Source organism: Haliotis asinina, chromosome 4 (assembly GCF_037392515.1).
Source record: "Haliotis asinina isolate JCU_RB_2024 chromosome 4, JCU_Hal_asi_v2, whole genome shotgun sequence".
NCBI classification, from domain to species: Eukaryota; Metazoa; Mollusca; class Gastropoda; order Lepetellida; family Haliotidae; genus Haliotis; species Haliotis asinina.
In genome coordinates this window covers 55,154,971-55,227,059 of record NC_090283.1, presented here as the reverse complement: position 1 = coordinate 55,227,059, position 72,089 = coordinate 55,154,971, and the positions used below count along the sequence as shown (strand labels likewise).

At 39.0% G+C, this 72,089-nt stretch overlaps 1 protein-coding gene across 1 annotated transcript; it reads left to right on the top strand.

Moving 5' to 3' along the window:
- The first annotated feature begins 22,265 nt into the window (after positions 1-22,265).
- Positions 22,266-66,589, top strand: LOC137282594 (short stature homeobox protein 2-like). Its single transcript, XM_067814366.1, has 4 exons — positions 22,266-22,833; positions 37,080-37,267; positions 55,257-55,314; positions 65,416-66,589. Exons 1-4 carry the CDS (start codon positions 22,608-22,610, stop codon positions 65,751-65,753), a joined length of 810 nt encoding a protein of 269 aa, XP_067670467.1. The 5' UTR covers positions 22,266-22,607; the 3' UTR covers positions 65,754-66,589.
- The last annotated feature ends 5,500 nt before the right edge of the window (positions 66,590-72,089 follow it).

Here is a 72,089-nt window from a genome sequence, read left to right as displayed (position 1 = left end):
ACACTAAATTTTAAAAAAAAATAAACCTAAGCATATTTTTACCCATTTTGTGGCCACTAGAACTGGGTGACTCTGTAAAGAAACAAAAGTTGTTTGAGTTTCAGTATGAACAAAATCACTGCTACACTCATGCACCTAACTTAAGACTCCAGGAGAACCCGAAGCAAAAGTATATAAAAATATATATCCCTGGGAATGGTAAAACTTAAATCGATTTTCAATGAAAACTCGCCGACTTCACCGGAACGAAGTAACGCTGATTTCGTTGAACCCCAAAGTGAGGAAATCGATTGAAAACCTCATATATGTGCCAAGATGTAAACGTGTACATACTAAAATTGTAAATGTTTCGACCATGATATGTGCATAAAAATTAAAAAGGACTCCGGTATACCAGGTGTGAACACTAACCCGAAAGAAGGGATCGACGTAGCTAAGATACTCAGCGTTCACTAACATGGTAGCTAAGGTACATCGCGTTCACTAACATGGTAGCTAAGATACATAGCGTTCGCTAACATGAATACTGTTCATATACTGGCCCAAAATAGAATAGGGATATATGTACATTTTGAAATTATGAATAATGGGCTATTTATTCATTGACACACTGATAAAATATCATGAAATTACCAATATCCCTAACGTATTTTGTCCAGTATATTAATGAACGCTATGTACCTTGGACAGCATCGACGTGTGTGACGTCAAATACACGTAACAGCATGTTAAAAATACAGTGATAAAGAATATTCTCTTTAAAAAAAACCAAAACATGGGGAACAATTCATGTACATCCGAAGTAATTCACATCAATGTTTATAAATAAATATCCCTCACCTGTTACAATTGCTTCGTGGCACTACAACATGAACTGCAACGTTGGCATATGGGATGCTGCGACGTCCGTCATCGTCGTCGCCATAACACCCGCTGACACTTAACCCTTGCCATCACCATCTCATCGCATTTATCTCTAATATCCCCTGTGGGTTTCCATACATTCTCATGTCTGATGCTCATTGAGTTAACGTCACGTATGTAGGCCTCGCGCCATGAACATCGTTACAATATATCCCGTACGTTATACCGTAGGAATATACCGTAACAACATATCATAACATTGTGAACAAGACGGGAAATTTCGGTGTAATAAAATCCGAATTTCGTCTCGCGAGATCGATGGCTTTGTTCGTAAATTGATTAATTGTTGTCACTTTCGATCTTTCGTTGCCATTTCTTTATAGGCGTAATGCTTTAATGACGAGGGCCCGGCTCTTATTTGCTCAGCTAATTAAAGTTCCCAGCTCTCCCGCTTGGCCCGGTCAGCCGTCGAGGGGTGTCCCCACGGGGAGATGACACACAGTTTCATACGGCTATAATCTCGGCATCTCACACCGACGCCATGTTGAAAAGCTGCCAGAAAACAGTCTCGCGGCTGGAGCCGTAAATGTGGGTTGCGTTGTGGCGACGACTACCATAAGGCTAAGAACGTTATTTTCTTTAGCATACGGTTGGTCGGAAATAAAGGTAAATAAGCGATGCACCATAAGAACACGAACAATACCTAAAATAGCGCGGTTTTTTTAAGCTTCAAGATCACGACAATTACATTATTAAGAAATACTTGTAATTTGTTGACACAAACCTGGAGGCAAATGGCCTCTGATTATGGAGAAGACAGTATTTAATGTCCATTTTAAAATCTGAGGTCGACTGAGCAATATTTTAGGCATATCATGGTGTCATTCATACTGGATGCAGTCATCGATCACTCTTTCCAAGCGCTGATGAACTCAGAACAGAGCTTTCGTGCAATTGTTTAACTTCAGGGAAAGTTTCCACAGATACCTATCTATATAGGACTTTTAATTACAACGTTGGAACAGCATGTAGAAAAGTAGTTGCACTGTTATGCATTTGGGTCACATGTTACTTTAGATAGACGCCTCGATCAATGGCCTCCTTCATATGGAAGGAGAGCCTAAAACTAAAGAGTTTTTTTCCGCTTTGGTGAGTTTCCCGAGCACCTGTAAGGTTCTGTTCACAGTTAGTCATCATCATCATATTTATTTCCTCCTTGGCTAGGAGCTTAGATGTTGATTACATCAGGTGACGATGGGAGTAAGTACAAGGAAGGTGAGAAGAGTAAATTTACTGAAAGTTAGATAGTGGTAAGCCAGCATGTATGCTGACTTGGAGTGGCTTGAGTGTCAGATGCTGGTTACACATTGTATGGTGATAAGTCGCTGGTACGCGGACATGAGAAAACTAGCGGACAGTTTGTGGAAGTGGAGGAGCACCTCTGCTTCAGTGCACACACTTTGTGGACGACCCATGTGCAACTGCTGGAATGTCTCGTCGTCACAGTTGTCATGTAGCTTGTGGGGGGAGAAAATCCAGCGTGTTGTTCCAGAATTGGTCATAGATGGCATATAGTGCTGGGCATCCGCTAGAGACATGATGGGGTAGGTCCGCTTGCACAGGATGCAGATCGTTTTACTGGGCTGAGGGACTGCAGTCCACATCTGAGCTAGAAAGTGGAAGGCCTTGACGAAGTAAGGCAGGTTTCAGACTTTAGAATTTTGGATGAAACCCATTAACCGGTCATGGAGCTGCCAAATCTAAACACATCATTGGAGCGAACATGTATTCCAAGCGACAAGGGGCGGTTGGGTAGTCTAGTGGTTAAAGCGTTCGCTCGTCACACCGAGGACCCATCGGTTTCTGTTTTGCTCACAGCGAATTCTAGAGCCCATCAACAGCGCCACCTACGGTGAAGAGCTTGTGTCCCGTTTGAAAACGAGACTGCAATATTCATGAACTGCGATATTGACAAATGGTGATTCGATTACTTTGGAGTTACAGAGGTACAAAAAGAACTGCGTCTCTGCGTAACTTATGCAAGTATCTGTGTGGAAACTCCGATCCTGTTACGTCTATTGTGTGCAAGTACGCATGAAGTTTTGTAAATACTCAATACATTTGATCTTACAGAAAAGTGTCAAATGTTAACTTGCGTACCCGTTGACTGATACAATAACTGGGAGAGACTGAGAGGTTCTATTTCAACACATGAACTTGGCAACTTGCTGTCTTTCTTATTGTTTCTGGGGCGGTGGGATAGCCTAGTGGTTAAAGCGTTCGCCCGTCATGCCGAAGACATGGGTACAATGAGTGAGGCCCATGTTTTGGTGTCCCCCGCCGTGATATCGCTGGAATATTGCTAAAGCGGCGTAAAACCAAACAATCTGGTGTCCCCCGCCGCGATATCGCTGGAATACTGCTAAAAGCGGCGTAAATCCAAACTCACTCACTCACTCTTACTGTTTCTAGTATTACAGATGAATTATAAATAACTAACACGTACCCAACATGTAATTTTATCATAATTTCCCAATCAAGGGAAAATGGCAAAATACCCCAATGAGTTTGAATGAGGCGGTTACAGTTTGTTTGGCAACTCACAGGAAAATTGGGAAAAGTAATTTAGACGAACACAGCCGAGTACATAACTCAATGACCCAAAATTATCTGTAGCTCTGTATTAGGAAACCCACAAATGTTCAGCTTCCGGTAAACTGAACCGTATCTATTTTCAGGAAAATCTGGATTTACGATCAACCACTACCGCTTTACATTTAATACGGCCCCAGAAATGAAGTCATTTCAAGGTTGAGGACAGAGTTCACAATGGTAAATTAAAATAAAAATGAGTCATCAGAGGACATATTATTCCAAGTTTGGTATGTCTAAAATTAACGTAAAAGGCACAGTGTTCATACAAAGTAATTTCAGAACTGCAGTCATATCAGACTCTTGATTACAATTTTTCATGTGGATATTACGAATCTTTCAATCTTTATCATGAAGTAAAAAATTCAAAGGAAACAATTCCGGGGGTCCTTCGTGATACTGTGAAAGATTGTCAACGGTGTTGTAGATCCATATTTACTCACTGATTTCACGCTACCTTAGTAGCAACCCATCATGGGTTTTGACAGTTTGAATCAAATCAGGTGGGAAACTTTGAGACAGGTATTGGCGTGGCGTGATTGGAAAAATGGCATCTTCCGGGAAGGGATTTGTTCTGTGAAAACCCCTGTGATTAGTTCTATTAAAACATACTTAATACGCCACATAATACCCAGCCTGAATTTCATAAACCATTTATGTAAATGTAAAACGTAATGACAAAAACTATTTGATTTGTTCACCCAAAACTAGTTCCGACGCCTGGTGGTCTAGAACAGGTGTCCTGCTCCACCGTACTTAAACATTTACAGTCACGTCAGTGAAGTAAGTACCAATGACTTTGGTCGTGATACAATCACATCATGCTGGCAACGTCACGGTACAATGTAGTGGACGCTTGTGCGGTGTGGGAAATAGCCACTGACCCGCTAACCGGGGACTAGTAAAAATCCAGTTGGGCCAATAAATTTCCAGTCATTGGCCCGGCGAACTAGAGGCTTTTCATGAGGTAATTTTATAATACGTCACTCTCTCCGACTTTTTTAAATATTATTACACTTTCGAATCATGGGATATTATGCTCTGATTAAAATGTTCATTTTATTACCAGTTTAATAATGAAACCCGTGTGTACATTCAAATTTCAGGCAATTTGTGGGATAGTAACTTCCTGGCATAGCTAACTCTACTGGCTAGCGAAATTTGGAAAGTACATCGCACAGTGCACTTTCAAATGTGGATCCATGAGGTATGCTAGATTACACTGATTCTGGGGACCATGACAAGTGGTAAGTGGGTGGTCTGCAGTTTGACCAGTACCCACTTCATTTGACCGTGCATCACTTTCTTCTTTCTTTAAACATGTAGCTGCAGAGATTGCTCATGTCTTTGTTCAGTCCCTGAATGCGTTGTATCTATAAATCTCCAAATGTGTGGAGAAAATGAAGTCTCAAGAATTCAATTACTTCTGAATGTGCACTCGTTGACCCTCGTCCCCTTCTGTAACCCCAGTGGCACGACCACTCGTGACCCACTCGTGTTATATCGGGACAAGCCGAATAGCGAGGTTAGGGGAAAGGACTAGTGGTGACGAATGTGGAACGACTAATCTCCAACAAAGAGACTGACAATTGAAGCCCTGTCAAGTACACCCTTATATGGTATTCAGAATAGAAATACCTCCCTACCTTTATCCAGGGGCCAGTCTTCGTGGGTAGTACATAGAGTCCCTTAAGGGTGCTCATTGCGAGGAACACGGGGTTCGATCCTGAAATGTGTACAGCAAGAGATGTGCATTCTTGGTGTCAATAACCGCGACATAGCTGGACCTCTAAAGGCGATTCATAACCTAACTCACTCCATAGACGTTAAGAGAACTAAGCGTTGTTGAAGCTTTCCGTGCGTCTTCAAGAAGATACGGGTTTGATCTAATCTTCATCTACCCGTAAGAGGCGACGAACGGGATCGGGTGGTCAGGCTTGCTGACTTGGTTGACACATGTCATCGGTTCCCGATTGCGTATATCCCGTGATATCAGTCACTGGATTATCCGATTTCCATATTGTCTTCAAATTTATGTGTTATATCAATAGAAACCTGCAGGTCCAAACTACAATATTTGGTTTCTGGGCTTCCTTTCGGAAAGACAGGAGATCATAAGTCAGTAGGGTAACCCAGTGCAGTGTTAAAGAATGGCAGTTGAGGTTAACCTTAATTACAGTTGCTTTGTGAAAGGAAGGAGCCCATGGACAATAACTGCTGAAAACGTCTACATACAAATTCAAAAATTACTACAAAATGATTCCTTAATCCTGAAATGATTGGCCGGTTCAACAACATGTTCGTGTAGTTTCACCATTTTCTGACAGTTGGGTTTGGTCGAAGAGTTTCCGTGTTTTATTTTGACGCTCTGTGGACATGCGGTTGCATTTCGTGATGATATGTGTCTTAAGAGAAAGTTTGAAAAAAAAACACGGCAGTCGAGAACAATCACTTTCCATAGATAACTTAAGGCACTGTTGTATGTTGTGCTGTGAGCTTATTACGGAATAGAGTTTGGTGTACACCAGACTGTATTCCTGGAATGAGCAGCCGGCGACAAGAGAACCCTGCAGCAGTGTTCATCCGTTGCCACAATCTGAAAATGAACTGAGACTGAGATTTTTATTGCTCTTCCCATGCTATTCACGTATGATCACTGTTCACTCCCGCGAGGAACTAATGAGTATACGTTACGTTAACCGATAGAACTAAAACCAGGTTGTCAACCCGTTCTTACCACAACACACGGGCTTTGCTCGATTACGTGTGTTACTTTTCCGGTTTTTTATGATGAAAAAGGGAGAAAACTCCAGTTTTGTTGCGAATTGTGAGCTTGGCGCCATGTAACACTCATTCCGAATAAATAAGAATGTTTAACTCTCCAAAACGGGTTGAGATTTATGTGTTCACAAATGATACAGCAAGACAGCTATCACAATCATATTCCAATCCACTTCCAATCCCGTCTCAATTTATCGAAACGCAATATTCAGAGGTGGCGGCAGATGCAGTGATATTGTGAACCGCGTCTACTCAATGGATCTACGTTGGCCTCTAGTCGAGAATAGTTGCAACATTGCCGGTGCGGCGTCTAACAACATTCACTCACCAGCTTGTATTTCAGTAAGGTTGCCTACGTTTGACACATCAAAATGTGGCAATGACAGGTCAATATATATCATGACAGATGAATATGTATTCAGCCATTGTAAGACCGACTACTGATCGTCAGTTACAAATCCCAGTAGAGTTCTAGAAGGGGAAAAAGCACGGAACAAAAAATAGTACATTTCATCGCCATCTCGGTGTAAATACATCCTGGGATAATATTTCAGGAAATCAATACAGTTTCATATAAGGATCATCCTGCTTCAGTTTCAGGAACAAATATGAAGATTGTAATCCTTGTGATAGTGAAATCAGTACAATATGTACACCATGACAGTGTGTATTCAGTACATACAAAACTGATGTACGATAAATTAGATACGGACTTGCGGTGACTCTGAAAAACCCGGCCACAATTACAGACTATGAACTTTAAAAAAATAAACAACCAAAACTATTACACAACAGACTGTTTGCGAGCGTAACAGCATCATGACTTGATCTTTGCCATATAGCGTCAGCCCCAGATCAGCATCCTTTCAACTAATTATGAGATGGACCAACACATCCTCGTCTCCGTCTAAACAGCCATCAGGTGCAATGCCGGTAAAGTGGAATTATTCTATCCGTTTCCCTCTTCCTCTCGTTATCTATTATACATGTCTGTTAATGCAAAAAACATCAATCATTCTAACAAGGCTTAATTATCAGCATAGGAGAGGAATTCTTCTCAGGTTTGTCCAATAAAGCCAAACTGGCATTCTCCCGGTTCAATCGCTCCGGCTTTCATTAGGACCAATTATCAGATGTTAACTTTGTTAACATCTAATACTGTTCAAGCATTTTCACCTATTGAACCGATTCGGCGACACAAATAACCTAGCGAAGCAAACATTTAAAAACTAATGAATCCATCAGGGCCCAATAGTTCAGATTAAGTGCTGATTTGACACTTTCCACGGATAATACTGTGACCTCTCCGAGCATTGAGGCAAAGGAGGATGGTAGGTGACGGTTAAACCTTATTCCCAGAACAATTAATGGTGGAATTGTTTTACCTCTCTCATAAGGCGATCTCCGAATGGGGACGGTTGTGTTAACACAGGTCGACTTGAGCAGTTTAAATTTGCTCAACTACCGTAAATGTAGATTAGATCCTTTGACGAGGAGCGCACACTTATAACACAATAACCGTATTTAAGGAGTCGACGTTTCTTTGATTTCTTGAGGTCGCGAGAACGTATCTCGTTGTTGATTGAAGAATAAGGGACCCATCTTGTCACTGAAGACCTCAGCCATTCCATTTAGACGCGAGGTCACGCTTTCTCTCAGAGCGACTAACATGGGGGCGAGACTTGGTCATCATCCCATGCATACGATTTCGAAAAGAGAAACCAATTTGCGGCCCGTTACCGCCATATTTCGCAACCCCTTGAAAGATTAATGTTTTAAAAGGGAAACAAAGTGTGGTACACGTAATCTAGTAAGTTTCCTAGAAGACTGAATTTGTCAAAGAAAACCACTTCACCACGGAGGAGTTTCACAAATTGACGTCTGTACAAGATGGAGTTTTTTCTTTACACCTTGTAAAGCGAAGAGCCATAGAGCGTGATTGTGTTTCTACAGAATGGCTCGGTTATCCTGTTAATGCAATAACCAGTTTATCGGAAAGAAGAAATGGGAAGAGTTTTGAGTCTTCCCACTAATCGGCTTTGTTTGGAGATGTTTTTGATTCTTAATATTATTACTATCTAGACCACATTGATGAAATAGATTCACTTGTGGCAAAGAACAAAATCACACAATCTGAGATTTAGACGTACCTGCATATATGAGGAACACAGAGAACCTAAAGTGCTCTTTTGAATACGTTTTTTTTTTTTTTTTTGGTCTCTTCGGTGTTCAGAGATTCAGCTTTGTTAAGTGTTAATAGTCAGTAGTTTCTTTCCCAATCAAGTATCACAATGGTAACTATATAAAGTAGAGGAAATCCCAGTCTCAACTATCCCGGGAAGGAGATTCCATACGGTGCTAAGAGGAAAAAGAGCTGTCATAGGAATGGCTCACTGAACTTCAGTTTGTGTTGAAAAGCAGACATGATAAAATCAACGGCAGCATAGAGATGCGTATTCTGTACTCGACATGTGTTGTCTTCGCCTTGGAATATCAACTTACTGGGTGCAGCGTTAAAAAAATGAATGCGACTGGTAGAACAAACCCAAATTTGGTTGACAGTATCCCAATGTTTGTAAAGCGTTTATGACATGATATGGACGGAAATGACCAACACAGGACGAATGAAAGAATTTGTCCTTTATGCAATTCCTCAGTTGAAGATGAAGTACATTTTACTCTTGATTGTCCGTTTTATGAAGATTTACGTTACAACTATATCCCAGAATATTATCTATCGAAACCATCATTGATGACCTTCACTAGTATATTAACAACTAATAATGAATCCACCCTTCATAACCCAGCTCTCTATGTTAAGTATGCATTTATTCGTCGTAACGAGCACTTACAATTAACCATGTCTTAATGTATATACCTACAACATGTATCACAACGCTGTATGCAACTCTCTTGTATACGGGCCGGTGGCCTAAAATACAATAAACGATTGTCTTGTCTTGTCTTGAATACTTTGGTAAATGAGGGGGGAATTCATATAACCTGATTTTTGGACATATTGTATATACCAAGGCATAGATTTTCGAAGCTCTGTTAGCGCTAATATAGTTTCTAAGTTAAAGTTAATGTATGACACTTACGACTACCTTAAGAGAACTTCGAAAATCTAGGCCCAGGAACATAGAGAACTTTGAGTGTTACCCTCGTGTTTCCATATTAAAGTATCATCGTGTTTACTACAAGCGTGGAGGAAATCCCAGTCTTGACTATCTTGAGAAACAGATTCCGTTTGGTGCAAGGAGGAACAGTGCTGTGACGATCATAGGAATGTCACACTGAACATCGGTCATGATGCCAGGGGTTCCATGAAACGGACAAGCATGTCCTGCCCTCCTGGTAACCCGCCATTCTCAAAATTTCCCCCAAAATGGAATTATTTACAACCCGACGTCATTTACAAAATCCTCCCAGTAAACAATTTCACAGAAATTCGAACATGAATACAGATTAGATGTTTTGATTTTTACGAATCTTATCCCACGATTTAGTTTAATATATTAAAATATTAACAACCGGCAAAATGATGTCTACAACCATGGACAATTCTGCTGAATGCTCGCGGCTCTTATTCTCGAAACGTTCGTAACCTTAAGGATTCGTAACTTTAATCGCAGCCAGCGTGTTGAGAATGGACTTAAGACGTTCGTAAGGCTACGAATGCTTCGAGAATAATTATTCTGCTACTTGTTCTGAAACCGGAGGAAACAAAGCCCAAAGTGCAATACGTTCTGTGTCCGAATTTCTACATTCAGTTACAAGAAATCTACCTTTGTTCCTTTGTTCTTTTAGATAAAACTTAATTACGAGAATATGAGAATCGCTGTAATGCATCAAGGTGATACTGAAACGTAAATTTGAAAAAAAAAACGCTTCAAGGAGTTTGATGTTTTACATATGCAAGTTTTTATTTGGTTTTGATAACGCGAATATCAAATGGGGCTGGCGGCAGGAGAAAGCACACCGAGTGTTTTGAATGAGGCTGTAGGTTAAAAAGATTAATATATCCTATTTTAGTTAACCCCAGTCAATCCGTCAACAGTAGTCAGTGAGTAAGTTGAGTTATCCACCTCTGTAATATTCCTGCAATATCACTGCGGGGGGACACCAGATATGAGCTTCACACGCTGTACCTATGTGGGGAATTGAACCCGGACTTCGGCGTGACCAGCGAACACTAGGCTATCTTAAAGCGACGTTTAAAAGTCTAAATCAAATTGCATTTTAGAATTGTTGTCTTGCAATCCTGGGTGCTGGTTAAGGGATAAACTTTGTTTTTGTGAGCATACTATCTCTCTAACTTAATATGGTTTTTGTTAAATCAAATATGTGATAGAATCAACGGCAGGTCATGTTATATAAATGGAAAATTAATGTTTATTCGAAATGTATTGTTTTCATCTGGGAATATTTACTTTTGTGGGACCCGTGAAGGTCCGGGATAGAATAGGCCTTCAGCAACCCGTGCTTGCCATAAAAGGCGACTATGCATGTCAACACTCTCAAAACATTAGTCATGGCTGTAGCTGATGTTTTGGCTTAAACTGAAGATTTCTCACATGCTGTGGAATGCCCAAAGCCTGCTGTACTTTTAATGTAGAGGTTTGACTCCTTTGAATTACATTATTTTTAAACTAACAGATCAGTGAATGTCTTGGGTAGAATAGGCCTTCAGCAAACCATGCTTGCCATAAAAGGCGACTATGCTTGTCGAACGAGGCGACTAACGGGATCGGGTGGTCAGGCTCTCTGACTTGGTTCAGAATGGTCGGTTATCAATTGCGCAGATGTATGCTCATGTTGTTGGTCACTGGATTGTCTGGTCCAGACTCGATTATTTACAGACCGCTGCCATATACCTGTAATATTCTGAGCGCGTCCTAAAACTAAACTCACTCACTCACTCACTCACTCACTCCATACTATGTGTTAATAAACTCGGGGTTGTAGGTCAATAAACCTGTCGTCACTTATATCTTGTGACGAGCTCCAAACACTACACAGTATAATTTCACCATATGTTTTCCCAGGTATTTCTTGTCACAACACATACAAATCATACTCCTAAGGGAGTTGAAATGCATTATGATATACTCTTGTTTTTGTATGAGTTGAGAATAACCTTTTCACGTTAATTTCGATACAAATGTAATTCTCAGAAATGTCACATTCGATTCACATATATATTCACACAGATGTATAAAGTAATCGCTCAGAATATACATTTATTCTGAATATCTACCGGGACATATTCCACGGGGCACGAGAGGAAATATATCGGTGAAGCTAACCCGTGAAGATCTGCCTACCATTGGTTTTCAGCAAACCCAATGCTTGTCGTAAGAGGCGACTAACGGAATCGAGTAGTCAGGCTCGCTGACTTGGTTGACACATGTCATCGATTCCCATTTGCGCAGATCGATGCTTATGTTGTTGATCACTGGATTGTCTGGTCCAGACTTCGTTATTTACAGACCGCCGCCATATAGCTGGGGTGCGACGTAAAACTCCACTCATTCACTCGACTGGTGCATGATCGATGTTTATGACGCCAGTCACTGGATAATCTGCTTCAGACTCGATTACTTACAGTTTGAATGAGTTTAGTTTTATGCCGCACTTCGCAATATTCCAGCTATATGGCGGCCGATCATTGCTGAGTAGGGCGTTAAACAATAAACAAGATTATAACAACGAGGAATGCATGTGCAATACTTACAGTTAAACAAACAAACACACAAACAAACAAACGAAACAACAAGGCGAAAACTATTTAAATGGATGACAATCTGGTCATCATGCCCTGCATCCTTCAACGGTAGCATCCGTCACACATACAGCGTCTAGTCCATATTTCTGTCACTACACGCTTGAAGAAAACGTTACCCTCCTACCTTTATGAATTACTGACAAACCATCAAAGATATGTTAGAAGGATTTATGCAAATCGCGAAAAGAAAATTTCAAATGCTTTCACATTTAGGTGAAATGCATTTTTTCCGGAGAATTAACTTGTCCTACTTTCGACCATATGCCCTTAACGGAGATGACCATGTCGAAAAGAAGGGTTGAACAAAAAATCGGCTTTGCGACAAAGATAAATCATTTATCAACTATTAAAACAAGAAACAAATATTGTATAGTGTGGAATTGTGAAAGAATCATTCCTATGATTTCACCCCTTTAAAACATGTTCTGCTCATTGGTATTAGTGAAAACAAGTAAAACGTTTCTTTGATATTGTGAAAAAGGGTGTAGGAAAATCTTAAATGATCTTTGTCAACATTTCTGCTTGCAAGATAACATTTTCTATTTCTAATTACACACGGCAGTATCAATCGCCAAAACATAGTAATATTCAAGATTTTTTCATCCGCTTTACGTGTAGAATGCTTCTATATGGTATAAGGAGAAACTAGAATGCATGATATTATACTCAAATACGAGAAATATGCCACAATTAACAGCTGAAGCGAGCGAAAGGACCACTTGGATGGTGCAGATGGGGTCGACATACAATGCTGCTGCCAACGCCCTCTGGTGCCTCGGTATCATGGTTATATGACTTAGTCATCCCCACAGAGAGACTGAGGTCACTGTAAACAGGAGTGGACGGCCATGCATCACGACGGGTACCTCCGTCATAACGAAGGGAGATACCGTTTCTTTGACGTTTAGTACACTAAACAGTTCAAGCATACATTGTTCAATACCATATTTGGTCTATCTACATTGACAGTAAGGGTGTTATTAGATCGCACGAGGGCATAAAACTGTATTCCGTTCACAGAGGAACCAGTCTCAGATTGATTACATCAAGTAACATCACAACTTGACACAATCTATGGCAAGCTTAAACAAGGACATGAACACGATCCAGTACAAGAAATACTTTGAATTGTCTTTTCAAGAGGTATGTTAAAACAAGTGTATGAAATATTTTCAGAACTAGTGAGTGGTTCAGGCCGAGTTTGAATCACTCGATCGATGAGTCCAAATAAAACTTCAAATTTGCCCCGAAACAATTAGATTGTCTTTGTTAACACTTCATTTTCCCCGCAATTGACTTCATGAACACCACGACTGTTGGGGTTTGATATTATCTTTATGTTTAAATAAGATATTGGTAGCTCGGAGGCAACGGGGTTTTGTCAACTATCTGTTAACGCGAAAGTTATTTTGATATTGTTCTAAGACAGATTGTATGTCCAACAGGATCAGTGTCTACGTGTCCTGACTTGCCGTTGGTGTGTGTAAACACGTGTCATACACGTGTGATTGCAATATTTCTCGGTAGGAGTTAGTTAGAACTGGCTCCCATCGTGTGCTTGTCGCAAGAGTGAAAGAGTGTAGTTTTAAACCGCTTTTAGATATTTTCCAGCAATATCACGCCGGAGGACAACAACGGGCTTCACACATTGTACCCGTCTGGGGAATCGAACCCGGGTCTTCATCGCGACGAGCAGACGCTTTAACCACTAGGCTACCCCACCGACCTTGGCTGTAAGAGGCGATACAGTGGATCGGATGGCTTGGCGACGTGGTTGACTGCATTACGTCGTACTCCGATAGATCGTTGCTCATAATATCAATCACTAGTTTGTATGTTCTATATTATTTCTTCTGGGGTATTTGTGAGTGTATCAGTCGCGAGCCTTTACCTCTACCACATGCTCTGAAAACGAAGCGTGATACACCCTGAACTCAAACTCTCTCACTAGACTAACAGCTAGTCTCTGAAATGAACATATTTTACTGAAAAAACGTTCATGGAGAAAAAAAATAATATAATGAAATGGAGCCCTGAGACTTTCTTCTTTCCGAAGCTATGAAAATCTAGACTTGCCACATTTTCTAAACTTGCGTGGGATTTCCTGGATATATACACTTCAGGGTCTGTACGACAAAGTACTCTCTCACAAGCGAATGAACTTACCACAAGGTCTCAAGAGTTTAATAAACTATTCAAAAAAGTAGGGGAACTGTACTTTCAATGTACGGTTGTCGAAATTGGAGATATATGGGATTGAATCAATGTTGATACAATAATTATGAATGTTTTGAGAATGCATCACCACAGCCAGTAGCGTTTGACCCTGAAAACCCTAACCAGAGTGGCAGAGTGGTGGGTAATGGTGGTGGGTAATGGACAGGATCCATATTGACTAAGGGTGATCTTCACTTTTTGATAATATTTTGAAAATAATGCTCCTCGATAAAAGGAGATAGATCGATGTAGAAAGATAGCCAAAAATCAATCTGAGGCGTTTCCTCTAAGAGTGAATGGATGTGATTTTATGCCGCTTTTCGTAATGGGGCAACGTGATTACTGAGTGGACTCATTAAAAACATGTCTGGTTAAGTTCTTATGCACGTGCCTAACGTACAGTGGACACCCTCTAAACCGACATCCTTCTAATCCGACATTCATAGTAAACCGGCACATATGTTTGGTTCCGAATTTGTCCCTATAAATTATCATATCAGAAACTCCCTATAAACCGATACCCGTCTAATGCGACATTACATGAGTACCGACAGGAATATTTGGTCCCTATAATCATATGAGAAACTCCCTCTAATCCGACATGTTTCTAGTCCGAATTCCGTCATTCAAATCCGGTCCCAAAACATCTTTCTAGTACAAAGTGGCTTTCTTTAGATCGATATTGTTTAATTTGTTATTGCTCGAAACAGACGCCACCTAACCGTCCTGTCCTTATTAACGAAACACAACACAGGGTCGACTTCGCCCCTAACTATCGTCCCATTTTTCTAGTTTATATTGCCTCAAACACGTCATTCGAGTACTAACCCGTTCAATTTTTTTTTCATTTTTCGTTAAAAACATTCATATATTATTTGTTTTTGAAGATACGGCACACTAAGATGGCAATGGGGTTTTTCTGGTCTAGGCCTTTTCCATGGTTTTGTCTTTTTCGTAGTTGCCATCTGATCTCTGTTTACAAACAGACCAGACACATTTAGTTTGTTCACACAGACAGATAAGGAAAGACAATCACATGGTTGCGTATTTGGCATCCATGAAAAGCACTTTAGCTGTATTTATGACAGTGTTGAGAAGGCCTGCATGTAACTGACACACTCTAGTATTCGTAGTAGTTTCAGCTGATCTCACGTTGATCTTTGTCATTGATGCAGCGGAAGCTGTGATAACCGGCATCTGTCAAATCCAGCAAGTTGTCATCACCGGCATAAAATCTCAGTCCCATCTGTGGCTTGTACATTTATCATCAGCTCATCAATCCAGCATGCTGTCTAAACTGATTTGGTTTTTTGCAGTCCCGATGAGTGCCGGTTTAGGCAGTTTTCACTGTAATTTGTTCTACTTGAGACTAACCACAAGTCTTTCATATGTAATAGTTAAATGAGTTCATAAAAAACAACAAAAGTGTATTCGTTCTTTAACAACCATACTTTCACCATGAGATACTATGCTACCATCTATTTTCTTACACTTACACAAGTGAGGGCATAAGTGAGTGAGGTTTTATGTCACATCTGCAGTATTTTACCCGTGGTGACATGCTGGTGGGTTTAGAGAAGTTTTCTACAAACAGCTTGAACTTTAGGCTTATAAATATCCATGTAATTGAAAATTGTGAAAAAAACTTAACTTTTTGATTTTCAATTAAAACGCCTCGCATATGTGTCTTTATGTGAAACTAAGATAAAATCGATTTTTTAATGTTGGTATATTTTAATCTGATGTTAAATACGACAGTAAGGCCACAGCGACCTAATCTCCAGAAAATAATTAGAAAGTGCAAAATGTTTTATTACTTTTTTGAAGGACTTTTGTGTGAGATGTTTGTAAAACATTGCATATTTCTATTAATCAACTGAGACTTACATATCACACAATCAGTTGGGTCACGAAGTTGAGCACGTGTGGGGATCAGCTATTTTCACAATACGAGCCATGTATCCCACAAAAGGGCAAGAACACCCAACACCCGGTGTCTTGGGTTCTGGTAGGTGACGATGGGGTAGCCTAGTGGTTAAAGCGTCACGCCAAATACAAATATGTGTATAGTCTTACGGTGTTAGCAGCATTCAGTTAATACTACGACTGGGAGAATCCGGAAATGGGCTTCACACATTGTACCCATGTGGGGAAGCGAACCCGGATCTTCGGCGTGACGAGCGAACTCTTTAACCACTAGACTACCGCAGCTTCCACAGTTCCTAGTTCAAACAGTCATGAAATTACTGGAAAATCGCTAACATAATAGTAAAATGATACTTATCCACTCACTGACACTGCGGCGTAAAACAACACACAGACAAATATAAAACAAAAACAAAAAAGAACGAAAAATGACCATTTTGATTTTATTTCTATTCTTCGAATTTAGTTTGAGGGCATGCCATCCAAGGGACGGCGATTGTTCAAACCTATGGTCAAGGTAACATCACAATTGCATTGGTTCTTAGAAAGTATGGGCCGGGATCTCTTCCGAACATTTAATCGAAATGCTATACAGAACGCCTATATCCGTGATGAACAATATACGGGAGTATTTAGCACATGAAGAATATTAACTATTCACTTCAAGGAACTTCCTGTGAGTTGGATGTGTGAATATTCCAGCTATATGACGGCGGTCTGTAAAAAATAATCTAATCAAGACCAGACAATCCCGTGACTGGCATCATGAATATGGAGCTACGCAATTGGGAACAGAAGACCGAGTGTCAACCGAGTTTTGAGACTGACCACCCCATCCCGCTGGTCGCTTCCTACAACATGCATGGGTTGTTGTTGTCCAATTCCAGCCAGGATCATCAAACTTTGAATATTGCTGAGTGATGTTTTAACATCACGCAAACAAAGAATAAACAAAACAACAAAACAAAAAACTATGAAAAAACTTTGCCATAGAAGAAAACACATATTCACGCTTGTATGTTAACACCAGAGATACTTTTGACACGTGAGCATGTTGATAGTTTGACCAGCAGAGGAAACTAAATGTGAAATATCTCTGCGGCATATATGTCTACAAGATAACCGGTATCACAGATAATGTTCACAAATCCCAAAGTATTCTTTGTTTTATTTCTTGCCTTATTGTTGTTGTATTTCCTTTAAAACGTTCTGGTGTCAAAATGTTTAATTTTAAAAAAATCAGCATAGTTTTAACTGATCACTAAACATCTATGTCGATGATGTAACCATATACATAATACGTAACACCTTTTGCAAGCCTTACAACAATGATAAATCATTATCAACAACAACAGCAACAACAACAACAATTGTAACCGACAAGCTCATTTTCACAGTAAAACCCCGAATATTGGCCTACCCCGTTACGCAGTGTTAATTATTTTTAACCATGTTGTCCTCGTAATTATGTGTTTGTTTCAGTGTACAAAGTAGAGTCTTCAAATAGAAGAACAAAGATTTATTCGGTATATCGCAACAGGCATGAGTACAATCTGAATAGAATATATATTCATGCAAGGTTCTTATTTTCGCAACAGCAACACATGTATGCCATAGCAAATACGTTGAAAATATATGCATATATACTGGACAAAATAAGTTAGGGATATTGCTATTTTATGACTGATATTTTATCAGTACATCAATTTTATCAATACATCATTATTCATAATTTTAAAATTTACAAATACCCCTAACTATTTTTGTCCAGTACACAGTTTCAAGAAATGAGGAACGGAACATGAAAGCTTCTTTGATAAAGTTTACACAAAGAGTTGTAAATTTAGGGTTGGCATTTTGACGAAGATTGTCAAATATGTTTGATATGTCGTTATTTACATATTCAATATTATCATATATTTCAAATGCAACCCATTATACATTGGACATTCTAATATGAAATGTAACTCGTCTTCTAAGATATTCTAACAAAATGGACAAAATCTTGATTTTCAACATACCCCTTCTTTCCTACCAATATCCTTCGTTTACTTCGTTATTTGTCATTCACTTTAACCATAAAAGTGTTACATATCTTCTTAAATCTTTATTATGTATTTTCTTCAGATATCTAAAGAGGAAATAAATAAACGCTTAACGTAGAGAAAATAATATTCAGATTTCGTTGCGAGAAAAACTGGAATCACCGAACAAGAATATTTCCGTGTTATCGATTACCGAAATAGCTGTGTTCGTGTTTCAGGAAGCCGGATGGGGCGGGTTATCTAAAAGTTTTAACTAAAAGATTTAACTTTGTCGTTCCATTATCTATATTTCATCCATTATCCCACGATGTTCCTTACATACCGTGCGTATCGACTACCCACCTTATGTGATACACATTATAAAATCCACTCACTCTGAATAAATGTTCACGGGACAAAGATCTTGCTGCCTTGAAAGCATCTATCATGTTTGACCAACTAGATGAGTTTTTTTTCTCTATCAACGATAAATATGTGTTGAATTCTCTGTGTGTTATAATCGAAATGCATTTCTGGAATATTTTGTTTTAAGGACTAATTACATAATATTAAATGTTACTTTTAATTTAAAAAGGTCACAGTTTCGTCCATACAGTAATAGGTAAATATTGTTAAATTTTTTTCAAATTCTGTTGGCACTGAGATTGATATTGAAAATAATCTCTTCATTGTTCCAGATAAGACAAATAATTGTTGTAGTTTATCATAAGTTGTTTGAAGATTACTGAAAAATTGTATTGGTGTAAGAAGAAAGTAACATTTCTCCGTCAAACATTAAAAATGAATCAGCGAGTGAACTATATTTTAAAAATGTTTCATAAACAAAATCAGAATGTACATTACACTGTAAATTCGTGACATTATAACGTACAACGTTATTCGGATTTTAGCACAAAAGAATGGAATGTGAAGTTATTCATCGTTCCCATGGCAATCCCTATTTTAATCATATACAATTCACACTGATCGTTGTAACTATAATTAATAATTCTTCAAGTATTCTTTCCAGCTGACACAAAATGCCACAACTTGTACATTTGCGTCAGTTAAATTCCATTCGTTCCCCAAATCTAGAGACAGTTTGATGTTTAAAGGGATCTCCACTGACAAAGGTTGGTGCAATGTTTCAATGCATACCCCGAAGCATCCACCTCTACAACTTTTCTAGCCGTCCTGCGACCCCCTCTACCCCCGACTTACTGTAACAATTATCCTGCCCTTCACTGTGCCAAAATGTGAATGTCATTATACACATATATTGTGTTTAGACTGTTTGAAAGTGGCACGCTTGAGAGCACTGAACGTCGAAAACATCACGGGAGATGACCTAGCGATACATCAGGTCACATGCGCGTTTGCTGTAAAAAGTGACATGTTTGTTTTCATTTCTTGTTTGAGGACATGCGGAAATCACATATTAATATCTGTATGCCAAGCTGGAAAATAACGTATTGAGGAACACACAAAGAGTTCCAAAATATTTTTTCGTATTTTCAGTTTTGAAAAATGTTTTGCGTAATTTTTAAAAATCTAAGCTGTTGTTAGAAACATGTGAATTACACTTTGACATTTTTTGGAGTTTCAAACTTTATTTTCACCTGATGATGTCAGGAACTTAAATAAAAATGTTCCTGCTTCCTGCTAATACTACTTCCCGTAGCTAGTTTTACTCCTTTTCACAACAGAATTCTCAAGAGATTTCACAGACATTTAACAGTTCATTTAAGTTTCTAGGGAGGTGATTTAGCTACATTAAATCTGTATAATATTGATTAAAAAATAATACTTTTATATTAACAATATGTAATTGAAATACAGGAATTTAGTGATTATCTTCTAGTTTGAAGATTACCTTGGCGTCAACTATCTGTTACAGTAAGAACTTTAACATATAAGGTATGAAACCCAAATAATCACAAGTATCGCAAACTCCAAATGATTAATATACAGTTTAAAATATTATTCATCAGATTTAGACTGAACAAATAAACACGACATAACCGTGTCCTTAATCGTATTAAACTACTGCCTAAAGTATTCAACTCCTTCTAGCACATGCTTGATAACGATGTTAGCGTCTACACAGACGCGCCGCACTCATTGTAATAAAGACGTTGACTATCCCTAGACCTCAGTTCTCCTTCTGCTGTCTAAAGTTGTATCAATTATAAAATATCTGTTCCTTTATTAGTGTTATTACCAGTCACTAACAATTATTCAGTCATGACACCGGGTGCTTTCGAAAGGAGGAGGGTGAACTGTTTTGCAATTATCAAAATTTACATTCGCCTTGCTGTCAAGAAATACCTAAATGATAACGTCACATAATCCATTCATATAATATTTACAATTCCATAACCTTTTTAGCTGTTTGATATCTATGTCGGCAGTTATTCTGGTGGACACGTTTCACATTGAATATTTTAGAATTTTACTTAATAGTCAAACGAAACGTATGGCTTCGGCCTACTAGTAATGATGTAATGGAGGACAGTAATTGATTAAAATAATATCAGTTGTGCAATTTATAAACATTAAAACTTAGCATGAAAACGAAAAACGTTTGATCGAGAAAACGTATTTATCTTTTAATAAACTGAAGGAAAACCACTGTGAAGATGGTGGATAAAGAGCAGAATAACTACACCAGTAGGGAGCGCCAAGTACATGCCACTGTCGTCCACGTTAACGGGAATCCCTTTGAGTGAGATGTTATACTACAAAAAACAATTTATGCTATTACAGCGGTATACCAGTATACGGAATTTCCCAGAATGTCGAGGTTCGAATTACGTAGACACAGACACTATGAAACAGCGATTTAGTTTCGGATCTTTAACATACTGTCGAAATGATGACCATGTATTTAAGTGGTGGTGATGATGATGATGATGATGGTGGTGGTGGTGATGACGACGATGGGGCTGCTGCTGTTGCTGCTGATGCTGTTGCTGATGATGCTGATGAAGATGATGCTGATGGTGATGATGACCACATAGTTTCGAATACTTAAAATTTATGTTGAAATTATGAAATTGTAATACATGATGTTGAAGTTGATGATGATGATGGTGATGATGATGATGATGATGATGATGATGATGATGATGATGAAGATGATGCTGCTGATGATGGTGATGATGACCACATAGTTTCGAATACTTAAAAATTAATGTTGAAATTATGAAATTGTTATAAATGATGTTGACGTTGTACGTTCATCCTTCGAGCGTTGTCCACGCCATCGATAACGACAGTCATATTTACGGAACTATCTTGTAGCACGTATCATAACATCGTCACCGGACATATCACTGTACGTGACATTGTCAATTACTCTGTCACAGTCCGAGCCACCATTATCGTAATGGTCGGTCGCCGAAACAGCAGAGTCCTAATGACTACAAGCGCGATATGAATTATGAATTTGGCCCGACAATTCTCATAACTTCCCTGCGTGTCGTCCCGGCCGCCTTCTGTACAAAAATCATATCACTTTCGGACATCAAACCAAAATTAATTATGTGTTGACAGCGTAAAAGCTAGCCGTGACCCCAAGAGATCGTTAACTAACGGCTGTCCGAGATTCCGCTCTCGCCCTTCTCAAATAGACGTATAAAAAAGAAATTTGAAAAGCATAAAAACCGGAGGGAGATATAAAGCCATTCACCACAGGCCAATGGATGCTCTAGTAATATTTTCCTAATTTCATAAACACCATTTGACTCGAGCCATAGTCAAACATATGGGCCGCTTTGCTATCGGCGAGTCTCAACGACCGGACGCGTGCCAATGACAAGCAATGGTTGATGTTAACCGCTTTCTGCGCCCTCTGTCGGCACGTGACGTCACATGAACTGGCCAATCACAGGAGTTATGGCTTCTACGGTAAATGTTTAAGAAGATAATTAGCAACTCGGCAAATCTATCTTATTAAATTAATTACGCCTCTGTGTTGAATATGAAGAATGGCTCAGAGGCCCTTCAAGACGAACGGCTCTAGCGACGGAGGAGAGAGGACCCATTGAGCTGCCTGTCCGATAGTCTTGTTAGAATGTGACGAGCTTCTTCGGTCTTTGACTATCCTTCCTGTTCCTGGAATTTGTCCGAAGACGGTAATAAATTCTTCAAAGGATCCTGCTTCAATATCGGATCTTATTCTAAGCCTAGGAGGGACTACTTCATTGTGTGCCGCGAGTCTTAAGATTTAGAACATTTTAATGACAATTTACTGTCTACCTAAGTAGAATGCTTTTTTGAAAACTTTTTTTCTTGAAAGTATATCGGTACTTAAAAATATTTTAACTGAGAGGTACTTTTAAACGGATTTAGAGATGGAAGGACTGACGGAATTTGTGTCCAAGTCATTTGAGGAGTGCACTGATAACATTAAGAAGGAGACGCTGAGTGTACCTGTGGTGTGTGATGACAAAAACAATCTGGACTCAGAGAACATCAAGATCACCAGTTCGGGAAGTGAAGATGAGAAAAGCTGTGACGAATCCGACGACGAACTGTCTATAGGAGGACGAGAAAAGGGCGTTTTAACTGTGAAAACAGGTAAGAGACAAACAAAATCTGTAAGTTTTACTGTTATTCAAGAAGCTTTATTGTTATATCTGTATTTCTTGTCAGAAAAAAGCGGTGTAGTTATATACAACGGATAATGACACATATACACGCTTACTGTTTCCAGTACTGTAAATATTTTAATACAATAATACAATATTACAATATTAATACAACAGTTTTGGGAATATTTCACATTTACCTTCTATTTATAAATACCATGTGAGGCATGTCATCGAGATATTGACGTTATTATCATTATGAAATATTACGGTACATAAACGAACAACGATAGTTCTAACGGTGTTTCAGCATGTAAACACACGAAACTAACAGCCAAATTGTCACATTGATGCAAGGAAGAATACTTGACAACAGTTCTTGGATAAATGTGTCAAACTTTGTTTACAATGCCTGCAGATAGTTTGCTACGTACATGAATACACTTCTGTAAAATTGCAATACAAATCAGATGAATTCAGCAAGAGTTATCACATTTTGTGTGCATATAACATAAATAATATTATCTAGGGAAAGGAAGAATGAAAAGTGGAAGTTTAAAATATTACAAATGGTGAAATAATGTTTAAAATGGTGACGTGTCTTTTCTGAACACATTAATACTGTACTGTATATTGTGATAACACAACGTTATCCTTTACACCATATATGATAACACAAGGATATCCTGAACACCATGTGTAATTGTCTTTGAACATAGTCGTGTACATCAACAATTCGTTACAGATGGTTGATAAAATGTATAAAACACACGTGCTTTGATTTTGAAAAAGCTTGATAATTATCTCAATATAATGACTGTCAGATGATATGTTAGACATATAGTGTTCAGTTACCGCGGTATATACATACATAGTTGTTTTTAAGATATATTTTAAGCATAATGTCGGAATTATGTGTAAATTATGACCTGATCGTAAACATGATACACTTTTGTTGCGATATCAGTGAATGCATATTGTGATTATTATCCCACATTAAGTCATTATTCATATACGCTTATTTCGTTTAAATAAGACAAGTTTGTTTCAAGAGATACACACTTATCTACATTTGTGAATCTCAACACGTGCTTGATGACTAGTCAAAACAACACGACCGTCAATCTAAAAAGATAGCTGAATTTGAAGTGTATAACGCAGTGCAATGAGTTCCGGAACGGTTATGTTTTAAGTATATTGTTTTGTACACAAATAAGATCAATTTATGAAACACGTTTCCGTAGGCAGACATGGTATCCAATCTTCAAATCATATAATACCTAAAACACCACTGATAAATGTATTTTCGCATCCAGAGATGATTTAGATAATGATGTTATGGAATTACAGTAATTTATTTCAACATGTGATTTGTGTACAGGAAACGTGAGCTTTCTAATATTCGCCTATAATGTCTTACCCATATATTTTTGTTATTATGCAGCGGCATATATCGTTAATAATATTTAAATATAATTACGAACATATAAACAAAATGAAAGAATATGGCCTCAACCATATAGCTACATAAAACCGCAATCAAGAGAGAATATAATAATAAATATACATAGGAACAAGCCATTTACTGGTGTATTACAATAAAGATCCCCTTATGCGTGAATAATTCTTGCACTCGTAATACAAAAAATCTATTACCGAATCTACCAAAAAATGCTAATCAAAATAATCGCCATCCAGTAATATTTCCTCATCTCGTTAACGAATAAAATAAGATAATGATCCACACTTGTTAATAACGACTCACGGGGTCTATAATAACAACAAACCATGCGACTGTTTAATGGAAAATGTCAAAAGGAAAAATAAGCTTTCATTTTGTTCTCCCAATATATATATACAAATGGTATATTCAGAGTAATATGTATGTAAATACACGTACTAATGGCTTCCTGGTATCCGTTGCATTATTTGAACGCAAGGTTTCGCTCCGACGCTATATCCACAGGAGAAGTGCTTGAAAGAGTAATCGCAATAAGGCCCGGCGCTGCGTTAATTACTCGTCTCTAATTACTCCCTGGTGAGATTTCAACTAATTTTGAGCGTCGTTTGTTTGAATGTGCATCTGAATTATGGCATGAAATGTCAATGGTAATTTTTCCTTTTTGTTTGGTATTACTAGCATTACCGCGAAGTCGGTATACGATGAACTTTCACAACTATACGTCTATTTCTGCAATTGTGTGCGTTTATGTGGGAATTACTATGTGAATGAAAAAAATAATAATTTCTTGTTTGTCATTACATGTTTGTCCGTAGCAGCTAAAGGGCATTTTGCTAGATGAAGTATTTCTGCGGTTGATGGTATTTGTGATGTGAATTACAAACAATTCAATAAATTGTAACATGTGAATTAGGGTAATTGATATATGATTAAGCTTTATTTCCTTCTTGTTTATAGTTTCAGTGTCACCACAAATCGCAACCAGGCATGTCTGTTAATATTGACGCGTGTCCACAGATGTAGTATTGAATATCAATTTTCACAGATCTTGAAATAAAACAATTGTCCCTTGGGTTCGTGCAATAAGAACGTAATGATCATCATATTATCATGTCATTTTCCTATTAAATAAATTTACATTTTTTTGGAGGATTTAAGCGTACAAATTCAGTTTTTTTCAGATTTTGCCAGTGAGAAAATTCAACATCTACAACATAAGTTTCATTCTGCACAAAGAACCCAATGGGGTTGTTCTAATAGACAGAATTATTCTATAACACCCTGGCAAATTTCATTTCATGATATTACTCCAGTCTATCAATTATTTATAGTAAGGCTGTGGCACCGGTGTTACTGAAATGGGATGAAAGTTCTTTTAAATATCATCTCTTCTATTTCACGGCATATGAGGGTTCGTTCTGATGGCGTCATAGCAGTCTGCTGCAGTGAATTATATATACACCGGTTGATAACGCTGTATAATGCTAATAGATCGAGCTCAGTAGACAGTTAATGAAAAGGGTAATGTCACGGATTGAGTGTGGGAACCACTTTAACGGAACAGGAACAAAAACAAACGCGTTTCGTCCATGTTCCCGTCTGTCTCACATCAGAACGAGTCTCGAGATCTCGTTACAAATTACACCAACTCTCGCGACATTCCCTCTTCTGAAAAATCAAAGCGTCATTGATCTGTCGCGCGCCCTGATCGGAAGCGTTGTTCGCGCTTCATAGGGTAATAAGACCAAGCTTCAAATTAAAATGACAGCGTTAGCCATCGTTTATTACGTAGTGCCACAGACTCCTATAATAAATGCTCGCTTATTAGCTTCCAATTACTAACTAAACGGTAATAACAGGGTAAGAAATTCGCTGTAGCCCGGGTTGACAATTTCCTTAATAAAATGATAGCTTAGAGATACCGTTAGGTCCTCTAGATAATGACATCCCCGAACAGGGTCTCGTTACTTTAATACATTAAAGGACGAAATCGGTCTAAAATTGTTCTAATCGCCCGCCAATGACTCGGCAATGAATTACTGGCAATCAGTAATTGATTTTAGCTAATAATCTCATGTAGTAGATTTTTCGAGTCAATTTCTGACACTGATTTGCTCTCTGTAATTACGTAAATATATTCCGGAGCAGACGAATGTGGTCGGCTTTTTGTACACACCAATGGTTTCTGATTTGAAGATTTGGGCTCTTGCGTTGTGGTCTTGTTCTGAAGTAAGACATCGGTAGCTGGGTCGCTGGTACATGGAGTGATATGTAGATTGGTAGAAGATGACTGATGGTAGATGGTTTGATGATAGAATGATTATGGCAGTCGGACGGATGGCACTGGAACTATGGATTTATGGTAGATGGGTCAGTATGTGATAGATGTTTGGCAGATTGAAGATGGATTGATGATAAAATGGGTTGGTAATAGAGTTAGATTTATGAGAGATGGTAGATGGTAGATGGGTTGGTGGTAGAAGGATTCATAATGGAATTATGAATGAATTAGCGGTAGATAGGTATATTATGATAAGTAAATTGGTGGAAGATGGTTCTGTCATAAATTGCGAATAATGATTAATGGCATACTGACTGGCGGTTAATAAAGACATGAAAGGTTGATGATATATTAATTGTGAGATGGTTACAAAATATATGTTAGTTTGATAAGGTACATTCGTACAACTGAACATTCAGTAGATCACAATCAAATTACACAAAATACAACATTTAATGTCAAAACCCTGACACGATAAATCCCGAAAAGCGTTAAAAGCTGAAAAAGAGAAAGCCGCGAAAATAATGTAGGAATGGAACACCTAAACTCATTAATGACACCAGGTGTTCACAAAGAGGGTAAGCATGCCCATATACAGCTCATACTGTTATTATTTCCTGAATGCATATCTTCTAATCATTTTGTCAGGTGATAGATCAGAGCTATCAATATAAGGAAACTGCATGAAATAGGATTATTAAGGTCACGACACGTCACCCTGCATATCAATGCCGGGACAACTCAGGTGCAAATGCATAAATATTTTGCCTCGTAATACTAATTACTGTCGTGTTGTTCAGCCAGGTATTTATTGAAATCGATAGTAAATAATACGTCCGTGACTATAATAAATCAAACGTAGGCTTGTCCTGCTCGTTATTCGTGACACAGATTACAGGCTATTCCCTGACTTGTTTCGCGAGGCCTAGTGATGATCACAGGTGGCGTTTATACTTCATTTGAATTTTATACACATTTGTAGAACTCTCCATATCCGAAGTTCCAACAGTGCTCTTTAATTTCGAAATATTAATTCAGGGATTAAAAAAAACAACATCGCCAGACGCCCGGGACAAGTCAGTTTTCATTTCGGGCAATCAAACAATGGTGTCTTAAGTGTCCGTGGGCTACTAGATAATTTCGGCTTACGGTTTCCAACTGCGTATAAACTTGGATTTATTTTCATATTTGCTCAAAATGTAGCTATTTTAAATTTCACAATGGTAATGAAGTGGAGTTATTATTCTTTGCTATTTATCACTTCTCAATAAATAGTCCACTGAACATTTACATCTAGTACCAATCTGATTTATTCTTTCATAATTACATCATCATGATTGTCATAAACTCAGGGCGAGTGGAAATTAGTCAGGACAAGTTACCTTCTTAAAGTCACTCTATGGCAAGTGGCTTTTAAAAAATATTTGGAACCGCTGTAAATGTTCAGCAACTGCATTGGAACCGCTGTAATTGTTCAGCAACTGCATTGGAACCGCTGTAATTGTTCAGCAACTGCATTGGAACCGCTGTAATTGTTCAGCAACTGCACTGGAACCGCTGTAATTGTTCAACAGCAGCACTAGTCCGGCTGTAATTGTTCAACAGCTGCAGTGGTATAGTAAGTAGTATGTGGAGTGAAGTAAGAGAATGAATGTGGTTTTACGCCGCTTTAAATATATTCTCACAATATTATTTTATGCTTTTGGGAAATGTTCTTCACATATTGACTTGTATTAGTCTGAACTTTAACTCTGGACAACGGCACATTATCTAACGGTTTTACATCTCGGTAACCCCACGTCGTGTAAATGTTAAACCCTCATACGCGTGAAGATTACACTTGACGTTTTACATGTTTGTCTACGATGCGATGTGGTATATATATGCAGCTGCCAATGTTGCTTAATCCTGCATGATAAAATACGTACATTGTGTATAACATATGTAATAGAGACATTTTGTTCAACGCTAGAATTCTAGGCCACCTGCCGACACAAACGAGATTGGTTCAGTGCCGAGGGCGTCCTCCCAACATTCTAACGATTTTGGATTTGCTTTCTTATTTGTTTTTAACTGATTTTTTTAGTATGAATTCCATACCATATCTAGTGGGAGTACACAGTATACAAGGCAACTGTAGTTTTTATTTTTGTTTACCATTTTTTGACGGTTTAACATATGCAACTGTATGTTGTTAACACATACAACTGTATGTCACCTCATTTCGAGGTGAATTTATATACAACTTTGAATATTTTTTACAAAGGTAAATATTTCAAGATGAAAATACATAAAATGATGAACATCTAAACGTACACATATACACACGGCTGAACGTTTAAAGGTGAACATTAAAACTCAGGTGGTCAATTAAAGATGAACATATACACAGAGTTGAAAATGTCAAGGTGAATATATGTTCACAAGCGAAGATTTAAAGGTGGACATAAATAGACAGATAGACAATTAAAGGTGAACATTTATACAAAGTTGAAAACGAAAAGGTGAACATATCTATAAAGGTGATCATTAAAGGTGAACACAATTACACAGGTGAACATTTAAAGGGTAACATTTAAAGGGTATACATGTGAAAAATACTAGGCCACACAAAGCAAGATACAGATGAATGCAGACATATGACCATTTCCTTGTGAACACACTTACACATGTGAACATTTAATGGCTTACAGAAAAGCATAACTATATAAATGAGTGTATACGTACAGAGAAGTATACAAAGGTGACCAATTGCTTGTGGACACACTTACACATGTGAACATTTCCTTGTGAACACACTTACACATGTGAAAATTTCCTTGTGAACACACTTACACATGTGACCATTTAACGAGTGACATGTACTAACAGATAGTCACATCTATACAAGATGGAGTATATGTACAGATTAGTATATAAAGGTGAGCATTTATAATGATATTCATATCAAGATCAGCACTCATACTCCTTCCATGTTTCCAAAAACCTCTCATGCGGCGGTGTAAAACAATATTCACTAATTCATTCAGTTTCCCGCTGCATCTGAAATATTCTACCCCTTTTCAAAAATAAATCATACAACAATTATAAATACAAGGAGCCAGAGCAATGTGAGATCTCGAGGTATGTTCCTGTCTCATCCAAACAGATTTGCATATGTATGTACGGTGGATAATATTCTGAGGAAAACAATTAAGGGAACTCAGGAAAATCCAAGTGTTCCTTTAATATTTTCCGGTTTGCATCATCAGCCTTGAATAGCACTGTGGGAGGAAATCTAAGAATAAATAAAGGAACACTGCCATCAAGCCGTGTTCCCTTATTTTTTCCCCTCAGTATACATTCAAACTCCAGATCGCTCCAAACGCTGTACGCCCTGCTGGGTATGGAGTTCCAGCCCTCCATTTAATGTCAGTGCCTGCAAAAGACGCGATCAGTTTGCTACACACTGAGAGTTAACAACGATTTAAAAATCACTTTCCATTAACCACTAAAGTGTCCTGATAACATTTACTATTACTAGGTTCTTTGTGCACAAACGACGCTGTGTAGTATCTCATGTAATATCTCACGTACTGACAAGGACACCGGCAGCGTTGTCCAACAGTGAGGGAACGCGTTTGTTACCCATGCTTCATTTCATAACCAAACTTTACTCAGCATGAGTTGACGATTCGGAGTTTCATCATTACAGTGTTCGTGTAGAGAAAGCGTGTATTGCTTATTATGGGATTCAATTTCAAATTAATTTGCGTGTTAAAGTGCAGGTTATGGTAGGCGTGCTTTGCTACGACGCAGTACTGAACAATGATACGTAGAAACAATGCCTGCATAGTTCCTCTGTGGTCTTGTGATACATAACTTGTTATTGGTAGACAAAGGCTTTTGGTGAACATGCTGTGAACATTTTGGTATAGCATATATATACTTCCCACCAGAGGTTTAGACTCATTTTTGTAAATATAGACATAAACTTCAGGCAACTGTTCTGAACTATTTTTTTCAAAATATTCCGTATTGTTTGAAATGATTGTTTAAACATGAACTGGTGTGTTGTGACATGTATTCCGAACGTTGAAGAAGATCATTGTCATGAGTTCAATAAATGATGAAGATCACTGATGGTTGGCAAATTCTTTACGTAAATTGACAGTAAATTGACAGCTTTTTAGCAATATTCCAGGAATATCACGGCGGGGGACGCCAGAAATGGGCTTCACACATTGTGCCCATGTAGGGGAATCGAACCCGGGTCTTCGGCGTGACGAGCGAACGCTTTAACCACAAGGCTACCCCACCGATATCTCGAAATTTGGGATATGTCGATATAATTTCATGGCCTAAACAAACAAAATATCCCTTTTAACTCGATATTTTCTAAGAAACTCGATATTCACCTACCTTGTGTGGGCAATTATCCCTCTGAACTGATGTTGTTTCTACACGTTTACACACGGTGCGGCATGAATCAAAGGAACACAGTAGAGTAAACTAATTAGGGTTAACTTAGTTGTACATATTTTCAACAAATTCCACTACATGTGGCATTCATTTAATGATCTATCTATCTTCAAGTGTCAGCAAGAAAATTATGACTCAGATATATTATATTTCGCAGTTGATAACAGATGGCGGGGCGTTTTAAATGAATACGAACATGATCGACTGATCGATATCGTTGATTATCAGCAGGAATTGATTTTCTGTTAATCCACATTTTCTCAAAATTTAGTTCTTGCATACTTCTTGGTTTCACTTGTCAACGCTTGGCTGACTCCGTACATGGTATGGAGCAATATACTAAGTGTAAATATAACGAAAACTCCCTACACGTGTGTACTGTGAGCCCATTGTATCATTGTCCAACTGACAACCGACGTTTAGGTACGAACTGCCATTAGTGCCAATTCAAAATCTACAAAAAGTGACCTGCCGTTGCATGTGTTTATGCCGGGAGGCATAAAACACGTTTTATCACCTCTATCTGATATTGATTCATGAACACGTGGTTGTGATACAGTCTCGATCGAATTTTTGGGTCATGTCGTATGATTACGTAAAGAGTTTTGTTGTAAATATACATTGCGATAGAAATAATTGATGCAGATATTTTATATTGGTCTTTATGAATTGCCTGGAGACTTTAGATTTAATTATTTCTTGTCGTGACACTGATAGTGGAAAACACAGATATAACTCAGATATATCATCATGTTACATCACGTTCTGTCTGAGTGTACAATGGAAGAAGATTTAATGTCACAAGAAAGTCTGGTTTCTAATGCCTGTCATTTTTATTGTAGTTTGAATCGACAGAATTTCTGCCAAGATTAATACCTCGTAATGATGAGATTTGTGTAGTTTTTAGAACTATGTCGTAAGAGGACAGATTCTCTAATGTTAAAACTGCCATAGCACGCGTATGAATAAATTCTGAAATTAAAGTAGTGTTGTGTTACAATTCTAAAGCTTTGGGGCAGTGATGGCAATTGCTTGACATTCTGACATTCATTCTTGAATACAGAATTGCAGCAATTGTGGCTTTATAGACAGTCTAATGTGTTTTGGTCACACGAACAACAACAACAGCAGCAGCAGCAACAACAACAACAGCAACAACAATATTGTAAGCATGAGTGTTCCAGCTTGGAGACCGTGTTTGTGGTATAGCAGGACAGGCTTGATAAAATCTATCTCTCTATCTATCCATCCATCCATCCATCCATCTATCTATCTATCTATCTATCTATCTATCCAACTAACGGCGCATCAATTTCCTCAGTGTTCTGTCAGTTCGTTGGCAATAAACATTTGGCAATATTTAAATTTGTAAAATAACTTTATAATTTACCAAACCAAGTCAAAACAACGAGTGCTATACAAAGTTACCGACAGAAAATTTAGTCTCACATAAAAGCATTTAGTAAATAATACAACGGACCGAAGGTAAGACATTAAAGCGAAAATAAATGCAATAAACTTAGAAATCAGAATACAAAACTCCCTAACTGAATTATCCCTGCAGCTTTGCGATGTATTGTTATGTGATGGTTTTAAATATCTCTCAAGAACAGATTTGTTATGTTCGTAACAAACACTAGAAACCTTTTGATGTCAGATTTAATTTTAAAATGTTAAAAGACAGAGTTTTACTAAAATTTGATAAACATTTCCAATGATTAACTTATGTAATGTTGACAAAACATCTTAAAAGAATTTGTTCGACGAACAGCAAATGTACAATTACTGACATTTTCTTTAATATCTAATGGGACGAAACGAATCTTTAGCCAAGCTCCCTCGGTGATCTCTCAAGCTGAAATATTGGTGGGTGTTTTAATCGTATTTCCCTTGATTTGCCCGCGACTACATAACTCTTATTTCTACACAACTGTGTTCTATGTAAAGCAATCACGAAAATTACAAATCCAATAGAACGAAATAATGAAATTCCAGCCAGCTCGGCTATCGTCTCTTTCGAGAGCGAAATCAAATTACGGAATTCTCACTTTTTCTCGTCTCTATCATTTAATAACAAATAAAGCTCAAATTTCAAGCCCAAGTCAAAAACAAAAGCTGTTATCGCAAATTGCAAGAGACATGGATACATTTCATATGATCTCCTGTTCTCTAACCACGGTTGACTTGGGAATGGCGTGGCGAGCTCGGACCTTGCTCGGTACGTTACTCTAGCCCAGCTTTCATCGAGCGATGTATCATCGTAATTGATTTTACATAACACTTCAGCATTGTAGCTGTCGCCCATTCCGACTAACGGCGAGTGTATCCAACTGATTGAATATGATTTTCACTTAGGCTAAAATTCTCTTCACACGCGGGTTTCAACTTGTATACGGGTAATTGTCTCCCTTGTGACAGCGTCCTGTCAACATGCGCACCGCAGACGTTGCGCACGTCTCTTACAGTTAAGCTTGACGCACGTCGCTATGTCACCCCGCGATCAGACGGGCAGTTTGTGGTACAACGGCAAGCCAGACAGTTATACCGATCTAATTTTAGCGTTACGTGTGTCGGTTGTGGGGTAGAATTTCAAACGGATTTTTGAAAAAAAAACAAAAGTGGACTTTGATTCGCACTGGCTCTCTGTGGAAGGGGTGGGGGAGCGTGTTGATAGGTCAATCCCTGACCTTGAGCTGGACTTCATTTTATATTTTGGAATGGTTTCAAATAAACTGATACCAAGTAAACTGTTACTTACTTTCGAGGAGGGACATTAACCGCCTTGGCGTTTTTTCAAACGATTGTAGGATATAAACAGTCGTTTTTTCAGGACGTACCGTTTCGTTATGGATTTTTATTCATAGTTTTTCTTGTGTTTTGTGTATCAATATATCCCATCAGAATTTATGTCAGACCAGAGGTGTCGACTGTCAAAAACAATTATTAGCTCAGGAGTGGGACAAAAAGAGCAACATTTTCTTTTGTTGTGACATTTCTGTACACAGTAGGGAATCGGAATAAATATTGCATAGGAAGTGGTGGACGTTTCATTGAAGACGAATCTCATGTGTTGCTCATAGGTGAGCGTTAGTCAGACCTGAGAAGCACTTTAAACATTATATCAAGTTTTAAACTGTAATATCTTTGACTGGAATCATTTAATATGAACTTTGGTGTTTTAGACATGCTCATGGTAAAATAAATGCAAAGGTTGAGTGATATTTAATCGTTTTTTAATAGGGATTATAGTTTGACCGTATGGCCTTTGTGACTGGACAAGCTCTGTCTGTCTGCCTGTCTGTCTGTCTGTCTGTGTGTCTGTCTGTGTGTCTCTCTGTCTGTCTGTGAATCAGAATTCGCCCAAGCAAACAGTGTCTGTTTGCACCACTTCACAATTGCAAGAATCTACGATGTAAGTGCATTACATATACTTTCTGGATTACGCTACTGAGATCACAAGTACAGTAAAGAGACGAACCTGTCCATAACAGATTCTACCAGTAGAGCATCCTTTCCTTTCCGCGTGCACCTGGTGACATAAGTGATTTTCAGTTTTCTATTTAGATATTTCATGGCTGTTTCTAAAGGCCCATGGATTTGACGTTGGTTTTACACATATTTCAAATATATAAAATTTGTCGGAAAAACGTTTCACAAGTAAAACTTCTTCTCCTATTTCCAACGCCTATCTTGTACAGTTATTTTCAAAAACCAAGGAAATGGGTCAAGTTGGCATCAAAACTATTTATTTATTTATTTATTTATTTATTTATTTATTTATTTATTTATTTATTTATTTATTTATTTATTTATTTATTTATTTATTTATTTATTTCAAAATGTTAAGAAATTGAAGAGGACATTAAACAATGATCTTTGTCGAGGAAAACGACCGGATTTCAAAACGAATAAAGGAACAAAAGAAAGATCTCATAACAAAATTCACTTGCAAATGAAGCAATGTTCAAATATACATGGTACGAAAATGCAGACTGTCTTCCATATGTTAGTCATGACGCGACGCGATCTAGTTGGTATCCAGTTTGATAAATGGCACATGCTATAGACTGACAGTGACAGCGCCACATCGTGCAGTTGCTGTTATATTGTGTAATGTGCAGCTTGTCAAGTCCAATGCAACACACGCTTCTCATATTGTTAGTTTATGAAATATTAAACGCGTGATTACAAGCACAATTGCTCATGGGTGTTCTGCTATCAAACTGTCGGAGATTGTTTCTCGTGTAGGTGAAAGACTATATCGGGCATGTGGACTGAACGCAGCTTTGGTGGATTAAATAGATTTCAGTCAGTTGCATTAAAGCCCGATTGTTTTGCTTGCAGAAACGGTTTAAAGCAAGTTTCAGTTATTTTACCGTTGTCCACTCTGGTGTCCTGCAGTGATTCAATTACACAGATTTCAACGCTGAATGGATTTTTTTGCGATTGACAATATAGACCTGATTATTCTTTGGCGATGTTTGGTTTAGGTTAGTTGTTTAACGCCTCTCTCAGCAAAATTCAGCTATATGGCGGTTGTCTGTAAGTAATAGTCTGGACCAGACAATCCAGTGCTCAACAGCATGAGCATCGGTTTAAGCAGATAGGATACGATGACACGTGTCAAGTTAGCGTTGATATTAAATATTAGTCGGTGAAGAAGGATAAACTCACTTTTCGGGAGCACCTGGATTTATAACTTTAATGGAAGCTCAAAATCATACAATGGGCTCTCATTTTTCTGCAAATCGAAATGGTTTAATTGTCTTTCAAAAATTTGAGCAAGAATAAATGTATATATAAGTATCGCGATATGTTGATTCCAAATAATCATAATCGTTGAAATATTTCAATTTATTGACTGACAGATGAAAATACAGTGTTTGTTGGTAAGCACCAAGTTGAATCAACACACCTGAATTTTTACGCGTTTGTTGCGCTTATGTCAATTTAACCAAATCAAAGTCTTTAAAAGATTCACTCGCACCGTTTTCACATTATTTCCATATTTAAACAATTAAACATTAACGGTCAATTATTACTTCGGCAAGCAGAGTTAGTAGAAAACATATTTCGTGATTTATTAGACAAACGTAGGTGCAGAAATACAGTACACACATGACGCCAAACCGGAAACACAAACCTTTTTGTACATATATTATTATCAGTGATGTAATAAATGAATTTTAGGAAAGTACTACGCCTACTCAGTGTTTAAATACATCGACATATACAGTTTATATAACAAATACTGAAGTTCCTTTGCTAACCTTAGATAGTCTGTATTATACGTTCATACTGACTTGCCTTAGCTTGTGTTTGTGATCTTTGGCACAGGCAGTAGGGCACTATCACCTATCCACGAACACCTGGTGTTGTCACCACTTCATAGTGAATCATGAACAAAATCAAGGTCATGACCCTTGAAGGTACGGAATAGAGTAAGCCTTCATCAACCCATGCTTGCCATAAATGGTGACTGTGCTTGTCGTAAGAGGCGACTAACGGTATCGAATTGTCAGACTTGCTGACTTGGTTGACACATGTCATCGGTTCGCAATTGCGCAGATTGATGCTCATGCTGGTGATCACGTGATTGTCTGGTCCAGACTTGTTCATGGGCTTTCCTTTTGCCAGATATATCTTAGACGGTATCAGGTGTTGGGGTAGGCAAGCGGTTAAAGAGCTGGGTTCGATTTCCCACATGGGAGCTAGTGATTGATATTATGAGCAACGATCTATGCTGTCGGAGTAAGACGTAATGCAGTCAACCACGTCGCCAAGCCATCTGATCCACTGTATCGTCTCTTACAGCCACGGTCGGTGGGGTAGCCTAGTGGTTAAAGCGTCCGCTCCTCGCGATGAAGACCCGGGTTCGATACCCCTGACGGGTACAATCTGTGTAGCCCGTGTCTGCTGTGCGTGATATTGGTGGAACATTGCTAAAAGCGGTGTAAACTCCCATTCACTCACATGTCAATATCGTAAGGGCTTATTTATTTACATTTCAAAGATGCCGCTTTGTTTTCAGATTTGAAAGATGGAAAGGAGAAAGAGGAAGAGGGTTCCCCTAAAGTCAAACAGAGACGAAGCAGAACAAACTTCACCTTGGAGCAATTGAACGAGTTGGAACGTCTTTTTGACGAGACTCATTATCCCGACGCCTTCATGAGAGAAGAACTCAGTCAGAGACTTGGACTCTCAGAGGCACGGGTTCAGGTGAGTGGGCCATTTATCTCAGGTACTCTGAAACAAATACTATTTGTCTTTGGCGGTGCTCTTTACAATATTCCAGCAATATGTCAGCGGTCCGAAAATAATCGGTTCTGGATAAAATCACTGATTGATATCATGAGCACCGGTCTGCGATGGGATACGATAGTTTTCATCAATTATATCATCGATTGTTGAATATCAATTCTAACCAGCGTCTTACCTTTTTATCCCTGATGATTTTGCCTTTGTATTTCATTTAATTATGCGATATTCTTCTTTCTGTGGAATTTGAAATCAAAAAGATGGTTTCTTCTAGAATAGAACTCACCAACTAAGTGAGAGCAATTTTCCATCTATATCAGCGCGGGGGCGAGGGGACCCGAACCCGGATCTGCTTGTGATGAGCTAAGACTCTAACATTTGGGCTACTCAAACTTCACAAAATGTCAATAAAGACAAAATAATAAAACTACCGCCACAAAATTGTTGAATCATAATTCAGTCATTTTACTCATTACTATTTGAACGGTACTCCTGACCCTTAACACTTCAAACCTGATCGGGTAGCCTAGCGGTTGAAGGCTCCACTCGTCACGCGGGACCGGGTTCGATCCGCCACATGGGTGCAGTGTGTGAAGACAATTTCAAAGCTTTCCTGTCATGTTTTTGCTTGTCTAGAGCTGCCTAAAATTATACCGAAACACACACTAACTCGTCAGGCTACACTTTCAAAAACACTATCAATTTACAAATTTCAGCATAACCAAAACTATAAATAGATAATCTAATTTGTATAATCCAGACAATAAAGCTTCCTTATCTCAGTTCCAAAGAGTTAGTTGTTTAAAGAGGCGAGCCATGTTCACCGTAAAACAGTTCAGGTACATCACTTGTTTAAAAGAAACCTGAGATTCCGCCTTATGAATGAAAACCAGGGTACTGAAGTCAAATAACAAAGAACACTAAAACACCTTTTTAGGGATAATGGGGACCTACAGCGTTCCTAGCAGGGTCGCACCACTATTAACGCTAGTAGCCTTTAACGGCTAGTTTTAACATCAGTAGCTGTAGGTAATACTGTACTAGGTGATGTCAGCAAACACAAAGCCACTAGTCAGTATTATATGACTTTTATTCCACAGACAGAAGGACTCTATTATTACCCTACTTCACCACAATAGCGTCAACATCAGAGATGATTCAAATCGGTCATAATATTAAACAATTTTAAACGCACTTGAGCAATCAGAATCATCTAATAGTCATGATAGTTTAAATCACGAATCTACACTTTTATAATAACATCATTAGTCTGATCATGTGTACAAACACTCAGACTGCATTAAACAAAACCGGCGAAGCGGCAAAACCAAGGCTCATTTAAGTCAATTCACCAACCACTTATAGCACCGTGTAGGATTCGCCCTTCTTCTAAACAATCACGAGCTTCATCAAATAATCATTTTTTAAACCTAAAGAAAGGAAATTAGACTTTCCTTTCTTTCTCCATAAAAAATAATGATACAAACTGAAATATCTGAAGGACTTTGGATGGGAGACGCTGCTACCACTCGACTCTATTATTGCGAAAACAATGGCTACATCGCATCTCCTCCAAAGGCGGAAGCCGACTATTATTGTCCATCTGTGTCAGAAACTCAGCAGCTCCCGAAATGCCCTGTTAAATGGGGAAATTATTCCAGTCAATTGACACGAAGAAGGCAATAAGGCCTGAGTATAATTTGATTAATCGTAAGGTTCGCAGATTAAGTGTCTCCTTGAAAAGCAGAGGGAGCGGTCAGTAAATAGAGGACAACTGGCCCTGTCTGCGAGCCTTAATCCAGCCGAAAATAAAGATGGCGGCCTTGGGTTAGGATTAGTCTTGGGGAAGTAGTATTTTTTAAATTAGATACATTCGTGGGTAATAAGTTAAAGTTTGAAATTCTCAGTTTACTTTATTTAGTTTTTTAGAGGGTATTTATTTCACGGAGAATCTCAAGCCGCAATTGCAGGCATATCGACGAGCGGATGAAAGTGTTGTGTTTGAGGGCGTTTACTTATAGCGTAGATTTGCTTTGAACGTTCACTCGGTCTTAGTTAAAACAGGGATACTCTACAATACCTCTATATAGGCTCCCTGGTTTTAAGAACAGCCATAAAGGTGTATCTAAAATATATAAACACGTATATGCTAATTATTTTACGAGGAAAGTGCCTGGAAAGGGGTCCATGTGATTTGAGGAAGAACATAGGACAGCCTTGAATCAACAAGAACATACGTTAGTGTCACTTCTTCACAATATGTTTCAAGCAGGAAATGTGGTGCATCGTGACACCCCACCAGTTCGTTCGTTCTTGTTATAAATTTCCAAATAACCAAATGTCCTGTATGACAAGTCATTGTTCTAATTATAAGCAATACCAAGACGAAGCTCCGACACGACGTTCTAATTAAACTGGGGCAAACGATAGTACAGTAATGTTACGTTATAATGAACTCAGAGGATTTATAACTGCATTTTGATTTTCGTATTTAGGCTGAACCACATGTATGCAAGACACCAGGGCCTGATATTTTAAACAACCTAACAACCGCAAATTTTAAACTCATTTTGACAATTTGAAGCAGCTTAATTTCTAACTCCATTGTATTTCTAAAACCAAAAAGCCAAAACAGCTCAAGTAACCTACCAAACTTAAATTGTCTGCAACGTTTGAGTTAAATGTTGATTTCAGTTTATTCTGGGAGAGGCGTTTTCTCAAATGTGAGTGAAAAGTTTCACTGAAGTCAAAAAATGTTTAAAGACATCGGGACCTGAGCTCAAAACAGTTCGTCAAACACGTTCTTGTTAAAAACGTAGTTTACCTAATTGATTTTTAACTGATTTTTAAACTGAATTCATTTTTAAAAACGTTTGATCAAACATCTGCAAACGTTATCAAAACCAGCTTGAAACCTATGCTACCACAGAATGCAACAAATCTTATTTGTTTATTATTTGCCACCACCAAATAAGTGCGTATACTGTCTTGTGTGTCACTTTAGAATGTAGTATCAGTGTTTTCGCAATTTTGAATAAGATAAGACACAGATTTGAAGGTCAAAGGTAATGTGTTGTCTTTAAATGTGACCTACCAGTCATTTTAGCAGAAAGCTTGCGAAACGTTATGAACATTTGTTAAGTCTTCAGTTATACTATGGCAAAACAGTGGAATTACTGTAAACAAATGGAATTACTCACATACAATATATATTAGATACTAATGAGAGGAGGAATTTGTCTATAAATTTCCTGATACAATATTCGTCGTAATATGACTTCAGTGGTGAAACTCGCGACATACACCAAGAGTCATGTAGTTAGCACACATGTTATATGATTACGTGTGTTAAAAATACGAAAACGAACATCGCCATAAATATTCAGACAGGTTAAAATGATAATGAGGCTCAAAGGGGAGTAACTGCTGCGTGGCGAAATTTGAGCAGGAAATCATTTCATGGGAAATTTGTCGTTTCGACTTTCATTCCCGGACGTCATACTTTGATCGCACATGCGCGAGTGAGCGACACGTGACTAGCACGTGTCGATCAGATAAGCACGTGCAGTCCATGCCCTTATCATTTCCTTCTTTTGTTAAGTCATTTATATTTGATTAACATTGTCAAAACAGCTCTTTTACTCTTGTTCGCTGATGAAAATCGCGTCTTGATCCAATGATTAGGTCTGCTCTGGGGCATGTTTAATTCTTCCCGCTTCATTCTAATTAGGGCACCATATTTCTCCATTTTGATATTTCAATCAACATTTGAACACGCAGTACATAACTTCTGGCATGTTTAGAAGTTGGTGAATCAGATAAGGACAAACGTTATGGATGAGCGACGTCTTCATTCCGGTGAAGCGACGTCTTCATTCCGGTGAAGCGACGTCTATACAGATTCTTGTCAAGCAGTGCATTTGGTTATTGTTTTGTTTAGGCGTAGGCATCTCTGTCTTATTAGAACATTTGTGACAAACATATGCTACTCTAAATAAATAAATAAATAAATAAATAAATAAATAAATAAATAAATAAATAAATAAATAAATAAATAAATAAATAAATATTCTTTCACGTGAATGTAATTAAACTGTTGTGCCATGATTAACGGTAGTCATGTGAAACAAATCCCGTGGTCTTGGCATATTAAACGTAGTCATGTGATAAAGATCGGGGTTTTTTTATATCAACTGCAGCTCATTAAAATTTTGAGTAGTGTAGTTTATAGGCGGATGTAAGAACTTTGATTTTCTGAAAACTCAATTGTTTAGAATTATTGTTTAGATAATTTGTTTGAAATTCTAATTTATCTCAAAGTGACTTTAAACGTGATTTTTCATGAGCGTATTTATTGTTTTGTGTTAAATAGCAGCAATAATAGTAGCTATTCAAATATTGTGTTAGTTTTGTTTCGTTCAAACACATCAAAAGGATCTGGGATTCGAGACAATCTTCGAAAACCTGAACACCTTCCTCTTTGGTCTTTCAAGACACGTACATAAGACTATTACCGAAAAAAGTGAGTGAGTGAGTGAGTTTAGTTTTCTTGCACTCAGTAATATTCCAGCCATAAGGTGGCGCTCTATAAATAATCGAGTCTGGACCAGACAATCTAGTGACCAACAACATGAGCATCGATCTGCACAATGGGGAACCAAGTCAGCGAACCTGACCAACCCGATCCCGTCAGTCGCCTCTTACGATAAGCATATTCGCGTTTTATGGCCAGCATGGATTGCTGAAGACCTATTCTACCCCGGGACCTTCACGGACCTGTCGAGAAAAAGAGTGTTGTTCGTGATGAATCTTTTCAAATACTTAAATATAAATTCAAATACGAAGACTTCATTTTAAAGAGAAGACCTGTTTAGATGTCCATGTTCACACAATATTTTCCCCCGAAAATGGCTATTTAAACAACACATTGAATGTGATGTATCTGTTTGAATAAATATAAACCCGACGGCTGTAACTTTCTAAGTAACTGCATATACAAGGCAGATATTTTAAAATATTGTTTTCAGGAGATTTAGCGTAACCAATCCTTACACCATTAAACAAATACACAATAATTGAATTTTCTCATTACGAGGTTATTTAATTACATTCCCTTCCCGCTGGGACTCCGATGAAGGATAGGTTCCCAGGTTCTCACGGTTGTCAAGGGAGCGCAGTGATGAAGATTGGTTGGCTGTGAGACTTTCTGATGTCATCGTGACCCAGGTGGGGCATACCTCATGCTGACAATCGTTTACTTTAGCTGGAATGGTGAGGCCACTTGCTTCAAACTGGATTAGACCGACACACAAAACTCACCACCCACTCACTCACTCACTCACTCACAAGACACGCACGCACGTACGCACGCGAAACCCACCCTCATTAGATACGCACACATGTAAAACCAATTCTCTCACCCACCCACTCACCAACTCACTTTCTCACCCACTCACGCACCCACTCACGCACCCACTCACGTCGACTACAATTTTCTGCAGATACATTGGGTCTTCGGACACCACAACACATCGATGAAAGAACGGGTGGATGGGTAGCCCAGTGGTTAGTGTGTCGGCACGTCATGCTAATGTTCCGAGATCGATTATAATCACTCATCCTTGGTGATCTCACCCGCACTACCTAGAATAATTAAAGAATTAACATTTTGTGGAGAGGGATGGTTAATCAAATAATTACGAAAAACGAACACAATAGTGCTTACTCTCCATTAATGGGAAGACTATTATTTCATGTCTGATTTGCTCTAAAACGTAATATAAAAACCAGGTTATATCAGGTCATTCAACTATAATTTGCTAAAGCCTACTGGCACACTATGTTACTGTGTTGCATCCAGAGTCCCATTGTCAGTCGCCATCCCGTCACTTGGGGGCGGTGGGGTAGCTCTTCCGTTTCACCACATGGGTGCAATGTGTGAGGCCATTTCTGCTGCCCCTTGATATTGCTGGAATATTGAAAAAAGGGGCGTAAAATCAAATTCACTCAATAAATCCCTTCATCAGGGCAGCCAGATTTAAGTGGTTTGTATTGCAAAAATAAATTGTCACACTCACTCATACATGTTTATGTTGTCCGAGTTCAGAAAGTAACGGGAAAGTTAAAAATATGAATCCTAAAACAAATATTTATTAAACACACTCATGTTGTTGTTTTTTTGGGTTTTTTTCTTAATTATAACGAAAAGACAACTAATATTAGACATATTTCATAATAAATATTTATTTTCTTTCAATCAATCCAACGCATGAATGCAAGCACGTTTGGGGGTTTTTTTCTTAAATATAACGAAAAGACAACTAATATTAGACATATTTCATAATAAATATTTATTTTCTTTCAATCAATCTAGCGTATGAATGCAAGCAAGTACACAATATTCTCAGCGGCCAGCGGATAAAAATGCATCCCTACACATTTGTCTGTAACTATACACGGTATCCCAGTAGTACCATTTTCAACGTTTCTTGAATATTAAACCAGTCCTTCCGACATGCACAGACGTATAGCTTCTATTCCCATATTTATAACTGTCGACGAATGCTACCGTCGGGGAATAAGAACGGGCTGAGTCAGGGAGAGCCTCTTTAATCTTTCATATTTATCAATTATACTTTATAATGAATACGGTATCACTCAAGATCACCTTCGGTATCTGTAACGTTAGCGTAAATTGCATTTCCTTAAGCTTTAACAATAATTCAATTTCTCATAGGAGAGTAATTGGATTATAGAATATGAGGACGTATTTCATGTAAGATGGTATCGCGTTAGGCTCCAGAATTATATCTTTAATATTTTTTTAATTCATCAACTATATCACCACGAGTTTTTAATAATTTGTTTGTCTCGTAAAGACAGTAGTTAAATCGCCGAAGTTCTGTCCATGGTTTTCCAAATTGAATTAATTAAATGAAATATCAAACAGGTTGATGAAATTCACGTTTTTTGGATACGTTTTATTGGGATTTTTTATCCCACAAAATAGATTACCTTGGAAATCTTGTTCATGTTAGCGAGACAAAGATGGCTAAAAAGTGAAAATTATTCAATATAAATTATGAATTATTTAGCTGCTGGGGCGGTGGAATTGAGGAGGGAGAATTCATAAAAAATGTCATTAACTGAATTATTGTTTAAAAAAAGCTACCATATCAATAATTGCATATATATCGTAACTGAATTACGTATTATCAAAATGACTTTTTATGAAATTGTATTCTGACTTCAAGTGAATAGTTTACAGTTGTAAGTTAATACTGAAAAAAGTAAGTTAAAGGTGAAATGTGAAATATTTTATAACTTATTTATCGCAAAGAATATACCCGTAATTGTTGTGTTTATATTTGCTTTGAATTCTTTTAGAAGAGTAATTGGAATTCTGGTTTGCGTCGCTAAAATATTATTAAATTTTATGCATGTTTATTTGTGAAAAAATTCAAAATATAGACCTTATGTGTTGATAAACTTGTCCAATGTTGAGTGTTATTAGTTGGTTGGTTGGTTGGTTGTTTCACGCCTCGCTAGGCAATATTCCAACTGTATGGCGACTGATGTTGAACCCAAACCTCGGATTTAGAAATACAGAACTGTTTCTGTTTATTGAAAGCGAATAAAAATATGCTTAACGTGTGACTGAAATGTAATCACGAATATCATTTTCTACAAGAATGTCCTGAATAATATAAAGCAACTTCCGTTTTACTGTATAGGCTTTAAACCACTGTTGAAATTAAACAATCTGCTTATATTTGACAAAACTATTTTTCTCAGCAACTGTTCATAACTAATAAGGTATCGCCACATACAAGGTCATGTTTAATTAATGTGTACTCGCGGTGTTATTCACCGGGTTATTGAAAGAATAAGTTATAATACGAAGACCATTTTACACAAATACACTACACACATATGGTGTAGTGTCAAAATCGAAAACTTTGTTTTCATGTTTAGTAATTAATACAACTGTTCACATTCCATGCAGTGTGTGTACATTGTCAAGTTAAACCCTGGAGATTCATTATCAAATATTACTTATGGTAGTTGTGCGATTTTGATTTTACACAAATATATACGAAAAAAAAACAGTTTAGTACTCTTGTGATTGTTTAGCAACGTCAGATGTACATTATACAGAGATATGAAAGTTATGGCTGAGATTCAGAGCTACAGAATTTGTCCAACATATGCAGAAATAGCCTGGGCCTAGATTTTCGGTGCTCTCTTATAGCGCTAAGATAGTGGCAAGCTAATGTTAATGAATGGCTACCTTTGCGCTAAGATAGTGGCAAGCTAATGTTAATGAATGGCTACCTTTGCGCTAAGTGACCATCGGAGATCTAGGCCATAGTCCATGTTGTTGAAAAAAGCTTGCACTGAGTGACATGGATACTTTTGTACAAGTACTGTCACTCGGTTAGAACTGATATCTATTAAACAGATTCACTTTCTATGAACAGGAATTAATTGCAGTTGGCGAACTGCAATGAGAACTCACAACTTCATATGCAGTAGACGCTACCAACAATGTTGGAGAAGTGCCATATAGAAAACTAACAAACCAACATTTTAGGCATTGCGCAGTACACACATACCAACAATGTTGGAGAGGTTGCACCAAACACTGTCAACAATGTTGGAGAAGTGCAGTAGACACTGTCAACAATTTTGGAGAAGTGCAGTAGACACTGTCAGCAATGTTGGAGAAGTGCAGTAGACACTGTCAACAACGTTGGACAAGAGCATTAGACACTGCCAACATTGTAGGTGTAGTTTAGTGGAATATATACCTTATTCCCGGAGATCCGCCATCCTGTATAACCTTGCGACGTGTTGAATACATGATTCCGAAGATTAATGAAGGACTCAGGTAATCTCCATGTCGGAATGCATTAACTGACATGATGCAGTCCTGGTCTTATCATACGTTGTGATACCATGGCTGACATCAAAGGAACACTTACCTCTTCATGGATTATTATGTGAATGATGGTCTTCTAGTGTGCAGGGTGATCTTCTAGTGTGAATGGTGGTGTTCTAGTGCGCAGGGTGGTCTTCTAGTGAGCACTGTGATGCTCCATTCGTATTGTGATGTTCGAGTATGCTCACGGTTGAATGTTGCAGACGACCATAATTGGTGGCGGTTAAACAGGTTTTGTATACGTATAAGCTATAAAACTTGTACCTACCACGTTGTGGGCACAGCCTTTTTAGAATGGCGATTGGGTGGGGGACACTCTTGACAAAGGAGGGATGCACCCTTCCAATGGTCTTGTATTAACCCTCGCCCCCTACCCCACCCCACCCCCCACCCCTATCCCCACCCCTACCCTCCTCTGGATCCTCCTATGCTACCGATTGTACATTTGCCTGACAATAGACAATCAGTGTTTGTAAAATACAAAACAGTTCAATTTTCAGTTTGTTCGTCGGAATGAATGACAAAGTAAACTGATGCATCATAATATACAAGAACTTTACATGGTATTTCCACAGTTATATAACAGTCTTCAAATAAACAGACTCAAACTTTTGTTTTGTTTAACCAAACATGTGGTGTAATTGATGGATCGATTTTCGCTCATATATTTTCAGACAAACTATCTAACCTTTTGACGTCCTCGCCCGGCATAATACTTACTGCACATTTTTTTCTGTAACCAGAGCTTGTCATTGACACCATTGCAAACGCGACTTCGGCAACAGCATATCTTTCACTTACAGCCCGCCATCGAAATCAAATCATATTTCGCAAAAAAAAAAACGTTCCTGATTGATAGCTCTTACAATGCGTTCGCACGCGTCCTGCCTTACGGAAAGGCTATTCGTTACAATGTTCATCAATTGTATTTAATTTACACCAGATACATGATGTGCAATTATTGTCTTATGCTCTCCTCTCCATTATCCTATTGTCGAGGTGTTCTGAAGATGTAATTGAACCTAATTTACTACTGGGACAGAAATTTAATCGCCATACTGCGCACGACCACTCTGTCTAGGACGAAATTCCATTTATGTCAAAAACTCCCTACACTGTCATCTTGCCAATTATACTGCGGTTTCCATATGAGGTCGAAGCCAGGCAGGCAGTAAATAGCAGTGAAGTGGAGTTTCATTTTCTAAATTTGATCAAGATGACGGCCCGTCATAACGTTGTGACATCGGTTATTAAACACGAGAACATTACGGACGAAGTAGTTGTGACCTCTGGCCTTGAATGCATTCCCGTCGGAGCAACACCTGGTACGCGCGCGTGGACTATGTAATTAACACCTCCTTTCGGCACGCGCATGAAATGGACACCACTGTCGCGGCCGCAAACCGACAAACGAAAACATACGGTGTGACTACGAAATGGCGGTTATCGGAGACTGGGGAAGATTTCTAGGGATTTGACGATTAGCAAAATTGGGCGAATCAATAACTATATTGCAATTGCGCCTTGACAGCGATTAGAGCAAGCCCTGGCGAAGGAATATAATTCAATCGTCGTTGCCGCCCTGTTCTCCAGGGACATTGTTTTCGCTAGAATGATAGACAATTATGAATATGCCCGTGCGCTCTCTATTTTCGCGAGCAGCGTTTAGAGGCTGGTGGTTAAACACTGAAATAAGACCATCGCGCCTAATTTGGAAATTTTGGTTACTATAGAGAATTAGAATTACATTTTCGCTTTCATACACAAATGTCCCATTTTTGTATGTAATTGAAGGCTGGATTCTATCTCCAAGATTCAATTTTATAGTGTGTATTTAATCTTGTAAGGTGGACGTAGAGACTGATACCGATATAATAATTCAATGGGTTTGTAAATTTGTATTGTTCACAGTTCGACTGTGAATGTAATCTAATAAACGAGCAAAGCCTTTTCATTTTGGATTGCCGCTGGAGAACTGGCTTTTAATTCCGGGACCCAACAGAGCAATTCCTTTCGCTTGCGAAATTATCATTTATATTCCTAGTTCAGGGACAGCGAAACAGGAATATGCATTAATAGTATTATCGAAAGTGGAAAAGATACCCTTAGGTAATATAACTTTTCAATTTGAAATCTCTTTGCTCCTGGAGCACTTGGAAATTGCTATGTTTGATTTAACAACTTATAACTGCAATAACGATGCAAACCTTTGCGAACTCGGGATCAGGGAATAAGTTGTCGATTGCGGGGAGCTTTTTCACTTTTTGTTGGAAGATATTATTTCTTTGTAGTGTACACAACTTTATCGATAAACTAATGAAGGAATATTGAATCCTTATCGGGGATATTATATAGGGATTTTAGTGCTGTGATTTGATTGGATTAAAATATTCATGCACAAGTTATCAGTTCGTTTACCCGCCTACTTGGTTGTAAAGAAGAAGTTATTGGCTAATGGAGTCGATTTGTTGGTTTGGCTCTCTAATTACCTACATTAGACTAGATTAGACTTGCGCTGTAAACTAAATTAAGTCGTTTTGAGCTGCGAGAGAAGGGGGTGTAGAGCGGCACTTCAGATTTTCACGTTATAAACCCTATATCATTGTGAAACTATGAAACAAGGTATATACTGATATCGTATTAGTATGGGTTAGTGAGTGAGCTTAGTTTTACGTCGCACTCTACAATAGACCAGCTATATGGCGGCAGTCTGTAAATAATCTAGTCTGGACCAGACAAAACAATGCTCAACAGCATGAGCATCGATCTGCGCAAATGGGAACCGATGACATGTGTCAACCAAGTCAGCGTGCCTGACTATCCGATCCCGTTAATCGCCTCTTGCGACAAGCACAGTCGCCTTTCACAGCAAGAATGGGTTGCTGAAGGCCTATTCTACCCCCGATCGTCACGGATACGTGTTCGTGCGGAGTTATTTGAAGTGTACAATATGTGAGTGCTAGTTGTTTAATAACTGTATATCTCAGATGTGTCACAGTTGTGTCACAGTGTATCCGCTTCACTATCCAGTGAGTGAGTGAGTGAGTTTTACGCCGCTTTTAGAAACATTCCCGCAATATCACGAAGGGGACACCAGAAATGGGCTTCACACATTGTACCCATATTGGGAATCAAACTTGCGTCTTCAGTATGACGAGTGAACGGGTTAGATTCCCAACATAGGTACAATATGTGAATACTGAAAAGCAAAAGAAACGCAACATAGGTTTTTTTGTCAGGTTCTTAAATAGAGGACATAAACGTTAACGCTTACTGTTAAGAGCATTTTGTTTCTTACGTTTCTTTTGTTGTTCAGTATAGTTATGAAGAATGATCACCACTCCCCAGGGACACAAATACTGTATTATACATAATGTACATACTGTGTGTACAGCGATGTGACTCCAATACAATGTTCGCCAGTAATGGGTGCTGTCGATGTCGTAGCTATAGCAGTCGTGAAAAAGGTAGCAATGCAGTCACAGCAGTAGTAGCGTCTCCTGTAAATGTATATGGGTAGTTTGTTGTTTAATACTGCATTCAGCAATATTCTTGTTATATAACAGCGTTGTGTAAATGATAGAGCCTGGATCAGAAAATCCAGTTATTTATATCATGAGCACGGATCTATGAAATTGTGATACGATGAAAAGTTATAAAGAAGTCAGCGAGCGTGGCAACCCAGTCTCGTCAGTTGCCTCAAAGCGATTGCAGGTGACCCATGTTTTATTTCAAATACCGCAGGCTCAACTGTGTGCTTTCAAAACACATTTTAGAAGGAATTCTATATTTAAACGCTGTTCTAATAACTAATATTTGCTTTGTATCGATACATGTTTCCACAATTTCAACAAAACATTAAACTTTCAGTTTGTTCAGCTGCACTATTTGTCGCGAGGGTCTGAGTTTTACAATCTATACGTTTCTTAGTTTCAAACAGGGCTATTTTCTCCTTGTCCAATTAGAGATCGTCAATTGATCACGTGGTACAAATAGCGAAACACTAACATCTGAATGGGAATGTGTGCTGCACGTGCATCCAATGCGGAATGAGATATTAAGCTTTGTTTGTCAAGAGGAAACTCGCGGAAGAACATTCTCAAAACACTGCAGAACTTTAATCTTGTGAGTTTGAACAGTCGCTCTCAGTCTAACTATTCAAGATGGAGGTCTTAAAAAATATCAATTTTTTCCGCCCCGACCATTAATCCAACGCATTGTATTGCTAACATAAGCTTCTTTGAACATGGCAGTAATTTATTTGAGTTATTTAAAATCAGACAGAAGAGTCAAAGGGTAGATTCGGGTTAAACACAAACATCAAGGTCCCCGGTTTCAGACACTTAATTAAAATATTTAAGTTTTCGGGGTCAGCTTAGATTGAATTAAAGGTTTGAGTTAAGTCGGAGACTTAAACCCAAACGGTGGTATTTAAGGATGCTTAATTTCAACCAAACACACATCTTCTGTCCCTTTTTGATTAAAAACTTCAATCGCGGACATAAATATAATAAACCCTCATTTATGAGGTGACAACTTGAATCCAAGCACGTGCTCGAGACGAGACAAGCACACATACGTCAGTTCACCAACGTGCCGCAAGACGTCTTTTACTTTGTCAGCCCATAAAAACTAATGAAAACGAATTGAATAAACCCCACTCAAAGCTATAGCTACCGCCTCTTCAATTGCAGTCAAACATCGAAACAATATAGGAACTATTTGCTACAATTTTCAGCGGATCATTCACATGTAGAAATTTAGTGCAAATATCGTTTACGGTGATTTAGTCAAAACCTCTTCTCTCAAAGGCCGAGGAGAAGGAACGTGCCGTGAGAAAGCAAAATTCAATTACGGATTTTGGAGAATTCTTTGGGCCTCTTATCAGTATTATACGGACGGTACATTGTTGATAGAACTCGTGTGCATACGTAAAGAAATCTATGCAGGGGGGCACAGACGCACGCGCTCGACGTCGCTTGGTTGTCATGGTTTCACGTGACCAAACAATGGCGGCCAGGCAAGACGGTGTCGTTTGATGGCGGAGTGTGATGTCCCTAAAGCAGGGAGATTTTCTTTGGGATTTCTAGAATTTTAGACTTCTGAACTTACAGCGTTCGGTTTATAACAGCAATTACCTAAATTAGTTCCTTTACGTCCAAATCTCGTTGTGTTTCTGGGCCAATTATGGCGAAAATAAAGAACGTGAGACTGGTCTTGGAATCCTGGGTTAAACGTCATTCTGGTTTGAGCGGTGCGAGATAGAGTGTGTGGTTCCATGTTGGGCCGATGTACAGAATCTTTGGCGCGTTCAGATTATACCCAGGGCCAGCGGCGCCAGTTTCTTGTAATACTGCTCATGAGATTTGGTTCGGATGACAAGAACTCGGCTGAGTGTTTCAATCTCGAAGTATCCTACTTTCTTAAACATTTCACAAACAGTCCTAAATATGTACTAGTACATATAAGAAGACAGCACGTTCTTTTATAATTTTTTCCCCGATTTTGCGAGGTAATGAAATTATTAACTGGCTGCAGTAGATGTACTAACTTATTCCAAATATTTTATTATAACTGAATTACTATCTCCCAGGACATTTAACACAGCAAAAAGTCAACCTCACTTGCAAGTTCACACCGAAAAAAATAACACTAAATGATACTCCGATTTCTTGATGCATGTTTGAAATCTTCTAATCATTTTTTTAAAATAAAAAACAATCTTTCTTCTATCATATTAGATTGGTTTATTTCAAATTAATACAATTGTTACTTTCTGTTTTGTGAATTAGGCATATAGTGTTTTATCAAAATATCTTTCACAAGAAAATTAAACCGAATTATTCCTCTCTCTGAATATTGAAACGGCAGAAAGTTTTTTCCATGTTTTGTTGAATTGCTCTAGATATCGAATTACATTGAAAATAGCTTGTACGTCTCTATCCAAACTGAACGTTTAAAAACATTCCCCCGGAGGATACCAGTGGTTCGTTGTACTGATACCTTGTCTACGGAGATTTGATCCTTAAATTCAATCAAAGACTCAGCCTGCGAAACTCTTTGGTGTTGCTTTGCCCCCTGTGTTGGGAAAAGGATAATTTAATTTATCACTTTTGTAATTCCAATCCCATTTCAGTTTGTCATTTAGCGCCAAATTAGTAGTCTAACACCAAAGAAACGGGGTGTTCTGGGCGGTGACTTCTACTGTTAGCTTTCTAGCCGATGTATATCCCGTCTTTGTTGTTGTTTTCAGGATCAAATAAAACGCCTTTCTTACTAGTACTCAAAAAGGTAGGAACGCTTTCGGGAGAGGATCTGGAAGAAACATGATTTACACGAATTTTAGAGTTTGCAAGTCATCTACACATTGAAACTCATTTATAAAGGAGGCAGTGGGGTTGCCTTGTGGTTGAAGGAATCGCTCGTCACGCATAAGACCTGGGTTCGTTTCCCCATATGCGTACAATGTGTGAATCCCATTTTTTGTGTCTTTCGAAGTAATATTGCTGGAATATCGCTATTGTAAAAACTCACTCATTCACTCGTTGTTGAGGACGTTAAAGTTCCTCAGTTAGGTGATTAAAGAAATTCCATTTTAACGATAGGTGGGTACGTGATGATGTTTCATTCTTTGTGCGTGTTTAACAGGTGGAACAACTTGGGATCAAGCCTATATAGCCCGCACCGGGGATCCGGAACAATTTAACCGGACACTATATAAGATTTAACTTTATTGAATAATAAACCATGGGTATACATTTTTTCACCAAAGAGAAACAAATAAAAATTCGGTTTAGTATTTCATGCGACATCACAGAATGTTTTGTACATCACATTTGCAGGTTTCGGCGACTGTTTTCGATCTGGTTTCGTTTTGATAACGTTTGCACTTTGTTTGGTCAAATGCTATGCTGTATTTGGGGTGAGTGAGCTTAGTTTTAAGGTATAACAATGTGTGAGGTAAACGAGCGTTAGGTATAATATGTGTGAGGTAAACGAGCGTTAGGTATAATATGTGTGAGGTAAACGAGCGTTAGGTATAATGTGTGTGAGGTAAACGAGCGTTAGGTATAATATGTGTGAGGTAAACGAGCGTTAGGTATAATGTGTGTGCGGTAAACGAGCGTTAGGTATAATGTGTGTGAGGTAAACGAGCGTTATGTATAATATGTGTGAGGTAAACGAGAGTTAGGTATAATGTGTGTGCGGTAAACGAGCGTTAGGTATAATATGTGTGAGGTAAACGAGCGTTATGTATAATATGTGTGAGGTAAACGAGAGTTAGGTATAATGTGTGTGAGGTAAACGAGCGTTAGGTATAATGTGTGTGAGGTAAACGAGCGTTAGGTATAATATGTGTGAGGTAAACGAGCGTTAGGTATAATATGTGTGAGGTAAACGAGCGTTAGGTATAATGTGTGTGAGGTAAACGAGCGTTAGGTATAATATGTGTGAGGTAAATGAGCGTTAGGTATATGTGTGAGGTAAACGAGCGTTAGGTATAATGTGTGTGAGGTAAACGAGCGTTAGGTACACAACGAGCGTGAGGTCAACATGCATGAGGTAAATACATTACACTACTCTCTCTCTCAGGTTATGTTGGGGACTACATTTTCCCAATCAAGTACAGATTCTACTTCTATAATTGGGTTGGGCACCACCTGGGATTCGAACCCACACGTGACTTAGTACATACAGAGAACGTGTAATCCCAAATATAACATGTGTTCCACTGGATCACTTTCTAAATGGCATTGTGTAATCATTCATCGCATTAATTAAACACGCGCATAGTACACAACCCTGTCTGACCCTACAGCCTGAATATTAAGAAGGAGAGTCTTGAAACCACGCCCTCACTAACACTACAAAGACGATGGGGCCACCTTGTGGTTAAAGCGTTCGTCACGCGAAAGACCTGGGTTCGATTCCCCACATGGGTAAGATGTGGAACCTCTATCTGGTGTTCCCGCCGTGATATTGCTGGAATATTGCTATAAACGGCTTACAACCAAACCCACTCACTAACACAGCAGGAACTGCTGTTGTCAAAATACGTACCAAACAGTCTAGGTAACCGGCGCTCCATGGATTGATGGACACACAGTGATGTCTCGCTTAACAAGATACATGTAAGCGTTACAGCAGGATGCCAAGATGCAATGCAGGACAGTCAGAATCAAAAGTCCTCCTTTCTCATGTGTGTTTGTTCAAGTCATGTCCCTAGGCAGGTCTTGCTAATCCCTTTACTGTTTGACAAAAATCGTTCATAACATAATATCTAACCGCATCGGCTTTTGAATATTCCGTTCCCGCGAAAAGTGCCAGATTTTGGAAGTTAAGGAAGTGATTCATTAGACTTGCAAATACAGGATGTGTTGTTCCTTATTAAGGCTTCACCAATAGCCCTCATCGTAAATTGAGTTTTCAATTTATGATTGAGAAATATTGAGTTAGAATTGCCCAGATAATTGTAAAATCAGATGCAAAGCGTAGACCCTACATCGCGCAGTTTGCCTTGTACGAGCAGTCAACGCCTGAGGGTTCAAATTTCGTAATTCCGAAATCAGATTATCCCAAAATGTCTCAAAACTTTCCGTATTCTTATCAAATTCACCACATCTCGTGCCGAGAAGGGGTGTCGCCCTAAGGACCAATCTGTGACTAGCCGTAAATTGTCTAAATAAAGACAGACAATGCTTAATACGTCGGTCTGGCGTTGAAAAGAGGCGAAGGTTCTTAGCGGGGAAAAAATCGCAAACTCCTCTTATCGTCTGCATATCGATATGGGAGAAGGTGTTAGAAATTTGGCGCGAAATGGCTTAACCTAATAAGCAGAATGAAGTTGGAGAAGTTTTAAGGATTAAGTACACAAAGAAATGAGAAAGAAAAACTCCGCGTAATTGAATCAGGGGGAATAACTCGATGAGCAAAACAGGCAAATTAAATTAACTGTGAAGCATTGTGTTTCAAGGGATGGCTTGTCAATCTGCGCATTTTCCCCTTCAGGTATGGTTCCAGAACAGACGTGCCAAATGCCGGAAACAGGAGAGTCAGATGCAGAAAGGTGGGTTCTCATCTGCTTCTGTGCATGTACCAGACGACATATTTAGAATGGATGAAATACATTTTATTCAGTATATACATGTATATTCAAAATATATATGTTAAGATATACATATATATACATGATCGTTCCAAATGAAGAATGACTGTTTGTCGCCTGCGTATACATTTTCAGTATATATATTAAAATATATATATTATGATGTACATACATAGTACACACAATCGTTCCAAACGAAGAATGACAGATTATCGCCTGCTTCTGTAATGAAGCAAACGAAAAGTTGAAAAATGGATGAAATCATCTTCCTTCAGTGTAATTCGGCGTAAAATGCATGACTTGAGACATTGATGCAACCGTATAGGCTCCAGCCTATGTGACATTTCAGCAAACATTTCAGAGTTACTTTACCCATTGTCCCTCTTAACACAACACAGGATATTGTAACTAAAACCAAGTACGTCTGGTGCTTTGCCAGTGAAAAGTAAACACATATGTATCCCCTCATACTACATTCCCTGTGACCCGTGAAGGTCCCGGGGTGGAATAGGCAACGTTAAACCTCAGTTCTATTCAGATATGTCCCGGGGTAGAACAGGCCTTCAACAACCCATGCTTGTCGTAAAAGGCGGACCCGTGGAGGTCCCGGGGTAGAACAGGCCTTCAACAACCCATACTTGCCATAAAAGGTGACTATGCTTGTCGTAAGAGGCGACTGACGGGATCGGGTGGTCAGGCTCGCTGACTTGCTTGACACATGCCATTGGTTCCCAATTGCGCAGATCGATGCTCATGTTGTTGATCACTAGACTGTCTGGTCCCGACTCGATTATTTACAGACCGCCGCCATATACCTGGAATATTGCTGAGTGCGGCGTAAAAGTAAACTCACACACTCACTCACTACATTTCCTTGAAAATTCTAGTCTGACCACAATAGTCCTGTGGAATAATGGAGACGGCACTTGTAAACAGGACACCACCCTTCGGAGTAAGAGCTAAGTCAGGGTATACCAGCGTCCACTTGTATAAAACGACCTTAGTGCTAAGATGATCGTGACTCCCATACTCTAACATAGTGCAAGAGGGCCCGTATCACTTGATTTCCACATACTTTCTGTGATTATTCAAAGAAGCAGATACTCGAGACTTAAAACACAAATTAATTGTCGCTCTTATACAAGGACATATGCGTGCGTTTGAGTGTGCGCGTGCGTGCGCGTGTGTGTATGTGTGTGTGGCCGTGTGCCTTTGTGTGTCTGCGTCCGCGCGTCCGTGCGTCCGTGCGTGCATACATTGAAACCTTACTCAGACACTAGATACTGGCTCCGAGCGGAGGAATCTCTGGTCCATTCCTTTAATGTCAAGCGTCAGGCAGGGCAGCAATATATACCATTTTGGTACGAATCGACCGGGGTTCGACCGCAACCTTTTGTTCTCCGTATGTCCGTTACACCACAGGGCTAATTTCTATAGAAACATGCCATACAGATTCTCCACCTTCATCACTATGACAACAGCGAAGACTGACTTGACACCTCCCTTTATGTCTCACACGTCACAGACCGACAGCTTACAAAATTATAAATTTTGTGAAATCACATGGAATCTTACTTTCCAACTGCTCAAGTTGGAACTAATACCTTAAGAACTTAAGCACCAGACTCGAACACGCTGTGCACAATAATGACGTGTTTTTTTGGTAATAATTGTTAAACGTCAAGTTCAGATTGTTGGTTTCGAATATTGCGCACCTACGTAGTCAAAAATTGAAAGTTAAAAATGCAAACTATTTCAATTAATGTTAAAGAATGTTCCTGAAAACAGAAACTGTTCTAGATTACTCTTCGGTACCATAATTCCTAAATCAAATTTCCTCATTGGATGAATATAATTATTTCCAAGTTAAAAACTGCTTCTGTAACGCAAAACTTGGTTCTTCAGCTGTATCGGTGTCCATGCTTGTTACCATGATATCGTCAGTCGAAAGTCTTTAGTTTTTACTGTTAAGGAAAAATGAATGGCTGTAATTGAAATGGGAAAGCGAGACTTTCAAATAAGGTAATGCGTCGGAGACAGCGAGGAAGACAACAATGGCTTTAATGAAATCATAGAAGAACCGTTAGGATGCAGACGCTTGATGGATGATGTGATGATGTCTGTTGACATTTTCGATCAAGAACACTAATTGAGTCGCGAAATTTACAGTTTAGGGAATTGATACAAGGGATGAACGGATTATTCCCCTTTGTAGTTTTTTGCCACCAGGTGGTGTTAATTCCGTTGTGGTAGGTGCGAATCGTTTGACCTGTTTATTATATTAATTCCTCATGAATTTTATATTCACAGTTTGACCAATGAGTTGGTTCTTGATCGTGCTAGATGATTTGCATTCCACGTGGACCTGTTAGACGGTTCGTTAAACAAATAGTCAGTCGAGGGTCTATAATGCCCTTGAATATGACATATTGATTGATACATTTGAACAATGTAATTTAAGGTGGGAGGGGTGAAGGGTGTGTGTGAATAGACAGAGAAACATAAGGGGGTGGGGAGGGAGGAGGAGTGTGTGTGTGTGTGTGCGAGAGAGAGAGAGAGACAGACAGACAGACAGACAGAGACAGAGAGAGAGAAAGAGACTTCTACAATGACATAGACAACCGCCCACATTATCCCTGCAAGATTACCCGTGGAAATCGTGTTCAGACATTGTAGCCATCCAATCCTCCATTGACCCTTGTCACTATTTTTTGCACTACGGGGTATATTATCAATATACGATGTAAACCAGTTGATCCATGTACATTCCAGCGATCTGTACAAAGTCGATATTACTAGACCCTTGATTGATATCATGAGTTACAACCTACACTATACACGAGGCGACCACATGACGACACTCAATCAGCCAGGCCAACAAACCATCCGATTCACCCTTTAAGACCAGCATGGGCTGTTGCCTAGGACAAATTCCAACTATGAACTGCAAAAGAATGAGTGGGTGAGTGAGTGAGTGAGTGAGTGAGTGAGTGAGTTTAGTTTTAAGCTGCCTATTGCAGTATTCCAGCTCTATGGCGGCGGTCTGTAAATAATCGAGTGTGAACCAGGAAATCCAGTGATTAACAGCATGAGCACCGATCCACGCAAAAGGGATACACTGACGTGTGTCAACCAGCCTGTTCACATGATCCTGTTAGGGGCCTCTTTCGACAAGCACGGGTTACGGAAGATCAGTTCTAACCCTGATCTTCTAAAAAAAAGTAATATAACGAAGGACAATATGACTTATCAAGACAGAAACTGTAGCTTGTATTATTTTGTTCTGCTACATTTACGTATGTGCCTTGTAGAATTTACACTTTTAGATATTTTTTTACAAAACAGTGCATCCTTTTAATCGTTTCAAAGACTTCATCGACTTTTTGAAGTTCAGTAACGAAAACAGGCACGAGTTATCTACAAAACACTGTATCCCATAATTACTTGATTCAACCCAAATTACCATATACTTTTTATGTTCAAAGGTTATTTCGATTCCTCTTCTCTCTTATTTTTTTATCGATTCGTATTAAATCTTAATTCACGACTTTTTAAAATATAAATCCCAGTTCAGATTTGGAGCGACATTAGTTGGGTTGATTTAATGTGTCGGGATCGGAAGACTGGTGCGAATTTGAATCTTGGCCTCAATTGAGAATTTCAGGTCTTATTTCGGCATCAAAGAGATTGGCGCTGCGGGTCACAAACAATTGTCGTCTTGGACGGGGAAATGATAGCCGATAAGCGAACGAGCGCGTGAGCGGCAAGTTTGTCAAGGAAATCCAACGGCCTTCTCCTAGACGAAGATCGCCCATAGAGTCTAAACTCCGTCCAAATTGGATACTGTTTTAATGAATATTTTACAAATTAATCAAATTAGGCTGAAAAATACTGTCAAAGGCCTGGAGACTCCCATTAACCTTGTGTTAAGCATTCAGCGACCATACTATCTTAATTAATTTAATTTGGGTGATATATTCGGCTAATTGAGGGTACCACAGCTATTGCTGGGGATAGTCGTTGAAAGCGCTGCGAACTGACGCTCCGTCCCCAGTGGGTTGATTGCCCAAATTAACGCAAAACAGTTCATCTTTATTTAATTTTCTTGGAGGATCTGCAATGCTTCCCGCGCCATTTCAAATGCCCGCTTTGGGACAAGGAAAAAGGACTCCATTACTTTGCCCAATAGTAGGGTCGCAAGACGTGACACTGCATCGAGTGGGGACAATACTGCACCGGTTACAATAGGCTTCTTCCTAGGGCTTGGGGGGACACCGAAATGGAAACGTAGAATCGCTTTGTTCACCCCGTTTGGCAACTAAATACCGCTTCTGTTAACACAGTTAATTTAGTGGCGAAGATGTTTTTTCCTCTGTCTGAACCGGGTTCAAATTATCGACGTCCGCAAACGCCCAGCTCTCCTAAGTAAAGAAGTTTCGTGGGAGAAAGTTTATTGAAGGAAGAGGCTTATTTGATCAAGTAACAGCGGGTTAGCAAAATCGAAAAAAAGAAGTTTCAATTTGAAGTATAGTTTTACGGTACGGGACAAAAACGGTTAATTGTTAATTTGGTTAAGTGTTCGAGCTTTAAACGCGATAGGTAGGCTGCCGGATAAGAAGGAGGTTTGGAATTGCAACAAATTCTAGGCAGAAAAAGGAGACTCGAAATCAGATAAGAGTTCAAATTAATGGAATCAGTAATTCCGTGTTAAAATATATGTGGGCCATCTACAGGGAGACGATTACCTTCCTCAGTGAAAGAGAGGCATTCTCTTTAAACCCCCCAAAAAATTCACTTTGGAAACAGCTAAATCGTTTGAACAAATTTTATACGTTTCAAAGTTTATTTCTATACCAATAGCAAGAAATGAGGACTTGAGTTCTCCAGTGTTCTTCGGTGTTTCGAAAGACTCACTTGTAATGTTATTCATTAGCTGTGTTATTATTTCCATGGAAATGGCATTCTTTGTATGCGCCACGTATTTTTTCAATGCCCAATGTTTACACATTTTTCCAATGTACGTGTAAATGCTTATGGAAATTGAGTTTCATATTGGACCACTTTTGCGTATTCTGTTTGATCTTTTGATTTCAGTAAAGTATATTTACAACAACCATTTACTTGTAGAAAATAAGTGAAAATCAACTGTCATGCAATTTTTTCACCTACTTCAAGAAGTATAACTTTCGGTGTGTCATTTTCATAACCGGTGTATTCATGTATATTTATTGTTTTGCGCAACCCTGTAGGTATGTGTGCCCTTGAAATGAACCTCAATAAATGCCAAGGTGGTATTATTTGTCAGTTCGAACTGAGGCGGTGGGGGATCCTAGTTGTTAATCCGTTGGCGTGTCACGAAGAAGTCCTGGGTTCGATCCCTCACTTGGGTACACTGCACGAAGCCCATTTCTGGTGTCCCTGCTGTGATGTTGCTGGAATAATATGCCGAAAGCGGCTTAGAAAACAATTCAGTCTGAAATGACCAAGACAAGTAATATTATCTCATAACACAACTTATATTTCCCGTACCGTGAGGTGTTGGAATTTGAATATTAGTTCAAAACGTCCTGTATTTGCGCCCCGGTGTTGTGCGATAGTCATTCTGAAACAGCATTGCAATAGGATCAGTCCAGGAATGTTTGTAAGAACATTTGGGGGGCTTTGGGGTAGCTTTGCAGTTAAATCATTTGTTCGTCACACCGAGGATTCGGGTTCGATTCCCCAAATGGGAACAATGTGTGAAGCCTATTTCTGGTAACCCCGTCGTAATATTGCTGGAATTTACTAAAACCGGGGTAAAACCATAGTATCACTCACTTACTCACTCTAAAACAAAAATGTCGTAATGATTCTCCGGTGTTATCGTAAAATATCTCGCCTTTGTAATGGTGGTTAGTTATATCCCCGAACTGCTAAACTGTATGAGTGAGGGAGCGTTGCTTTAAAGTATCAACATCACCACTGTAAATCAGTTAGGGTAACTGTCAAACAGATACGAATACTATTTATCCATACGTTGACTACTTACCAAATATTAAGGGAGGAATACTTTAGGATAATGTTCATTATATCTCCCGTGTGAATAAGACCAGCGTCAGAAATTAATTCGCTCGGGACTTGCAATTCGTAATTTCTGCAGGCACGCAGGTAATTCTATTAATGATTACGGGTAAATATCAAATAGTACTAAAACTTTATTGTCGAGAGATCATCACTCGAAAACGTAATCACAAGTATTTCCTTGCAGAATGCTTAGCTTTTTCATCTGATTTTCTAAACCGGGCTTGTCCCAACATAATCTGAAATAGATTTTACTTAATGCCTTGAGCTCAATCGGAGCTTTGGAACACGGACGCACGGTATCATTACAACTTATTTTGTGTCCGTTTACTATGAGTACATACTTTTATATATTATCGACCGACTTGTATGGCCTCGGTCATATGTAATGAAGTGAAAAGGCAGTAAAATCTGACCTTTCCATTAAGTCAGGTATCCGCCTCGTTCTCATACAGCAATGGGACATGCGCAGTCGGTTGATAAGAAAAGTACGAGCATTGATCGTTTGCTTCTTTGGGACGTCCTCATAAATAACAACATATCTTTCCGGAACAAACAACCGGGCCCAGTCGGAAATTTTCCAATTTGCCGACTCTAATTGTACACACGACATCGGTGCCCCCGTCCTAGTTTATCCCCGCCGTTTAATCAGTAGATTCGAAGAGAAAACTGTCATGGAGAGCTGAATTTGTACTCTATGGTATCATTTAATGTCGTGTTATCCATCTAATAAAGCAATTACTGGGTGTCTCTTGGATGAGCCAAATAGTAACATCGCCAGTTTCAATAAGCCTGTGTTTATTTTCCCCGCTACGCGAGGATGATCTTTGCTTCGGCGTGTCTCGTCGCTTGATGAATGAGTTTTGTTAAATATTTGATCATCAGAGATCATCGGATACAGGTCACATTTTCAAATTTCTTTCATTCAAAAATTGACCCCTTTCCCCTCTTTACAGCCGAAGCGTACATTTTTATTTTTGACGATTGGGAAGTATGGCTCCGAAGCGTTGAGGGGGACCAATTGAAGGAATTAGCTCAACATAGGGGATGTCGAGTTGTCGGATTGGAATCGGTTGTTAGGGTAGACGAATACAATTGCCAGCGCGAGGGGATGACTCTCACTAGCTATCATAATCTTCGACACGGGCGGTAAACATTTGGCGACACTTCAATTAGGACGATAGCACGAGGTTTTATGATAGATCACTAAATAAAACCCCTCCAAGAATCAATTAGGGCTTTACTACAATGGCCGTCCATGTCCAATAATTGTGAGGGCTGGTAAAATGAAGGAAGTAAATTTGACAATATTTACAGTAATTTTCCTCTATTTGCTGTCTTGGAGGAATCAGAGAGTAATAATCAGAGGAGGCTTATACTTTTATTGGCGTGGTTCTGTGTGAAAGACTTCGCGGCGTGGTCTGAAGGAGATAAAGCTATTGGAACACTACCAAACGGTATTATGTTGAGGGTCTCCGCACACTGGACTAACACAACACGAGGGGTGGGAGACTTTTAAAGCAGTGGTGATTAGGTTCTTGGTTGTCGTGGACAGATGTATCGGAAGGGAATGGTGAAGATGTTGGGAGGGGTATATTGACACAGTATATTGACAGTTTGAGAAGTAGTTTCCAAATTTTGCTTTGCAAGTCGGACTAACTATTCCTGAAAGTTACTAGCCTACACATTACTTCACTAGCCCGAAAAGCGAATGTGGAAACTAACAGAGCTCCAGATAAGGCGCGTATTTGTATATTTTACTAAATATTTTACTAAAAATCAGTTAATTACAAATATATAATTAATATATATATATATATATATATATATATATATATATATATATATATATATATATATATATATATATATATATATAAACTCTCTCTGTGTGTGTGTGTGTGTGTGTGTGTGTGTGTATATATATATATATATATATATATATATATACACACACACACACACAGAGAGAGAGAGAGAGAGAGGAGTTAAGTACGTAATAAGGATAAGAAACTCTGTGTGAAAGTACTCAATTCTTTTACTAGTGGGAGTACACAAAATGCTGGTTACCCTCAAAATGCAATTAATTATACATAAACACACATGGGAGTGAATACCCAATTGCTTGAAAAAATATCTGGAACTTTGTAAACAAAAAATTGAAAAGGGTAAAATACCATCATTTATCAGGACAAAATATTGCATGAATGTGACGAAGGGACAAAGAATAACCTAAACACGTTAATTGAACAATTAGGAAGAAGAAGAAGTTGACATCCATAACATTTTGTCTCATTCCTGAATACCAACTTCAACATGCCTCGCAAGAACCTAAAATATTGTATGATTTAAAAGGGTATTATAACATAACAAGTAGGAAAGAGTGATTTATTTTAAAGAAATGGTTCCATGAGAATTAACTAGCCAGTCGGACCACTGACTGTGAAGAATTTCTGGCCCGACTGAATTTTTACTTGCCACGGGCTAGCGGGCCATGGGCTACGTCGCACACTGTCTATTGATGCACACATAGGATTATAACAGATTATTAACCAACCAACTACAAACAAGCACACAGCCAAGCACGCGCACGCACGCGCGCAGTCACTAGCGCATTGTTGAAATATTTCGTTTATAGAAGAACAGTGAAACATTTATTTCCTAATTGAGCATTAAGATATGGATGACTCCGAGACATTTCAACATCAACATCACAAGTCTGTACCATAGAGTGGTTTCACCTTTCAACTGCAGTATGGGATCTCAGTAGGATATTCAGGACTTCGGCAAGCAGACGTTCGCTTCTTCGGACGGAACTCAATCCGAAACGTACAAGACTCTTCCCTGAGAATATTTATTTCAAAAGTTTAGACTCACTAAGTATAAATACAGGCACTTGCTTCTGGCAACTGTTCTAAACTAAATTTTGCCAAATACCACATACTGTTTAAAGATACTGTTTACACATGAACTAATGTATTTAAAACAAATTCGTAACATTGAAAAGAGTATTGTCATGAGTTCAGTAAATGATGAAAATCAGCAAAATTGGCGAATTCTTTTTTTATTATCATTGTTATTATTATTTGCACATCTTTTCAAAGTTCAGATCACATGTTATAATCAACAAATCAGGTTAATAACTGCATGCTCTGAACGCTTTCAAGAACATACATATCGATGTGAAGGCGCTAATATCGCTAATATGTTTGGCGAATTCTTAGAAAACGCTTAACACCGGAACGAAGCTGTTCACACATGCACGATATTTGCACATGCTTTTTCAACTGTTTGATGCATGATCCTCGTGCAATTCATCTGCATAAGTTTCCCCCACCCCCTTACCCCCATAGCGGTGAAACCCATGTTCTATGTAACCATACGTACATATAGTGAGTGCTGCAAATGAGTCTTAACTTTTGAAAGGAAAAATATACACAATACTAAACAACCTTCCGTGTAATACCATTTTTATTAAACAAGTTAATGATCTGGTATGAAACGAGCGAAAGCGAGTTCCATACTAAATCTTTAACGAGTTTAATAAAAATGAAATTTCATGGAAGTGAGTTTAGTATTCTGTTTATTACTCGCCAACATAAATTGACAGAAACTGCCGCGAAATTCGCTACAGTGTGAGGACCCTCAGCTTTCAGAGAGTCAAGCAAGGTCTAGTAAAATTGCGACATCGGCATTAGCATTGTGACGTTACAACTTTGAACCATTTTGACGTCATACGTCAAGCGGTATTACACTAGTGCAATATTGAAGTGAAAATATTACACTGCAGTAACTTCAACGGGCGAGTAATAAGTCTAGCTAGGTGATACCCTTGTTCCCCTCTAAATTCTTCGCCCCAAACCCTTTCTATGACAGGACTCCAAATTCCAACGCCCGTTTCACAAATGGTAAATGTGTATCACTTCTATAGCTACTTAACGTTATTATCTTATATTCTACTGCTGCTAATGTGCTAACATAATCCTTGTCTGTGTGTTTCAGCTGGTCTCCTGATGCAGTCTCAAGGTACCCCACTGGACCCGTGTCGGGTTGCCCCCTTCATGAACCTTCCTCAAGTCCGAGAACCTGGAATAGAGAGACTGCCATACCCACCATTCTACCCCTTCCTACCCCTCCATCCCGCCGCCGCCGCCGCCGCTGCTGCTGCTGCCGCCAGCGCTTCTCAACATCCCATTCATCCGATGCTTCTTTACCATCACCATCTCGCTGCCCTCAACTACACCGCACTTCCGGACAGTAGCTTCCGGTCCGCCAAGAATTCCAGTATCGCAGATTTACGTCTCAAAGCGAGGCAACACTTGGCAAGTCTTGGGATATAACCCGGAAAAAGACGATTGTAATAGCGAAAATTAGGAACTTGGTTTGCTGAAACGGATTATGATTGTTTTTCTATAATGACATGACGACAGTCATTTTAAGCTGGATGCGAGATGTATCATTAGAATTAATGTGATCAAAGCTACAAACAAACAATGGATTCGTGTCCCTGAGACAATTATGATTGTGACAAGATACGCTGTGTCGAGCGTCAAGACTCATGACAGCGAACGAACTCCAGATTTCGTTTTAACAGAAGGGCATCCAATCGCCCCTGTCCCCTGTTTACACTCGACTGTTTCATATCTAATCCTGACCAAAACCCTTTGACAGTTGCCAAAGGCATGCGACCTTTTCAAGCCGGACTTGGGCCGTAAACGTGACTGGAGGCACACTGCTTTTCACAAAAGCCGAAGATGTACAAAACTTCATCGCTCTACGTGAACTTTGGACATGCGTAGTTTCATTCTCATCCGGGTCGGGTGAACCTTATTTTGCACATTACCGTATATTTATGCATATCCTTTTACATGTGACGTTGTGTGTATTAAAATGAGGACTTGTAAACACATCCAGTGACTATTTATCTGTACCCAACTCCGTTGGTCGGGATTTAGTTTATTCGAAAAATATTAGGTTTGAATAATGGACTCTCCGTATTTGCGGACACCCCGAATTCCCGACGAGTACTCCTAGAAACGTCTGTACGTATACACAACCTTGAAATAGATCTGGTAACAATATCAATGTTGCTCACAATGAAACCGACCGGATAAATAATTGTATCCGTTAATGTGGTCGGTATTGATGGTGTCCGGATTAAAGAAGTTTGAGCCGACTTCGTTGTTTTGTAGATGTCCTTTTTCAAACCCAACCGATGCATGTGCTCTGTCAACCGTAGCACCAGTAATGTTTGATAAGAGACCAACATTGCAATATTTCGCTTTGAATAGCTGTGTCGATAATGCAAGTAGTGCATTTTTTCCCACAGAGGTTGCTTGTCCCACGGCGTGGTCCCCAGCAGCAAAAAATCGCAACATGAGCTATCTCCCTTCCTTCTATCCAATCAGAACACGTGTTACATCGACTTAGATCCAGCTTGACTAATGCAAGCAAATGTGGGGCCACAAATATCTTTCCTCTGCCGGGGATAGCATGGGTTGATGTGGCACAGAAGACACATAAGGACTAGCTTATCCGTTCTCAACGAGGGCGATGGAGATGCTACTGATCCGCTATTACGACTGAGTTCAGTTTGGAAGAGACGTTTGCGCATCGCATCCTAGAACAGGTTATGTTTCCTGAAACATACGGAAGTTACCGATGCCTTGCGAATGATCAGTTTTGAAAACGTCGCTGATTGCACAGTCTAAGTAAACGTTACACTCCACCGCTGAGTCTAACAAAACCTAGTAGAAGGTCGCGTCAGGTAACCTTTGAGCGACCAATGACCGTCCAATCAAACGCGAGACGGTTAAATAGATTTAACCAATCAGACAACGGCTACTATTTAGGGATCGGAGGGACTTTCAAAATGTTCAGCTCACTGACACAGATCTCTCCACAAACAAAAATCCGCATATAACACAGTTATTTGACCTGCAGCATATACGCTTTGGGGTTTCTGTTGACATGGTTACCATTAGCTAATATTTCTGCAAGGTTGCATCCTTGAATATTGCCCAAAACACTGTTTTCAACGACTGTTTACTCACCGTTGTCATGGTTGTGCGTACGCCGTGTGCATCACCCGGAAGCGATCGTACGCTAAATAGCATTCGGAATCGTTCGGGTACGAACCTTTTCGAGATAAAAAGTTCCAAAGGTACTGGTAAACACATAAAAGATGATCCCCGACTTGGCAAATGAGCCCAATTTGCATACTTGGGAACGCCCCACAGAACGATCCACTTAAAACAAGAGGGAGACAGGTTGTCTGATAAATATCGAAATCTGTTTAACAGTATTGAGACAGGTGTAAAACAGTAGCGAGACAGGTGTTACACAGTAGCGAGACGGGTGTTAATCAGTAGCGGTGTTGATTTCATGTCACGGTTAGCATGTATTGCACGTGCATAATCGCCAAGCTACCTGTAGCAGCCAAGTGTACTCGCCCAATTCGTTGTACCGCCTCTCTTGTCACAAATGCATTTAGTGCGCAAGATCATCTAATATGTGTTTAGCAGTATGTGCGAATGTGCACTTTCGCGATTTGGTAAGCTGTGTTCTGATTGGTCAGTCTCAAAGGTTACCTCCGATAAGGTTTTGTTAGACTCAGTAGTGGAGTGTTACCAAAAGTACTGAGGATAAGTTTACTTAGACTGCTGATTGCACAACTAAATCTGATTGCAACCAATCACGAATCCTGAACGCTCGCCCCATGAACGGCCGTGTTAGAACAGGGGTTCGTAGGAAGATAATGACAAGTAACCTCTGTGGGAAGAGAATGCAAGTAGTGCAGACAATCGATACAGGTCATAACGATCGATAGTCGTTCAATAAACGTTCATAAAGATCCATAATCGTTCAGTAAATATCGGCCATTATCGGTAAATATCGGAGAAGTATCCACAAGCAAAAAAGACTTCAAAAGTCAACAAAAATGATACATATATATTTTCCACCACTGTTGAGTGGTGACATGTTTATTCATGGATTACCAACATAACAGAATGGTTATAACATACTTTACATAACATACTTTACATAACATACTTTACATAACATACTTTAGGGGCAGCATACGAATAAAAACATAATTTTGTGTATCACACACAAATACATTAAACATTGACTATAAAAACAGTTTATCCACGATATTATCTATGACCCTTATTATCTCGATAATCAGTACTGCGTTTCGCTATCGACGATATTTGCGATTATCGATGTTTTCAGCCAATTTTAACTGCAGGGTGTTGACAAGCTTTAGTGTGCAAGGGAGAAAAATCGAGAAAAATCCTATGGCTTGTTCAGTTTCACATGATCAACTGAATACTAAATTTAACGCATTGCGTGACCGTGTCAAAACTGGTTGGATATATTATTGTGAGGGGGGTGCACCTTTGTTAGTTGATTATCAACATATCCGAATAGCCGAGACAAGGTCGCCGTTTCACATCTCAGTGTCGAGAATCGTCAGCAATGTCCTAACTTTCTTAAACCAAGAAGCTACAGATGACTTAAAGTTTCCCATTCAGGCTTTTAGACCACAGGCAGCAGAAGCGTAGAGTAATTGCAAGATTGAATCGGAATGTGAAAGTAACTGACGAGTGAAAGTTATTAAATAAAAAAATCAGTGAGTGAGTGGGTGAGTTTAGTTTTACGCCGCACCCCGCAATATGTCAGCTATATGGTGGCGGTCTGTAAATAATCGAGTCTGGACAAGACAATCCAGTGATCAACAACATGAGCATCGAACTGAGTAATGGGGAGCCGATGACTTGTGTCAACCACGTCAGCGAGCCTGACCACCCGATCCCGTTAGTCACCTCTTACGACAAGCTTAGTCGCGGTATCGTATTTGGATTTGGGGGCGCCCAAATGACTTTAACAAAAATAAAAGTGAGAACTGGAAACGAGATGATTAACAAATCTGCTTCATGATATAGTTTATATTTTTAAACCGAAAGTAATTACTAACAAACTCGACCATTAAAAGAGAGTGAGTGAATGAGTTTAGTTTTACCCATGCTCAGCAATTATCCCGCCATATGGCCGCGGTGTGTTAATAATCGGGTCCGGACAAGACAATCTAGTGATCAAGCACAGTTGGCTGTTATGGCAAGCATGGACTGCTGAAGGAGTTACTGATAATTCAACGTGAGCGAAATCTGTCGTACGAAAATTTCTTGCAAAAGGAAACGAGTTGGGTGAGTTTAGTTTTACGCCGCACTCCGCAATATGCCAGCCATATGGTGGCAGTTTGCAAATAATCGAGTCTGGACGAAACAATCCAGTGAACAACAACATGAGCAAGGACCTGCGCAATCGGGAACAGATGACATGTGTCAACCAAGTCAGCGACCCTGACTACCCGATCCCGTTTAGAAGCCTCATATGACCCGCATAGTTGCCTTTTAAGGCAAGCATGGGTTGCTGAAGGCTTATTCTACTCCGGGACCTTCACAGGTCGTATCAGATTTCTAACTACATGCAGGAATAACCAAGAATTGGTAGGTGTCATGAATGGTGATCGATGGTCCAATCAATCATCCATGGATATGTTTACATAAGATCTAGTCAAATGCATGCAGTGGTGGTATAGTGACCAGCAATGCAGAAGGGTGTTGTCACTCCTTGTCATGATTTATTGTAGCTTGTACTGTGAAGCAGTCTGAGTAGAGATCATCTCAAATATGAAATGTTTTTAATCTTTAATCAGTGTTTGCCCTGACACAGTGAGTGAGTGAGTTTAATTTTAAACCACACTCAGCAATGTTCCAGCTATTTGGCTGTGGTCTGTAAATATTCAAGTCTGGACCAGACAATCCAGTGATTAACAACATGAGCATCAACATGGCCAATTGGGAACCGATGACATGTGTCAACCAAGTCAGGGAGCCTGACCACCCGATCCCGTTAGTCGCCTCTTACAACAAGCATGGATTGCTGAAGGCCTATTCTACCCCGGGACCTTCACGGGCCTGCACTGACACAGAAAAACCGTCTCTGATGCACAAATTATCTCAAAATACGCAGTGAATTTAAAAGAGAAGGTCAGAAAAAGAAATAATCCGTAAAAATGGTTTAAAAGTGAAAACAGATTTATGCGTTTTGTGATTTCTTTAAGCATACTATCCAAAAAGGAAACACAAAGACCAGAAATGTTGTATTTTCAAACATGTATACCTCGTCCACATATAAACTTTATTGCATGAACGTTTACACCAGTTTAGAAGCAGGTATTGTCTATACAACCACGTGGATAACGGAGACGTTGAGCGCGACGGTGACGACGTTGCACGCCCCCGACGTCGGGTTTCCTGACTCTCAGACCAATCTCTTTCAACCTGTCCCGTTCAGTTTGACTGGATAGCTTCTGAAGTCCAGGAACCCTGGCTGGTGTGCCCTCACAGGTGGCAGTAAGATCACGCAACTGTAGCACCCGGATGCACCGCTCTTCGGCCGCAGTGGTAACTCGAGGTCTGCCTATACGGGGATGGTCATTTGTCATACATGTTTGGTTGCAACGAGCTGCAAGCCATATTTTGCTCAGACTAACATTCAGACACCTGGCAACAGCAGATTGGTAATCTCCAACATGCATTATTTCTATAGCGATGTTCTATGTCGCAGAGTCAAGACGTGGCGTAGTGATTTGACCTTGACACTCCTACAAAACAAATGCCAATTTCTGAAAGTAATGTGGATTTTTATTGACAGAAAGTGAATGTCTTTTGCTGTACAAATTCAACTGGAAGGTGATTTCTGCTGCGTTGTGGCCTGTGTAATCCTTGTAAGAAATATCATCAGAATCAACATTTTTCGGCAAAATCGATTTTCACTCGTGCAGTTGTGCACGAGTCAACACTTATGTTACATATTTTGACGATTGTATGAACACAATAGGTAATTAACACACTTTTGAAAATACAAATTGCCTATGCGTTACATTTTGGGGATGGTGTATGAATTTTCCAAATGCACACACGCACGCACGCACGCACACCTTATTAAAAAAGCTGCAGACTTAGACTGGTAACTTTGGTCTCCTCATCCATCCATGGTCGTGATCTGGGGCTACCTTCTCATGACACTACCTACTCATATTTTCATGAAATCACTGACATATCTATCGTCGGGAAACGGCTGAAGGCTCAGGACATAAGTCAGTGTATCACTGATACATTATCAGACTGGCCGCCTTCCCCAACACTGGTATTGGTCCTTCGTCACCGCTCGCCCCTTTCCGTAGCCTCCAAGAAGATCGCTATTCGGCTTGTCCCGGAATAACACGAGTTGGTCACGAATGTGATATTGGTCTGCAGTAAGCGTGCCCACTGAATAAGTGCATCAAGTCGAATACGGTAATGAAAATCAAGGGGTGGGGGATGGGAGGGGGGGGATAATTTGAATTTGCGAGAACCACAGGGACGTATTCCGTGGTGAATGTAGATATACACAATATACGAACTGTGGAGAAACAGAGGATGGTAACAGGGTGACTGTCCATAATCACACTAGACGACCTAGAACCTTGCTCGTGATGCCAATCGCGGGATTATCGGGTCCAGACTTCCAAAAGTACCAGCAACTGTCATGATGCTGGAATATTGTTCCGGATTTAAAACAAACATAAATTAATCAAAAACATAAACTATACATCTATCACATAA

What these genes read in the sequence shown, in the direction of transcription:
- LOC137282594 (XM_067814366.1), top strand. Translation starts at nt 22,608, where the DNA reads ATGGAAGGACTGACGGAATTTGTGTCCAAGTCATTTGAGGAGTGCACT. An exon ending in CGTTTTAACTGTGAAAACAG is followed by an intron (nt 22,834 to 37,079) that starts GTAAGAGACAAA and finishes CTTTGTTTTCAG; the next exon opens with ATTTGAAAGATGGAAAGGAG. An exon ending in TCTCAGAGGCACGGGTTCAG is followed by an intron (nt 37,268 to 55,256) that starts GTGAGTGGGCCA and finishes TTTCCCCTTCAG; the next exon opens with GTATGGTTCCAGAACAGACG.